A 72,089-nucleotide genomic window follows, 5' to 3' on the forward strand; every position below is an offset into this window, starting at 1 on the left:
TATGATAAATCATCCAAAAATATGCTAAGTATGGGATTAGAATGTGTTACTTTTATGGTTTATCAAGTATCCCCACACTTAAGTGTTTGCTTGTCCTCAAGCAAAATTCTCATCTCACAATTAAAATTAAACTCTCCTAATTCATAATTCCCATCAATAATGTTTTATCATAATTTCATAAATAATCATACATTGATAATTCAACTAAAAGAGCACTAAATGCTCAAGTAATCCAAGTCTACCATTTTTAAAGCATGAAAAATATAGGTATTTTCCCTTATCTAAATAATTACTTTTAATTCAAAAATTAACAATAATTGACATCCTCACTAAAGATTCACTCAAATCACTCAAAGTGTTTAAGGTTCAAAAATTAAGCACTCAAAAGTCAAACATGAAAGATTATTACTATAAACTTGCATGAAAATCAAATCTCCACCACCATAAATGAGATGATACACAAATCAAAAGGTTTTTAAAGGGTTGTAAAGGGGCTTAGATTAAAGGTGTGGATAAAGGCTGAAAAAGAATGTTAGAATCAAGATCGAATTGATAAATTACCTAAAAAATAAACTAACACTAAATAATTACATCAATCAAATTTATTAAAGACAAACATGAGCTTCTTCTCAGAACATGAAGTTAACTACTTAAGCTCAAAACAAAGAATTAATAACAATCAATCATATATGTATTTTTTTTCACTTTTTTTTAATGAATGAAAAGAAGAGAAAATTATACAACTAAAATAAAAGAAAATAGTTAGGCAATTAACCAAATCAAATCTCGACAAAAAGAGAGTCAATAGAATAGGAAAAATTCTCAGTGAATCAAAAAGTATGATGTATGGGTTAATATTAAGGGTAAATTAAGCAACGGTTTGTTAGGCTCAAAGGGGTTCACTAAGGGTTGATTGTGAATGTGGGCTTTTTGTGCGGTAAGTGGGTTAAAACCTAGATGCCTTTATCATCTCATTATATCAAACCAAAGGTGTGGTCTTGACATGTATAATTGAAGCAAGTTCTAGAATAACCATTCAATATTGACACACTCATAACCAATAATAAAGTGAGCAAGAAAAAAAAATATGCTCTAAAGGCTCAAAATCTCACAAATATTATGGTTTTTGATGTCAATCTTGAAAATTTCAAACTTGAAGGTAATACCTCAATTTAGGGAAACAACCTAAAATTTTTAATTCTGAAAAGAGACTTATCATGCTTGATTCTTTAGTATCTTAAAGTTTAAACCATCAATGCACAAGTATCTATGAATTTAATCTAAAACACCTCAATGAAAATCACAAATCAATAAGAGTTCATTCTAAAAGTAATATGAGAAAATTATTTAAATACAAGGCATAATTTAGGGATTTTCAAATAATCATATAAATAACCTCCTCACACTTAACATGTACATTGTCCTCAATGTACGAAAATATATAAACATAATTAAAACATAATATCATAAGATAGGGAGATAATCGAAACTGCCTTGAATGGTGGATGAATTTCCCAAAATAGTTAAAAGCAGAATTGTAGATAAATGTGGAGGGAGTGCAAAATTCTGAGTAACTGACAAGAAAATAAACACAATACTGAAGAAGATTAAGAGGGTTACTCAATTAGAAACAACCATAATAATTAAAATAAAGTTCAAAATAGAAAAACAAAATAAAAATAAAAATCAAAGGAAAATAAAAATAAAAATAAAAATAAAGATAAAAAACAAAAATAAAAATAAACATAAAGATAAATAGACTCAATGGTCCTCATCGTCAGATGAATGCATTGTCGGCGCTGGAGGACCAATATGTAAGTGCTGGCAGATCTGCTGCAAAGTCGCATCAAGCCTGTCAAATGGCTCAGAACAGTACTGATAGAAACTCATGAACTTCCCATAAGACACTCCATGAGAGCTAGTAGTAGAATGGACCGGTCTATGACTTGAATGTGGTGGCTGAGGTGGATCCTCGTGATATGGATGAACATCATCAGTGAAGTCCACGGGGTTATCCTGGACGTCAGAACAAAGTAATCGGTACTGTGGAGGATCCACTCCACGTCGGTGCTCGATCATCCTCATATGGATCATGCTTAAGATACCCTGAGGGGACATCTGGCCGATGAGGGTAAGTGTCGAGGACTGCTTCGGTGTGTCGAGAAGACCAAAGTATCGAGCGAGGTGAGTCACGTAAGAGCCTAGACAGATGGGATCGTTCCTGTGGCAATCTATCTGATGGCGAAAGGTGAGAGCAATGAAATAAGCTAAGTCGAATATGTGCCCGGCCACCATGCTCCAGAGATAGTACGCGTTAGTAGTGCTCACAATTCCTGTGCTCTCTCTCCTGCCAGTCAACATGTGAGCTAATAAGTCATGGATGTATCATAGAGCCGGAGGTCGTCTTCGAGTGACTTGAGTCATAAGGTATCTGACTAGTTGTGAGATCAGTCCAATAGCACGAACGTGAGTAATGGATGTGACGGTGGAGGTGAGGAAAGTTTTCGGCACCCATAAACTCATCGGTGTAGATACCCAAAGCTATGACAAACTCAAGGACGCTCATATGTCGCACCAAGCCACCAAGTCGGAATGTAATGGTACCGTGCTCGTCATGCGATGACATCACGCGCTGAAGGTAAAATGTCGAGCAAAACTCCAAAGTAAGCTCCATATATGTGGGCTCGACGATATCAAATAAATGGTCCAATGGTGTTGTAGTAATGAAAGCGCAAACCTCATCAGCTAGTCTGACATGCTCCAACGTTGCCCAGTCAATGCATCGATCTAAACCAAGTGGTCGCATGCGCAAGAGCTGGAATAAGTCCTTAGGTGGGTCTGTAGAGAATCAGAGGTAAGGATGACGAACCTTAGCAGAGGCACTCGAGGAGGTCGCGCCAAGACCCTTTCACTTTTTCGAAGCGGGGATAATGACTTTGAACTTGCAACGAGTGTTTATCATAATGTATCTACAAGAGAGAGAGTAAAGTAATTAAAAGGACGATCCACATAATAGGGAAGTGAAAAATCAAATGGTCTAAGAACAAAAGTTGACTATAGATATATAAAAATTAATCAACAGAATATTAGAATCAATCAAGAATGTAGTATAAAAGTTTAAATGATCAATTAGAGCATATGGACAATTAAAATAGCAAGACTAAAACTAACACAAAATAAATATATAACACTGTTGAGTTAGAAGAAAATAAACTAAAGGAAATAGCTAACAAATCAATTGAGAATAAGCATAAAATCAAGTCTGAAAGAGGTTAGATAGCCAAGAAGCAAGAAAGCATAAGTCGAATCTGGGCATAACACTAGTGGAAAGCTGGCAAGGATAAGAGTTAGAAAGTATACTGCTGGAGATGAATAAAACATAAAACTAAAATCAAGAAAAAGTAAAACAAAAAATGATAAGCATCAGTAGAAGAGAAAATAAATAAACTAAAAATTTCAAATAAAATAAAATTAAATAAAGAAATTAAAAGAAATACTAAACCGACTGTTATGGTGGGCGTGGTGAGACGACCAGTGAGAATCAGGCTTGGATGGTTAGTGGCTAGGGCTGGTCAGAGAAAGAGGTAGATGGAGGAATGGGGAAGCGACGCTGATGAGGGGCGAGGGGTTTGTGCGTGTGCGTGCTTGGGAAAGGGAAAAAAATGGTGAAAGGAAGAAAAGAAAGAGGAAGGAAAGGGAAAAGGGGAAGGAAAAAGATTCGATGAGATAGGGCCGAGTCACAGTAGCCGGTCGATGGACGGTGAGACGGAGGAATGAGCGGTGGCGTGTAGTTGAAGAAGATGGGGAGAAAAATAAAAAAATGGAAAAGGAATTTAGGGTTTGGGGGGTTCTAAATTGGACATGGTCGTGTAACGGTCCGTGTTGGGCCACACGGCCATATCACACGCCCGTGTGGCTCAACTTCTAGCCCGTGTTTGTCGAGAAAAATAATAGCCCACTCGTCCCACAGCCTCGGACACGCCTGTGTGTCCAAGAGGTGTGGTTCACACGGCTGTATCGCACGGCAGTGTGCTACATTGTTCACTTCTCCCACGCCAGTGTGGTATCCCATACGCCCGTGTGTTCGAACACACGGTCGTGCGCCTCGCCCATGTTGTAACACCCCTATCCCGTATCTGTCGCAGGAATAGGTAAGGGGTATTACCAGAAAAACAGAACATTTCAAACCAATTCAGAAACACAGATATCATATAACATCATTTCATAAGCAATCATCTCTTAAAATGGTTTACGAGACCTAAAATATACTTTTAGGAACAATCAAAACTAAACCAAACCCATTTAAAAATTTCAGAACTTAGAAAATCTTTCAATTTTGTTGAGGTCACACACCCGTGTGACCAGGCCGTGTGCCTCACATGGGCATCAAACACACCCATGTGAACCAGCCGTGCCAAAACAGAGCATGCATACTGACTTTCACCCATGGCCAACAGACACGCCCGTGTACTGCAGTCGTGTGATACTTAGCTAGCTACTGACTTTCTTACACGGTCACAAGGCACGCCTGTGTCCCTTGACCATGTGCCACAATGTAGGCTTGGTTTAAGCCAACTTGCCACCCTTATATGAGTCTTTCCTACTAGCAATGTTAAACAACATTCATACAACAATTTTTAGCCAATTCCATGCTTATAACATGCTTCATTACATCTAAATTATCATCATTCAATAACCCATTCAAAACCATATCAAACTTAACACATTCATACCATTTGCTAGCCAACTCTCATGGCATAACATATATTTACAAATCAAAACTTGATACATAGACCTTTTAGCTATACATGGCATTAAAATATTTACACTTTCAAAAGTACCAAAATGAGTTTGGTAGTGTGGTGACGATCCTCGACTATCCCCGAGCCTTTAGTAGCTATGATAACTGTAAAACAGGCATAAATCACATACAGTAAGCTACAAAGAGCTTAGTAAGCCAAATACAATTGGTTTAACTACTAAAGGACATAAATACAATTCAACCATAAAGATTCATAGCCATTTCATAGAATAATTCATAAGCTTAACCGTGCTCCTTTGTTCGCATTTATGTCATGCTTCATTTCCAAATTCCATGCATATTTCACAGAGACAGGGTCTTTCATATTCAACAATTTAGTTCGATACAAACGTACCTGTATAATGCCGACGTCCCAGATGTGGTCTTACATGCAATTCAATATCAATGCCTCTGTCCCAGACAGGGTCGTACACGAAATCAGATACGATGTCGATGTCCCAGACATGGTCTTATATGTAAATCTTAATCGAGGCCTGTGTCCCAGACACGGTCTTACACGATATATCAGATAGATGTCAACATTCCTTTAGAAGTATATACAGTTTTTCGGATAATAACATATTATCATACTTTACTCAAAAGATATTCATCAGGCTCTCATGGCCATCCAATACAGATTACAATTTATGTATGTGAAAATTAGTCAATTTAACACATAATTGTAATTTGACTTACCTCGTACGGATTTCGGATGAAACGAGTCGATTATTCAACTATTTTGGATTTCCCTCGATCTAAGCCTGGTTTCCTTTGTTCTTGATCTAACACAATTCAAATTCAACCATTCAATCATTCAATCATTCATTTCATTGAAAATAATCCATGAATACATATTTAGGGCACTTTGCATTTTAACCCTTCCATTTTTAAACTTTGGCAATTTAGTCCATTCTTCACAAAATCACAAATATGTAAAATTCACCAAGACTATAGCTTGGTTGAATTTACATAGCTTCCATACAAGCCCAAATAATATATTAAATTCATAATTTAGTCCTTCAAAACCTCATTTTCACAATTTAGCCTAAATAGCTTTATTTCATCAAAAATTTAAGAACAAAGCATGATAATCTCACACATATCTTTCACAATCCATATAAAACATTACAAAGCTCAAATAATCATCAATGTCACATTTCATAATCTTCAACAGAAATAGATATTCAGACATGGGTTTTGAAGAACAGGAAGCAACGTTCACAGAAACGTAGAAATTATCAAAAACCGAACAAAATTCACTTACCAAATCAAGCTAACCATGGCCGAATATTCAACACGCTTTCATCTTTTCCTTTCTTTTGATTTTCGGCAACAACATGCATGAAATGGCTAATTTCATGCTTTTAATTTTATTATAATAACTTTAATAATCATTTTCCCATTTTGCCCTTAGCATATATCATTAAAAATCCACCTACCAATGCCCATATTTGTCCACCATTAAAACAAATGGTGAATTTGACATGCAATGACCTTCACTTCAATAAGCCAAATCAAATAGGTACTTTTAACATCTAGCACACAGCTTTTACACTTTATGCGATTTGGTTCTTTTTCATAATTAAGCATAGAAACAGACAAAATAAATCACAAAAATTTCACAGACTTAAATTCACATATCACAGACATAGAAAATAATATTAAAATATTTTTTTAAACTCAGATTTGTGGTCCTGAAACCACTATTCCGACTAGGGTCAAAACCAGACTGTTACAATTCTCGCCCTTAGGGATTTTCGTCCCCAAAAATCTTACCATTAAACAGATTCGGATATTGTTGTTTCATAGCATCTTTAGACTCTCATGTGGCCTCTTCAATACCATGTCGATGCCACATCACTTTAACCAATGGAATTTTCTTGTTTCGCAACTCTTTAACCTCACGAGCTAAAATACGGATCGGCTTTTCTTCGTAAGTCATATCGGACTAAATTTCAATCTCAGACGGTGAAATTACATGCGAAGAATCAGATCTGTATCGTTGAAGCATTGATGCGTGAAACATATTATGAATCTTTTATAACTCAGATGGTAGCCTCAATCTATAAGCAACTGACCCAACTCGTTCGATGATTTCATTCGGTCCGATGAACCTCGGACTCAACTTGCCCTTTTTGCCAAATCAGAATAGTTTCTTCCACAGAGATACTTGTAGAAACACTTTATCACCGATCTCAGATTTGATATCTTTTCATTTTAAATTCGCATAAGATTTCTGACGATCAGAGGCAGCTTTCAGACTATCTCAGATTACTTTGACCTTGTGTTCAGTTTCTTTTATCAGATCAATACCGTAAATCTTATTCTCACTGAGTTCAGTCCAATATAATGGAGTTCTACACTTTCTACCGTATAAGGCTTTGTACGGTGCCATTTTAATGCTCGATTGAAAGCTATTATTATAAGCGAATTCAATCAAAGGTAGATATTGTTCCCACGCACCTCCAAACTCAAGAATGCAACATCTCAACATATCCTCGAGTATCTGAATAATCCGTTCAGATTGACCATCAGTTTGTGGATGGAAAGCAATGCTAAAATGCAATTTAGTACCTAGAGCATCTTGCAACTTCTTCCAAAATCACGATGTAAATCTCGGGTCGCTATCTGACACTATCGACAATGGCACACCATGAGATCTCACAATATCAGAAATATATAACTCAGCCAATTTATCGAGTGAGAAATCAGATCGTACTGGAATGAGCTAACTTCGTTAATCTGTCAACTACAACCCAGATCGAATATTTCTTTCTTGGAGACAAGGGTAAACCCGAAACAAAATCCATGGTCACTCGATCCCATTTCCACTCTAGACAGATGGCACCTGATGCTCAGCTTTAACTTGCTAACAGATTAAACATTTAGAAACAAAATCAGAGATATATCTTTTCATTTCGGACCACCAATAATGCTTCTTTAGATTATTATACATTTTCGTATTCCCCGGATGTACAGAAAATCTACTACTGTGAGCTTCACTCAAAATCATTTGAATCAACTCTGGATTTCTCAGAATACAATTTTTATTTCTGAATCTTGAACAACCATCAACATCAACCCAAAATTCAGAATCACACAGAGTTTGTTTTGCTATCAATTCATTGTCATATTTTTTAGCCTCGAAGATCTGTTGTATAAACAAAGGTTTTGCTTTCAGTTCAGCAAAAACTAAGGTATCATTGGACAGTGCTAAATGAGCATTCATAGCATGCAACGCTGACAACGATTTCCTACTCAGAGCATTAGCAACAACATTAGCTTTGCCCAGATGATAATCAATCACAAGTTTGTAGTCTTTTAAAAGTTCTAACCATCTTCTCTGTCGCAGATTCAAATCTTTTTGCGTCATTAAATACTTCAGGCTTTTATGATCAGAAAATACATGACATTTCTTACCAAACAAATAGTGATGCCAGATCTTCAAGGCAAACACAATTGCAGCTAACTCAAGAATGTGTGTCGGATAGTTCTTTTCATGCGGCTTTAACTGTCTCGAAGCATAAGCAATAACTTTTCCTTCTTGCATTAGAACACATCCCAGACCAATCAACGAAGCATTACTGTAAATTATAAATTCTTTACCCGATTTAGGTTGTACTAATACCGGATCTTCAGTCAACAAAGTCTTCAACTGATCAAAACTATTCTGACATCTTTCAGACCACTCAAACTTCACATCTTTCTGGAGCAACTTTGTCAACGGAGTTGCAATCATCGAGAAACCTTTTCCAAATCTTCTATAATAACAAGCGAGTCCCAGAAAACTACGAACTTCAGATACATTCCTCGGAGGTTTCCAGTCCAGAATAACTGAAATTTTACTCGGATCATGTAATATCTTGATTTTGGGCCTAGTCGGAGCAGTGGTTTCGTGACCACAAAATCTGAGATAGAAATAATTATTTTATGATTATTTTGAGGTCTATGATATGATTGCATGATTGTGTGAAAATTTCGTGAAGAAATTTTATGCATAAAGTGCTTAAATTGAAATTAGGGACTAAATCGAATAATTTGTAAAACTTGCATTCTAGAATTTTCTAGTATGAAATTGTTTTGAAATATTAATTAGGAGGTCTTAAATAGCAATTTTACCAATTTCTAAGTCTATGGACAAAAATTGGACATGGATGGAATTTTTGGAAAGTTTAGTAGTAAGGGCATTTTGGTCATTTAGGGGTAAAATGAATTAAAATACAAAATTAAAAGCCAATTTTGCTCATCGTCAACCCCATGGTCGAATATAGCAAGGAGAAACCATGGCTAGGGTTTTTCAAGCTTCCAAGCTCGATTAGTAAGGAAAACTGAAATTCGGGCTAAAATGGGGAAAATACCAAGTTGTAGACGAAATGGTAAAAGTAGCCATTTTCGCATACGAGGTAAGTTCATATGTAAATGTTGGTAACATAGTTATTGTTTTAAATGTTTTAATGTTATTTAAATGATATGATAATTATTATGAAATATCATACTTGTGACAATTGTTTGATAATATGTCAAATTATGTGATGTACTTGGAAAATGTGAAATACTACCGAGTATTGGTATCGACATTCCATAGAAGATGGTTGAGACATATGATTGGGAAAAATGTCCCGTTGAACCTTAGGAATGAATTAGGATACAAGTGACATGTCACTAGGATATTTGGGCATCCGAACTTGTTGAGTTGAGTCCGAGTTCACTTATGGATGTGAATGTCCGAACTCGTTAAGTTGAGTCCGAGTTTGAGAGATGTAACTAGGCATCCGAGCTCGTTGAGTTGAGTCTGAGTTCACTTATGGATGCGAACACCTGAGCTCGTTAATTTGAGTCCGAGTTCACTTATGGGCGGGTTACATGGTAGCTTGGCTACATATGTGGCACTTATGTGCAAACTTTCCATGTATCCGAATTATATTCCGATGTGTTCAACGGGTAAAATTCTACTCAAATGGAGGAATACTCGAGATGAAAGGGACGTATTGGTAAGTGTTGTGAAATGAATACTTTGAACAGGTATGTACTTAACCCTCGGGTTGAAAAATCGATATAACAACAATATGGTAAGATGATAAATGAAAATGTGATATGAATGTCTTGGTGATGATTATGCAAATGATGTTTTATGTTTGCTTATATGGTTATGTTACTTGCTATTTGCATGTGAACTTACTAAGCATTTATGCTTACTCCCTCCTTTTCATTCCTTGTAGTGTTGACAAGCCAGCTCGGAAATCGGAAACGATCGGAGGCGCGCTCACACTATCCGTATACCATCTTGGCATAATGGCTTGTATATTTTGAGTATGGCATGTATAGCATTATAATCATTTTGTGTATATGGTCTTATGATATGGTTATTGAGTGGTATGGAAATGCTTGGTAATGATTACCCATTGGAATGGCTAATCATGATCATATTTGGTGTTATGTATGCTAAATTGCTAGCTAATCCATGGAAACCATGAAATAGGTAAAATTTACCATAAAATAGATTCAGTCAGCAGCAGTGACGTGAATTTGAAAAATCACTAAAAATAGTATAGATACAATTAGATGATGAATAATATATGGAATTGAATAATTATGAGTGTATTTTCATATGGATGGAACAAAACAGGTATATGAGTTATATTTTATGAGATGTTTACATTTTTGTGAAACAGGACCAGAGCAATTTCTGGATCCCCTGTTATGACTTTGGAAATTCACCATAAATTGTTAAAAGATAATTAGAAGTCATAAGTTTTATGTACATATTCCTTATTGAGTCTAGTTTTATTAGAAGCAAACAGTATAGTCAATGAAACTCTGTACAGGGAGATATTTGATTCGTAATACACAGAGGTCAGAGCAGTCAAACTCTAAAACAGGGGAGACTTTAACTAATAAACTGTACTAATTTGCTCAACCAAAAATTCTAGAAAAAAATTATTAAATATATATATGAGTCTAGTTTTAGGGAAAATTTACGGAATTGGATTTCGAGTTTCGTAACTCAAGATATGAATTTTTAAGTGACTATGATGCAGATTGTTAGCTTGACTGAAAATTTTAAAATAAATTGTTTGAGCTATTTAAGTAATGAATTAAATCTATTAAAACTTCGTGTTCGACTCTGGAGACGGTCTCGGGTACGGGGCGTTACATTTAGTGGTATCAGAGCAGGTTTAGTCGGTTCTCGGACTAACCTAGCATGTGTAAAAGTTTAGCTATACATGCCACCGATGCGTGATAGTGTGATGTCTTCCGACGCGTATGAGTACCGCCTTATTTAGACAGGTACTCTCCAACCGAAATTGCTACGACCATGGTCAATGTTATGTGAAGGTATTTAAGTAAAATTATGATTATGATAAGTCTCGGTTCAGAAAAGTATGAATAAAAGTTTATGATACATATGTGATAAATATCCATATTTGCTTCATGCTCATATAATGTAGTGTATATGGCTTACTTGATAAGATGAACGGAATAAATAGAAAGTAGTAGAGGTATGAATAAAAGTCATAATATTATGATATGAATGAAAATGTCCTTGTCTTGATTTGGACGTCGAATGTTGATGAATGCTAATGATATATAATTTTTATGAGATAAAGGATTATAATGAAATGAACTTATCTATGTTAAATTGTTGGACTGAATTATATGATTGTAATGATATGTACATGATGATGCACGAAATGAAAGTTGTGATTGTGATGCAAATATCTATGTTTGTTTGGTCTTATATGATGTCATGAGCATGACTTAATTTAATTAAATGAATGGATAAGTAAAGCTATCTAGAAAACATAGAATGTATGCATAAGTATATTGTCTAAAAGGACAATAGGAAAATTTGTGTAAGCCAACATGAATGTTGCATTGCCTGAATGAATGACATGATTTTGATGATGTTGCTATGATGATGGGAGTTATGTCATATGTGTATGTATAAGAAAGTCGAGTCAGAGGTCCTAAACCCCTCCCCCTTACCGAAGTGGTACTTATAATGGAATTTCATGAGATTTGTATTGAATAAGTTTCCGATTGAGAACCCAAAGAGTTTAGTGATAGAATAATTATAAGTATGATCAGAGATTGAAAATGAGCTGATAAATAAAGTCAGAGCCAGTAAAGTATCGGATTGACGTAAAGATTATTGGAGTTATGCACTATCCCAATTAGAGAAGGAATTCTCTTTGGTAAATCGAATTACTCAGGTGCAAGGTCGAGAAAAGTGTAAATCGAAATTTATTCAGAACTGGCCTTCTTTAGTTGAATGGTTTAATATGAAATTTGTGACGCCAGAACTAGTTGGGGAAATGATAATTGAAATGTGAACTATTTGAGTGTGACAGTTATGACTGGACAGATTTAGCAGTCTCTTTTGAGATGTTCTATGTGTTTACCCGTTCTCAGAAATATTTCTATGGCTATTGATCTTCTAAAGAAATTCTTGTTATATGGGAATGTCTTCTAATTCGGTGTTGGATGAAAGCATTGGTAGTCCTGATGGTTTATAATTTATATTGCTCTATTTCATCGGGTATTCTATTTCATTTTGTCTGATAAGAATTGATGAGAGAATACGTATGATATTATGATTCTGTTTCTTCTACTTGATGCTTCATCTGATATATATGTATGGGAAGATATATTGATCTTGTCATATTTGATTTCAGTGGGATTAAATGATGTTTTCTTCTGGACTTTCTTTCTTTGAAGAATTATCGGGTATTCCGTATTTTCTCTATGAGTTTGGTTTTCGATTCTCCCAATAGTATCGTATCTTGGGTTTCTTTATCCTGGATCTCTTTATTCTGGATTTCTTTAAGTTTCTCTATCTTGGATTTCTTTATTCGGTTTTCTTGTTATCTTTGTTCCATAATTTGTTAATTACGACTCATGTTCGAAGTGCGTTCTTCAGCTCGTGATAATCATGTCAAATATGACTATACTTCTAATTTGATCTTGGTAATGTGGTGATTTTAGTATTGGGATTTTTTCTAATTTCTATATAAGGATTTGACATCAAGAAAGGCATAGGTGATAAAAGCGCGAGTTTCAAATTTCGGTATGGTGAATTATTTATTTGAAAGATTTCATGTGACAATTATGTCGATTTTTTTTCAAGTCCGATAATATAATTTCATTTTGTACGGATAAAAGAGTAAATAGTCCGAATGAGAAGTGTATATTTATTAGAAAGAGTTGGATATTAGTTAAAATCACTACGAATGATAAGGTTTTCGTCTTGTGAAAGCTGAAAAGTTTATTACATGTTGACAAAGTTTGGATAGATGAGAATATTGGTAACCGAAGCGTCTGAACTAGACTAGTCTACATTGAGTAAAGACTTCCTGACTTTCAGTAATGTACTGTTGTATGAATTATGATGTGTTTCAAGACAGTGAGGTAATGCAATAGTTTAGAGCATTCAATGTTACAAAAAATCGGAGTTGTTAAAGGGGTTAAAGCCGAGCATTGGGATCTATCAAAATTATCCTTGTCAATGATGATATTGGGATGGAAATGAGAAGGATTATTCTTGAGGCCATATCAGAATTATTTCTATGGCGGAAAGAGGAAAATGTGAAGTATCCTATTGTTAAATGTTTGGCGAGATCTATAAATCATATCTGTATTGAATGAATTCCTACTCATCAGATTCATGGAATTTCAGGTCTCTTTGATTGTTGGATTTCTTGGAATTTCAGTCTCCATTAAATCAAGTTGAGATCTGGGTTTTATGTCATGATATCATGGGAAACTGAGAAGGGTTGAAAATTTAAGAACAGTTGAGAGTTGAGACTGTAAGCTTTTAGATCATATGAGAAATTAAAGAGATGTATTGGAGGTACGGCCTAAGTGAAAGTTCTTCGACACCGAATATGAGATTAAAAGTGAAGACCACTTTTCTGGTAAGATTTTCGAGGACGAAAATCCCTGAAGGGGGGAGAGTTGTAATATCCTGATTTTGGGCCTAGTCGGAATAGTGGTTTCGTGACCACAAAATCTGAGATAGAAATAATTATTTTATGATTATTTTGAGGTCTATGATATGATTGCATGATTGTGTGAAAATTTCGTGAAGAAATTTTATGCATAAAGTGCTTAAATTGAAATTAGGGACTAAATCGAATAATTTGTAAAACTTGCATTCTAGAAGTTTCTAGTATGAAATTGTTTTGAAATATTAATTAGGAGGTATTAAATAGCAATTTTACCAATTTCTAAGTCTATGGACAAAAATTGGACATGGATGGAATTTTTGGAAAGTTTAGTAGTAAGGGCATTTTGGTCATTTAGGGGTAAAATGAATTAAAATACAAAATTAAAAGCCAATTTTGCTCATCTTCAACCCCATGGCGAATATAGCAAGGAGAAACCATGGCTAGGGTTTTCAAGCTTCCAACCTCGATTAGCAAGGAAAACCAAATTCAAAGCTAAAATGGGGAAAATACCAAGTTGTGGACTAAATGGTAAAAGTAGCCATTTTCGCATACGAGGTAAGTTCATATGTAAATGTTAGTAACATAGTTATTGTTTTAAATGTTTTAATGCTATTTAAATGATATGATAATTATTATGAAATATCATACTTGTGACAATTGTTTGATAATATGTCAAATTATGTGATATACTTGGAAAATGTGAAATACTACCGAGTATCGGTATCGACATTCCATAGAAGATGGTTGAGACATATGATTGGGAAAAATGTCCCGTTGAACCTTAGGAATGAATTAGGATACAAGTGACATGTCACTAGGATATTTGGGCATCCGAACTCGTTGAGTTGAGTCCGAGTTCACTTATGCATGCGAATGTCCGAACTCGTTGAGTTGAGTCCGAGTTCGAGAGATGTAACTAGGCATCCGAGCTCGTTGAGTTGAGTCCGAGTTCACTTATGGATGTGAACGCCCGAGCTCGTTGAGTTGAGTCCGAGTTCACTTATGGGCCGGTTACATGGTAGCTTGGCTACATATGTGGCACTTATGTGCAAACTTTCCATGTATCCGAATTATATTCCGATGTGTTCAACGGGTAAAATTCTACTCAAATGGAGGAATACTCGAGATGAAAGGGACGTATTGGTAAGTGTTGTGAAATGAATACTTTGAACAGGTATGTACTTAACCCTCGGGTTGAAAAATCGATATAACAACAATATGGTAAGATGATAAATGAAAATGTGATATGAATGTCTTGGTGATGATTATGCAAATGATGTTTTATGTTTGCTTATATGGTTATGTTACTTGCTATTTGCATGTGAACTTACTACGATTTATGCTTACTCCTCCTTTTCATTCCTTGTAGTGTTGACAAGCCAGCTCGAAATCGGAAACGGTTGGAGGCGCTCACACTATCCAGATACCATCTTGCCATAATGGCTTGTATATTTTGAGTATGGCATGTATAGCATTATAATCATTTTGTGTATATGGTCTTATGATATGGTTATTGAGTGGTATGGAAATGCTTGGTAATGATTAGCCATTGGAATGGCTAATCATGATCATATTTGGTGTTATGTATGCTAAATTGCTAGCTAATCCATGGAAACCATGAAATAGGTAAAATTTACCATAAAATAGATTTAGTCAACAGCAGTGACGTGAGTTTGAAAAATCACTAAAAATAGCAGAGATACAATTAGATGATGAATAATATATGGAATTGAAGAATTATGAGTCTATTTTCATATGGATGGAACAAAACAGGTATATGAGTTATATTTTATGATATGTTTAATTTTTTGTGAAACAGGACCAGAGCAATTTCTGGATCCCCTGTTATGATTTTGAAAATTCACCATAAAGTGTTAAAAGATAATTAGAAGTCATAATTTATATGTACATATTCCTTATTGAGTCTAGTTTTATTAGAAGCAAACGGTATAGTCATTGAAACTCTGTACAGGGAGATATTTGGTTCGTAATACACAGACGTCAGAGCAGTCAAACTCTAAAACAGGGGAGACTTTAACTAATAAACTGTACTAATTTGCTCAACCAAAAATTCTATAAAAAAATTATTATATAGATATATGAGTCTAGTTTCAGGAAAAATTTACGGAATTGGATTTCGAGTTTCGTAACTCGAGATATGAATTTTTAAGCGACTATGATGTAGATTGTTAGCTTGACTGAAAATTTTAAAAATAAATTGTTTGAGCTATTTAAGTAATGAATTAAGTCTATTAACACTTCGTGTTCGACTCCGGCGACGGTCTTGGGTTCGGGGCGTTACAAATCAACCTGGATACCGAAGGCTGATACGATATGACCCAAGAAACCAACTTCTTGCAACCAGAACTCACATTTACTGAACTTTGCATATAATTGTTTATCTCGTAGAGTCTGTAACACTATTCTTAAATGCTCGGAATGTTCAGATTCATCTCGTGAATAAATCAATATGTCATCAACGAATACAACCACAAATTGATCTAAATACGGTCTGAAAATTCTATTCATCAAATCCATAAAATTAGTAGGTGCATTCGTTAATCCAAAAGGCATAACTAAAAATTCATAATGCTCGTACCTCATTTTAAAAGCAGTTTTCGAAATATTAGAATCCGTTACTCGCAACTGGTAGTAACCCGATCTCAAATCTACCTTAGAAAACACAGTAGCACCTTTCAACTGATCGAATAAATCATCAATTCTAGGCAGAGGGTATTTGGTCTTTGCAGTCACTTTATTAAGTTGACGGTAATCAATACACATTCTCATTGTGTCATCTTTATTTTTCACAAACAGAACAGGAGCACCCCATGGTGAAAAACTCGATCTAGAAAACCCTCGATTAATCAATTCTTGTAACTGAGATTTCAATTCCTTTAATTTGGTCGGAGCCATTCTATATGGAGCTATCGATATCGCAGTAGTACCAGGAACTAATTCAATTCCAAACTCAACTTCTCGAATTAGAGGCAAACTAGTTAGTTCTTCAGGAAACACATCAGAGAATTCACAGACAACAGGAACTGATTCAACTTTCTTATCATTCACTTCTGAATATAACACATAAGCTAAGTAGGCTTCACAGCCTTTCTTCACATATTTTCATGCTTTCATTGCAGATATCACAGCTGGTAGTCCATTCAGATCAATAGACTCAATTTGAATTATCTCATCATTCTTACACCTTAGATCAATGACTTTTCGTTTACAATTCACAATAGCATCATGCAGAGTTAACCAATCCATTCCCAGAATTATATCAAATTCGTCAAAAGGCACAAGCATCAGATCAGCAGGAAAACAAACATCTTCAATCATTAACGGGCAATTCTTGCAGACTTTATCAACCAAGACACTTTTGCCTAAGGGGTTCAATACTCTAATTACGAATTCAGTAGACTCTACAGGCAAAGTCTTACTATGCACTAAATTCATATAGATATAAGAATGCGTTGATCCAGGGTCTATCAATGCAATCATAGAAGTATCATAAAGAGTAAAAGTACCAGTAATCACGTCTGGAGACGAGGCTTCCTCACGAGCTCGGATAGCATAGGCTCTGGCAGGTGCTCTGGCCTCAGATCTAACAACAGTATTTCTAGTAGCTCTTTGACCCCCACTTGAATTTCTCAAATTTTTGGAAGGTTTACCCCTAGTTGAGGTGTTGCTAGGTCTCAGATTCTGTACATTTTCTTACTCAGCAAGTTCAGAACAATCTCTTACAAAATGGTCTAGGGATCCACATCGAAAATAGGCTCGGCCATTCAATCTACAATTTCTCGAATGTCTTTTACCACAGTGTTTACATCCAGGTCTCTCAGATCAGACATTCCTGACACTTGCAATAGAAGTAGCAGGAGTTCTGAAATTAGAATGCGATTTAGCTTGATCTTGATTCAAATTTCCTACATCAACCTTTGAACGGCTATAATCATCCCGAAATTTCTTTGACACAGAGTGAATGATCTATTTGTAGATCTCTTTCTAACATCCCTAACTTCAGAATCAGCTTTTCTTTTCTCTTTACTTAATTCTTCAATTTTACAAGCTCGCTCAACGAGCACTGCCATCTCTTTAATCTCCAAAATCCTAACTAACAGATGGATATCTTCGTTTAGTCCATCTTCAAATCTTTTGCACATTAATGCTTCATTCGATACACATTCATGAGCATACTGGATCAATCTCACAAATACACGTTCGTATTCAGTAATAGACATACGGCCCTGTTTAAACTCGAGAAACTCTTTACGTTTCTAATCAATGAATCTCTGACTAATATATTTCTTCAGGAATTCAGTTTGGAAGAAATCCCAAGTAACTCATTCTCTCTGAATCACAGATATTAAGGTTTTCCACCAATGGTACGCCGTATCTCTCAGAAGTGAAATGGCACATTTCACACATTCCCTAGGATTCAGAGACATTTCGTCAAACACTCTTATCGTATTCTCTAACAAGAATTTGGCTATTTCAGCATCATCATTCGTTGTAGCTCAGAACTCTTCAGCTCCATACTTTTTAATCTTATCAACTGGTGGTCTACTCAACTGTACCGGATTCACTAGTGGCATATCAGAAGTTTGAGGAGGATTAACTGAGGGTGGAGGTTGTTGTACAGTTGGATTGGTTCTATGTATTGGGTGAACCAGTCATTCATCATCTGATAGAAGGCTTGCTTAGCCTCGCTATCACGGCTACTCAAAATCGGTTGTGAATCATCTTACACCGTCTCTTGCATGGGGGCAGGCACATTGCTTTCAACATAGTTAGCTACGGCTCTATTGGGATCCATTGCTATATATAAAGGCACATTTCAATGTCAGGATTCATCACACCATCACAGTTTCAGATATATGGCATGTATAGCTAAACTCACATACATTATGGTAGTCCTAGAACCGACTAAACCATAGCTCTGATACCAATAAAATGTAACACTCCTATCCCGTATCCCTCGCTGAAATAGGTCAGAAGCATTACCAGACAAACAGAACATTTCAAACCAATTCAGAAACACAGATATCATATAACATCATTTCATAAGCAATCATCTCTTAAGATGGTCTACGAGACCTAAAATATACTTTTAGGAACAATCAGAACTAAACTAAACCCATTCATAAATTTCAGAACTTAGAAAATCTTTCAATTCTGTTGAGGTCACATGTAACACCCCAAACCCGGCCCAGACGTTATGGCCGAATCTGACGTGCCACATTGGAGTTGAAAACCCACGTTCCGTTTTAGTGTTTTAAAAATCATATATTTTGTTGAGTTAACAAAGTGTATGGAAGCCGGGCACCGTGTAGGTATCTCGAGACAGAGGAGGTGAGCCATGAAGGTCGCTAAGTACCAAGCTCTTTGATTGGATCCAATCCTAGACATGCCCACAACCATATCCACACTTTGTTATATCGAGTTTAAATTTGTTTAAGTGGACGTCTTTGATAAATCGATTAATCGTGGTGTTGAGATATTTTGAAAACAAGTATCGCTTTGAAAACACGTCTTAAGTCTAGCCCATTTGAACAATTATCAACCAGGTTTGAAGTTATTAAAATAAATAATCTCGAGAAGAAATAAAGAAAAGTTAAAATGGCCTTATTACATCCCAAAATAAATAATAATTAAAGGAAATTAAATGAAAACCAACGCTTATTTAAAAGTCCAAAGACAATCACCGTGGCTACTCAATCCTCCTACCCAAGTCCCCATATTAAGGCTCACCTGCAAGGTTAAGGAAAGGGGGTAAGTTTGGAAACTCAGTGTGCAACAAGCCCCCTTCAGAGCCCAAAACAATAGCAGCCTGTTGGGTCTAAGCCCAAAACCAATCTCAAACATGTACTGGACCATAGCCCTTTTCAGATTTCACAATTCATAACACCGGGTCAAGCCTTTCTATCAGAAATCGGTATGGCCCATAGGCCCATTTCAATATCACATATAATGTCAATAAAAGAATGCAAGCCCATTTCAATATCACATGAAATACCAATGAATGTATGCAAACCCATTTGGGAGACTACTCAACCCACCATCCGCTACTCTCCACCGCATTCAACCAAAGACACCATGTGAGGATTAACTCGACCCACCCCGCCATAACTCTCCACCGGCAAAGATAGTGCTTTATCATATAACCGGAGGCCTTGCCTCTTTTAATAACTGGGGCAAAAGCCCTTTAATAACTGGGGCGTAAGCCCTTTTGATCACTGGGGCATAAGCCCTTTTGATAACTGGGGCATAAGCCCTTTAATAACTGGGGCATAAGCCCTTTAATAACTGGGGCATAAGCCCTTTTGCACTTCCTCCATCCATATAAAAACCCAACCCAATGCATTTATGAACATCTCATGTGCATATCATACATATCATGTGCATATCATACATGTCATGTGCATATCATACATATCATGTTTATCAAAATCCCATGCATTAAGTTCATATATAAACCCTAGGGGTATAATGGTCATTTTTACCTAGGGCAAAATGGTCATTTTCATATTATAAGGGTAATATCGTAATTTTACCAAAAATTAGGGATTGTTCCATGTTCATCATCAGTTACTAACTATTCATTTGTGTAAACCGCGTTTCTAGCCCACTTTTAACGAAACCGAGTTATTGGGCCTAAAACCCCTAATGGGCCCTACTTAGCTGATTTTGTCATCTAGGCCCATTTAGCCTATATCCATAATAGTGTTAATAGTCTTAACAGGCAATTTAATAGATTTCCGTTTTCTACCAATTTTACCCAAATGGGCCCGAAAGCCTATTGGGCCCTATTGCAGCCCCTCGAGGCCCAACTTACCGTGAATGCCAAAAATCACGTTCTTACCGTTTCCAATGTTCCCGATCATAATCTCATCGATTCTAACTAACTAGTGAGCGTCAAGCTTGCTCACAAGTCCTCGAAATGCCGAATTTGGCATTTCGCTTTTCGCATTCATCGCTTTAAACTATGAAAAGGGTTCGTTACACACTGCTTTGCGATATTCCTTGACGAGATCTCCTATGCGATTTCTCCTATAATCAACCACTTATAGATTAGACCATGTTATTATTAAACCAAATCGAAAACAACCTATTATCATCACTTACACATTCGCCACCATCCACAATGGCCCTTGGTTCATACCTTTGCAAGTTGATGACTAGATTTAGTCACTCCGATGATCCAAGCTTTTCACACTCCTCGATCGGTAGCCTTTAATCCTCACTAGCACCAACAAACCAAATAACACCAAAACCCTTTTAGCCTTAGTCGACGAGAGGGTTTTCACTTTTCTTAAACCACAAGATACAAATGGAAAGAAGGTTCAATACTTACCAAGATATCTACTCGTTGAAGAACGTTCCAAATACCTTCCTACCCCATATCCGCTAGAATCCAACTTAAACATGCGTGAAAATAGATCTAAATATTAATTCTCGAATCACTAAAATATGAAGCTTTCGACTTTCAAAGAAATATTAATCTAAGCTATTACGAGGTTAGTACACACATTACGGGTTGAAGTTGAAACGCTTCCAAAATCAATCGCCACGATAACCACCACCGCCACTCAAACTTAACTAATCCAATATCAAATTATGTAAATCCTAAGCACATCACCATACGGAACATAAGGGCATATTCGTCATTTTACCATACGAGGGTATTACGGTCACTTTACCCTACTGTGGATTTACTGGTCTTTTTACCTTTTAGGGGTATTTTAGTCATTTCATCCTACAAGGGTGTTTTGGTAAATCTACAAACCAAAGGTATTTCAAGAATTTTGTAAACCAATGGTATTTCTATAATTTTTAGAAAGTCAAGGGTATTTTGTAACTTTGTAAATCGGGGTATTTTGGTAATTTTACAAATTGAGGGTATTTCAAGAATTTCACAAACCAAGGGTATTTTGGTAATTTTACAAACTAGGGGTATTTTAGTAATTTTGCAAATCGAGGTAAAACAAAGAATTTCAGTAAATCAAGGGTAAAACAAGAATTTATAAATCAAGGGTAAAACAAGAATTCAAGAATCGAGGGTAAAACAGTAATTCGTAAGTCGAGGGTAAAACAATAATTATGTAAATCAGGGGTAAAACGATAATTATGTAAATTAGGGGTAAAACGGTAATTATGTAAATTAGGGGTAAAACGGTAATTTTGTAAATCGGGGTACTTTGGTAATTTTACAAGTCGAAGGTATTTTAAAATTTACAAATCGAGGGTATTTCAAAGATTTTTACAAACTAAGGGTATTTCGTAATTTTAATAAACTAAAGTATTCTAAACAGGGATAACAATACGAATGGGCCTAAAGCCTATTCTCGGCCCAAATGGGCCCACACGCTCGTGTGGCCCTTTTAGCCCAAATCTAGCCACAAATATGAGATTCACCTAGCCTAGCCCAATATTTACTACACAATCAAATAACTTATCCAATTGGGCCTATAGGCCTATTGGGCCCACATGGCCCCTTTCTACCATCACTACCAAGTAGCCATCCTACTGACTAGAGTAGTAAGAAATACACACCGATAGGAGACCGGAGTTAATCCACACCGAGCACCCTTAGCCGACGCCCAACCCAAACGAGCATGCCATACAATGAAAGGGATCACCAAGAAAGGTACATTTACTCTCCTCATGGTTCCTCTATTTAAAGCCGACTTCACAACCACTCTTATATTAGCTTCCGATGTGGGATCCTCCAACATTAGAGTTTAAATTCAACACCAACTCTTGCCACCCCATTAGCAAAATAAATGCTCTTTGCTTGCCATGGGATTCAACCTATGCCTCTCCTTAAATGCTCCACACGCTACTTGCCACTAAGCCACAAGGCTTTTTGTGTTATATTTTATCCCCAATTAATTATAAGGTCTAAAGGCCAAAGTCCGTGTTCCCTTTAAAAACCCAAAATAAATTGCAAGAGCCAAGGCTTGAACCCAGTGCTCCCATACAACCCTGAATGACGCCACAACCACTAGACTACAAGCTTCCTTGTGTCATTTATTTAACACAATAATATAAAACCCTCATCCAAGCATCCGTGTTTTTTTTCACTTAATACCAAAATTTTTACTAAAGCCCAAGTTTGAACCCAAGATTTCTCCAACACTTCTCAAGGCCATTAACCACTAAAGCAAACATTTAATTGTGTCCTTTCATTGCACAATTAAATACCTATATAAAACCTCCTTACAAACCCACACTCAAGGCCCAATACTTCTAGGCCCAAATTCGGGGTGTTAGATCACAGGCCCGCGTGACCAAGCCGTGTGCCTCACATGGGCATCAAACACACCCATGTGAACCAGCCATGCCAAAATAGAGCATGCATACTAACTTTCACCCACGGCCAACAAACACGTCCGTGTTCTGTAGCCGTGTGATACTTAGCTAGCTACTGACTTTATTAAACGGTTACAAGGCACGCCTGTGTCCCTTGACCGTGTGGCACAATGCAAGCTTGGTTTAAGCCAACTTGCCACTCTTATATGAGTCTTTCCTACTAGCAATGCTAATCAACATTCATACAACAATTTTTAGCCAATTCCATGCTCATAACATGTTTCATTACAACTAAATTATCATCATTCAATAACCCATTCAAAACCATATCAAACTTAATACATTCATACCATTTGCTAGCCAACTCTCATAGCATAACATATATTTACAAATCAAAACTTAATACATAGACCTTCTAGCCTATACATGCCATACTTTAAAATATTTACACTTTCAAAAGTACCAAAATGAGTTTGATAGTGTGGTGACAATCCTCGACTATCCACAAGCCTTCAGTAGCTACGGTAACTATAAAACAGGCATAAATCACATACAGTAAGCTACAAAGAGCTTAGTAAGCCAAATACAATTGGTTTAACTACTAAAGGAATAAGTACAATTCAACCATAAAGATTCATAGCCATTTCATAGAATAATTCATAAGTTTAACCGTGCTCCTTTTTTTTACATTTATGTCATGCTTCATTTCCAAATTCCATACATATTTCATAGAGACAGAGTCTTTCATATTTAGAAATTTAGTACGATACAAACGTACCTGTATAGATTATATATTTCATATACTTATTCCCATATTTTGTACGCTATCATCAGACGGTTCAGAAACGATACAGATTCTCATAAACAAGTACAATGCTGACGTCCCGGACGTGGTCTTACATGTAATTCAATATCAATGCCTCTGTATCAGACAGGGTCTTACACGAAATCAGATATGATGCTGATGTCCCAGACATGGTCTTATACGTAAATCTTAATCAAGGCTTGTGTCCTAAACATTGTCTTACACGATATCTCAGATAGATGTCAACGTTCCTTTAGAAGTATACAGAGCTTTTCGGATACTAACATATTATCATACTTTACACAAAAGATATTCATCAGGCTCTTAAGGCCATCCAATACAGATTACAGTTTATATATGTGGAAATTAGTCAATTTAACACATAATTGTAATTTGACTTACCTCGTACGGATTTTGGATGAAACGAGTTGATTATTCAACTATTTTGGACTTCCCTCGATCTAAGTCTGATTTTCTTTGTTCTTGATCTAACACAATTCAAATTCAACCATTCAATCATTCATTTCATTGAAAATAATCCATGAATACATATTTAGGGCACTTTGCATTTTAGCCCTTTCATTTTCACACTTTGACAATTTAGTCTATTTTTAACAAAATCAGAAATATGCAAAATTCACCAAGACTATAGCTTGGCCGAATTTACATGGCTTCCATACAAGCCCAAATAACATATTAAATTCACAATTTAGTCCTACAAAACCTCATTTTCACAATTTCGCCTAAATAGCTCTATTTCATCAAAAATTCAAGAACAAAGCATGATAATCTCACACATATCTTTCATAATCCATATAAAAACATTACAAAGCTCAAATAATCATCAATGTCACATTTCATAATCTTCAACAGAAACAGAAATTCAGACATGGGTTTTGAAGAACACGAAGCAACGATCACAGAAACGTGGAAATTATAAAAAATCGAACAAAATTCATTTACCAAATTAAGCTAACCATGGCTGAATATTCAACAAGCTTTCATCTTTTCCTTTTTTTTGATTTTCGACAACAACATGCATGAAATGGCTAATTTCATGCTTTTAATTTTATTATAATAACTTTAATAATCATTTTCCCATTTTGCCCTTGGCATATATCATTAAAAATCCACCTACCAATGCCCATATTTGTCCACCATTAAAACAAATGGTGAATTTGACATGCAAGGACCTTCACTTCAATAAGCCAAATCAAATAGGTACTTTTAACATCTAGCACACAACTTTTACACTTTATGCAATTTGGTTCTTTTTCATAATTAAGCACAGAAACAGAAAAATTAAATCACAGAAATTTCACAGACATGAATTCACATATCACAGACATAGAAAATAATATTAAAATATTTTTTTGAACTCGAATTTGTGGTCCCGAAACCACTATTCTGACTAGGGTCAAAACTAGACTGTTACACGTGTAGCCCACTGATTTAAATTTGAAACATTTAGCTCCAGTTTTCACACGGCCTATGACACGCTCGTGTGTCTAGGCTGTGTGGTCCATACGACCGTGTCGCAAGCCCATGTGGCCTATTTTAGCCTGTGTCTCTATCGATTTTTTGGGAATTGAAGTCTGTTTCCACACGGCCAAGGACATGTCCGTGTGTCCAGGCCATGTAACACACTGTTTAACCCCTGTTAGAGTACACAGCCTGGAACACGCCTGTGTGTCTAGGTTGTGTGGGTCAAAAACCTGCATTTAAACATGAAAATAGATAAAAATAAACTAGTTAGTGGTGTTAGTGCCCGGGTTCCCTCTCGAGAAGTGCTTATTTAGAGTCTCAGCTCGACTTACCTCGTATTCACATGGTCATGATGGATCACGGAGTCGAAACTCCTCTTTCTCGCTGTCAATTACTTTATTTAAATAAAGTTTAAGTCGAGTATTGTTTACTTAAAAGTGCCGAAATGCGAATGGGTTACCTCGACTGTACCGTATGAAAAGATATTGTGTATCGTCAAAGGAGTTGCTCTGTTTCGTTAAGCTTTGAAGTGAAAATTTGAGGGTCAATTTCATCTAATAACATTTGGTCACATACCTTGAATTGGTTTGTCTCGTCTTTATGCTTGTCATGGTTTTGTTTTGATTCGGTATTGTGTATTTTTGGTTTCTCCTTGACATGTGTCCGCCATTCTTCTAGTTTATTGATCTGAAGCCTTCATTCTTCATGACCTATTCTAATGTTGTCGAATGAACTAGAACGTGGCTCATATGTGTTACTCGAAATTTTTCCCTGCAAAGAGGGTTGAACTACATGATTAGTCTTATTTCGGGATTAGAAAATTACCTTCATCACTCGATGTCTTAACTGAAACACAAGCCTGAAGAGTGATTGTTTCGTCACTTACACAAAATGTTAGTTCACCTGTACCAAAATCTCTGATAGTTCTGGCAGTTGCTAAAAAGGGCTGACCTAGAATTAAAGGTAAACCACTATCCTCATCAATGTCTAGAACAACAAAGTCGACTGGGAATATAATTTTATCAATCTTAATGAGTACGTCCTCAACAATACCCCTAGGAAATCTAATAGTTTTGTCTGCCAGTTGAATACTCATCCTAGTTTATTTAGGTTTCCCAAGACCTAATTGTTTAAACATTTTATAGGGCATGACATTTATACTTGCCCCTAAATCGGCCAAAGCATTATCAATATTTAAACTACCAATTAAACAAGCAATAGTAAAACTCCCTGGATCTTTCAACTTGTTGGGTAGTTTGTTTTATAGAATTGCTAAGCAAATTGCACTTAATTCCACATGCGACGAATCTTCTAACTTCCGTTTGTTTGCTAGAAATTCCTTTAAAAATTTAACTGAGTTGGGCATCTATGAAAGAGCTTCAATGAACGGTAAGTTAATATGCAACTTTTTCAAAAGGTTAAGAAATTTACCGAATTGTTCATCTGTGCGGTCTTTCTTTGTCACATTAGGGTATGGCACGCAAGGTGTATATTCTCTGCTCACCAGTTTTTGTTTATTCTGGCTTTCATCCACCTTAACTTGACTTACTACAGTTTCTTGCCTTGGGTCTGATTTGAATTTAACTAACCCTTCTTCATCTCAAACAGTAATCGCGTAGAGTTGCTCTCTTGGGTTAGTCTCAGTGTTGCTCGGCAAGCTACCTTGTAGTCTTTCTGAGATCAGTTTAGCAAACTGACCTATTTGATTCTCGAGCCCTTGAATCGATGCTTGCTAATTTTTAAGTGCTATTTCAGTGTTTTAGAAACGTGTTTCAGACACCAAGATGAATGTCGTTAGCATCTCCTTAAGGTTTAACTTATTTTCCTACTGGTAAGGTGGTTGAAAGCCTGGAGGGGGCTGTGGTCTTTGATTTCCTTGACCACCCCAAGAGAAGTTGGGATGGTTCCTCCAACCTTCATTATAAGTATTACTATAGGGGTTATTCTGAGGTCTAAAATTGTTACCCATATAATTGACTTGTTCATTCGTAGTGCTAGGGTCGTAGGCTAAGCATTCTGGATTACTCATTCCCCTCCACTTGTGTCACACTACATCACTGGATGTACTTGCGTAGAGACACATAAACCATCAATCTTTTTATTTAAGAGCTCTACCTGGTTGATAACATGGTGACTGTGTTGAGATTGAAAACACCAGCGGCTTTTGTCGGCTTTGTCCTCATGAGTTGCCACTGATAATCATTCAGTGACATCTCTTCAATAAACTCATAAGCCTCCTCAAGTGTTTTGTTATTTAAGGTCCCGCTGGCAGCTGCGTCGATTAACTGCCTAGTTGAAGGGTTCAGACCATTGTAGAAAGTCTAAACCTGTAACCATAAGGGCAACCCATGGTGAGGGCACCTTCTCAATAAATCATTATACCTCTCTCATACATCGTATAGGGTCTCTATGTTCATTTGCACAAAGGAAGAGATATTATTCCTCAACTTTGTCGTCTTGGCCGGCGGAAAATATTTCAACAGGAACTTGTTGATCATTTGCTCCCATGTAGTGATGGACCCTCGTGGTAGAGATTTCAACCACTGTTTAGCTTTGTTCCTCAATGAAAAAGGAAATAATCGAAGGCAGATGGCATCATTAGAAACACCATTAATTTTGAAAGTATCACAAAACTCTAAGAAATTGGCCAAATGAGTATTTGGGTCTTCATCCTGCAAACCATCAAACTAAACAAACTGTTGAATCATTTGAATAGTGTTAGGTTTCAGTTCAAAATTATTTACAGCAATAGCAGGTCTAACAATACTCGATTTAGCCCCCACTAAATTAGGCCTAACATAGTCGTACACAGTACAAGGAGCAGGATTCTAATTTACAGGATTCGCGGCAACAACATGAGGTAGCGGATTATTTTGATTTCTAGCCATCTCCTTGGTATTATTGGTATTGTCATCGTGCTCTTTCTCTATATACTGTAAACTCCGCCTTATTTCTCTACAATTTCTGAGAGTTGTGCTTTTAATTTCACTGTCAAAAAGTAGATGCCCTAACGGGTTTCTTCTAGTCATAAACTACAAGAACCTGCCAGAAGCAAATAAAAGATAAGTTTGTAAATTAAAATAAAACAAAAATAAATTGAAATAAAAATAAAAATGGCTAAAGTAATAAAAATCAAGCGTTTCCACAAGGACTAAAAACTTGATGATCGTTTTATGAATCACTAAACTACACTACGATCACGACTAAGGCAAGCGCACCTATCGAATGGTAGTATAGCTATGGTGAATCCAGAATATCGTATCCACAAGGACTAAAAGTACTAGTATTAATTATCTTTCTATTATTTAACCTAAAATAAAAGGGATTTGCTTTAATCTAAAATTAACTAAACTAAATAGCTAATGAACGCGACAGAGAGTGAAGGAAATAATTGAATAAACCAATGATAAAGACAATACCCAAGGAAGAATCCACCTAGGCTTCACTTATTATTCTGAATCTGAATTAAATGATTTATTCACTTGTCTTAATCCGTAGAAATCCCTAAATTATGTTAGTATCTCTTTCGAGACTAAGAACAACTGAGTCTAGGTTAATTAATTGAAATCTCTTTCTAATTAAAACCCCTATTGTTGTATTAACTCGATCTATGGATTCCCTTATTAGATTTGACTCTAATCCGGTAGATTTATGTCATCCTATTTCTAGGATTGTAATCACCTCTGCTTAATTATGCTAGATCTACTCTTAAACAGGAACTTTTACTCCACTGAATAAGCACATCAACTTGAATTAATATTCTGAAAATATTAAAACAAAAATTAAGAACACATAATTAAGAACAAGAATAAGTATTTATCATTAAATTAAGAACATTAAATAATAAGATTCATCTTAGGTTTCATCTTCCCTAGGTATCTAGGAATTTAGTTCACAATGTAAAAGGAAGACATCTCAAATTTAGAAAAACAATAAGACATAAAAAACCCAATTAAACTTCAAGAGAAATTTGAATGGAGATCTTCAATCTTAAAGTGGATTTGCTTCTGAGATGATTCTAACGGCTTCCTTCGAGTAATTTTTTCTTTCTGCTCTACGTGTCCCCATAGGTCCTCTTCTAGTATGTATTTATAGACTTTAGAATGCTCGAAAAACCTAAAAATTGACTTTTTTCTCGTGTTTGGGAAACAGGGAGCGATATCGACACGGGCTGCCACATGGGCGTGTGGCTATCCCGTGTGGCTCACACGGGCTTGTGCTCAGCCAGTGTGGAATTTGTCTTGGTCATGTGGATCTTTCAATCAGCCTGTTTTGTCCATTTTTGTCCCATTTTTTGCTCTTTTTGTTCCCCTATGCTCTCCTGAGTATAAAACATGAAATTTAAGAATTAAGAGCATCTAATTCACTAAATTATATGATAAATCATCCAAAAATATGCTAAGTATGGGATTAGAATGTGTTACTTTTATGGTTTATCAATTATAAAATTAATTAAGATTCAACATGTCAATAATTGAAGTACAATTTAATTATTTTATAATTATTATATATTTTTTAAAGATAATTTTACCGAAATTGTATGAATTTGAGTTAAAAAGGGCATGAAAAAATGTGTATCTTTTCATGTTTCTAGCTGGCACATGGGTGTGTGTCCAACCTGTGTGGCTCTTGAAATATGATTTTTTTTCTCTGATTTTTGCTCATTTTGCTCACAAATGTTCACCTAAGTATAAGAACATGAATTCAAGGGATTAGGAACATCAAATTCACCAATTTGCATAAATAATCATCCAAAAATGTATTAAGAATAAGATTAAAATATGTTAGTTTTATCATTTATCATATATAAATGAAAATTTACATGTTTCTAGCTAGTAATAGGAAAGTTATACGGTCTAATTGTTTTTCCCACAATTTTCTTCTGTTTTCTTAGTTTGGGGATAAATATTAATAATCATTCCAGAATGGATTGGTGCACCTTTCAGGCATGTTAGATTAAGATCTAGTTTTGTAAGTTGAATGATAGTCTCCATAACCAAATTTGGAAGCTGAGAAACTTTCTGAACATCTAATCTGTCATGATTTCTTTTATGTTATTGGAGATAATTGAAAGCTTGACCATCATACGGTGAACGTGGTCATGCATACTTCAAATGATAACAAATTGTGAATAGTAAAATGAATTACTCAGAAGCCAATGTCATCCTATAGGATCTTGTTTAGCAATTATTTTGAAACCCTTAAAGACATTTGATTTAATCATTCTACTTTGGTTAGCATAATGGAGCATCTGAACATGTGAATGAGGAGGATGAATAGCAAGTAGCCATTGGATAAAAGTTCAAACAGTCTGTATTTGCCTCAAAAAATGCTCAGTAAAACACCCAACTGGAGGAAAACTGGCAAAATATACAATTACAGTACAAGATCTTTTAATTTAGTGTGTGTGTGTATTATAATGTCACTTCTTTTATGAGGAGAAAAAATGAAAATGTTAGGTTCCGACTTCCAAGGGACACAATATCATATAGAAATGGATAGAATATGTAGCTGCACTGGTGCAAATATTTATTGTTTACAGCTGTCTTATTTCAATTATACAATGACAACAGCTAACTTGTGCACGGAGAAATTGGATGATATTAACTTAATTGGACAGCACTGAGCTGGAGAGTTGGTTGAGGGAAGAAATTTTGCATAAACAATGCTAACAGAGTGTTCAGATGATATCCAAATTGAGTGAAGAAATAATAAGATATTGCTGATTAATAAAGTATTTGAGATTCCTTTTGTTTATATAACCTGATGTATATATAAAATGGAGTTGATGCCTACTGCTGCTATTGCAAATAATAGGTAGAAACATTCAACCATTAGGCTATTCCCTTGAAGAAGAAAGAAAAATGGCAGCCCAAACAATTCACCGCGCTCGTTCTAACAGTTTCCCCTTGCCATCTAGACCAAATCCACTTGTTTCAGAGATTGAGGAACATTTGAACAGATTAAGGGACTTCAAAGCAATGTCAACCTCATCACCAATAAGCCATAAGTAAATAGCCTCCAGGATTTGTATGATTGTGTGGATAAGTTGCTGCAGTTACCCTTTTCTCAACAAGAATTAGCTCAAGAACAAAACAAGGGACCTGTTGATGAATTCTTGAATGGATCCCTTAGGATCTTTGACCTATGCAACACTGCTAAGGATATTTTACTACAAACAAAAGGAAATATACAGGATATTCAATCAATGGTGTGAAGAAGAAGATGTGGAGAACTCGAGCTTGTGGGTGAGGTGAGGAAGTACTTCACCTCCAAGAAAGTGGTGCAAAAGACTATCCACAAGGCATTGAAGAATGTGAAGCATGTGGAAACAAATGTATTTTCTCATCTTAGAACGACCACGAGACCAAGGCAATGGTTAGCTTGCTAAGGGAGGCTGAAGCAGCCACTTCCTCTATGTTTGAATACTTATTCAACCTCATCTAAGGGCCAAAGAAGCGATCGAAGTGCGGCAGCTGGGTGTTAGTGTCCAAGCTATTGCACCACAAACGGATAGCGTGTGAATAAGCCGGAAGAAGAGACATTAATGAATTTGAGAATGTTGATGCTGCTTTAAGATCAGTAATGAGTTAGAAGATGAGCAAATCTGAGAATGCTGAGATGCCAAGACAGCTTTAGAAGATGAGCAAATCTGAGAATGTTGAGATGCCAAGACAGCTAAAAGAGTTGAAGCTTTGCGTTCAAGAGCTTGAAGATGGACTTGAGTGCCTCTTCAGGTGTATGATCAAAGCTAAGGTCTCTATTCTCAACGCATTCAATCGTTAAAGAATTTTGTAAATACCAGTCTTGTACAGACATGAGTTATACATATATATACTCAACGACATGCAATTTTGATACTACAATATCATTTTCTAGTATTTATCTGCACATTTTTTTTCCCATTTGTCTGGATTAATGTTGAAGTTGGCATGCATGCAGCAGATAAAGCAACCAAGGAGCAGACCATGCAACATAAGTTATGCGGATGAAGTATGAAAAAGCAAACCAAGCCGCACTTACAGCACACAAAGTACATACAGTCCAAGTTATGTGGATGAAGTATGAAGATCAAGCTGCTGTAGTATTTCCGGATGAAGTACATGCAGCTACTGAAGTTGATGCTACTATTCAATTTCAGTTTTATTTTGTTACTTTAAGTAATATTTTGTAATTTAGTTAAATTAGAACTAAGTAGGTACTATTTTAATGTAATTGGGTGCTGATAAGATTGATAGATCAGCTTACCTAATTGTGCAAGTTGATTTGCAAGTTGCAATGTGCAAGCGGTGCAAGTAAGTCTAAAAATAGTAAATATGTTAAAGCTGACCAGCTTATGGCTGGTATATGTATTGGCAGTATGCCATCTTCGTTAATAAATGAATTTTAATAGAAATCATTCAAGAAAAATACTCTCTCAGTTTTTGCTTTCTTTTACCAAGTAAAATTCTATTTGTTTATCCTGCAAATATCGAGCCTTTTGAAGCTCAATCTTCCTTCATTCTTTATCCGAATTTATTATGTTGTTGCTTAAGTTTTACACTGAGCTTCATACTTTCTCCGGATAAATTGTTCAAAAACCCAACAATTGGTATCTAAAGCCTTATTCTTAGTGGACCTGTCATTTTTTTTTCAATCCTTAGAACCATGTCTTCATCAGAATTCTCACCAGCGCCACCACTAGTGTTCAATGGAGAGGGCTACCACATTTGGGTAGTAAAAATGAGGACCTACCTATAGGCATTTAACCTATGGGAGGTTGTTAACTCTGATGTTGAACCAGCACCTCTTAGAGCCAATCCAACAGTGGCTCAGATCAGACAACATTCAGATGAAAGAACCAAAAGGGACAAAGGCATGTCTTACATCCAAAACAGTGTGTCTGATGTGATTTTCACAAGAATCATGGCTTATGAGTCACCAAAGCAGGCCTGAGATAAGTTGAAGGAGGAGTTCCAAGGGACTGAAAGAACAAAGCAGAAATAGTTACTGAATTTAAGAAGGGACTTTGAAAACTTGAAGATAAAGGAGGAAGAAATAGTCAAGCAACATTCAAGACAAAATCATGGCTGTAGTAAATAGCATAAGGCTACTTGGAGAATAGTTTAGTGAAGCAAGAATTGTAGAGAAGGTGATCTCAACCTTGCTTGAAAGGTATGAGGCAAAGATATCATCTCTTGAAGACTCGAGGGACCTGACCAGCATATCCTTAACAGAGTTGATCAATGCTCTTTATGCTCAAGAGCAAAGAAGAGAAAGTAGACTCAAGGAGCATCAAGAAGGTACCTTCCAAGCCAAAACCAGAGCAGCCTCAAACTCCTCTAGATACAAGAGGAAGAAAACCTAGAAAGATGGGCCTATAATAGATGGTGCAAGAAAATATCCTCCTTGCCCACACTGCAAAAGGCTAAGTCATTCGGGTGAAGTATGTTGGTTTAGGCCTGATGTGCAGTGCAAAATCTGTAAAAAGATAGGCCATGTAGAAAAAGTTTGCAAAAACAAAGGCAAACAGAGGCCAAATCAGCCTCAACAGCCAAGAGCTGAAACTCAAGTGGCAGAAGAAGAAAGTGATCAAGAAGAACGAGTCTTTGCTGTCTCTTGCTCATCTACCAAAAGAAATGCCACAAAAGGTTGGTTGATTGATAGTAGATGTACTAACCACATGACTCCAGATGCTACTATTTTCAAGTCAATAGGAAGATGCTTCAAAACAAGGGTGAAGGTTGGAAATGGACACTTCATCAAAGAAGAAGGCAAAAGAGATATACTGATTGAAATTCCTACAGGTACCAAACTTGTTTCAAATGTACTTTTGGTGCCTGAAATAGATAGAAACCTGCTCAGTATAGCTTAGTTGCTAGAAAATGGCTACTTTGTGATATTCAAAGGCAAGGAGTGTCTAATCAGTGATCCAAATAGATCCAAGCTCATGACAGTGACCATGGCTAACAAGAGCTTCATTGTGAATTGGAATAAGAGCTCAGACAGTGCCTACACATCTATTCAAGATGAATCCAAGTTGTGGCACAAAAGACTTGGCCATGTCAACTACAACTCAATGACTCAGCTAACCAAAGAAGATTTGGTTGAAAACTTCACTGACTCAGTTGAAAAGGAAGAAATTTGTGAAGTATGTCAGCTAGCAAAACAAGCTAGACTACCATTTCATATAAATGAAGCCTGGAGAGCTTCTGAAAGACTGCAACTTGTACACATTAATGTGTGTGGTCCAATGAAGACTCAATCTCTGAATGGCAGAAGGCATTTCATCTTATTCATTGATGATTACTTGAGATATTGCTGGATTTATTTTTTGAAACAGAAATCAGAAGTGGCTTCAGTATTTTTGAAGTTTAAAGCTGCAGCAGAGACTGAAATAGGTTGCAAGTTAAAGACATTAAGGTCTGATAATGGGACTGAGTATACTTCATCCAGGTTACATACGTTTTGTGATGAAGCAGGCATCAAACACCAGCTCACACTACAGGAAAATAGGGTTTTAGCGGCGTTTTATCAAAAAACGCCACAAAAATTATACATTAGCGGCGTTTGACCAAAAACGCCACTAAAAACAGAGCAATAGCGGCGTTTTTGGTCAAACACCGCTAAAAAATAGAGCAATAGCGGCGTTTTTGGTCAAACGCCGCTAAAAAACTGAGTAATAACGGCGTTTTTGCTCAAAACGCCGCAAAAAGTCATATAACCCCTAAAATCCTAAACCCAAAAAAATCATAAACACTAATCTATAACCCCTAAAATCCCTAACCCCCTAAAAAAACTAAACACTAATCTATAACTTTTAAAACCCTAAACCCCAAAAAACATCATATGGATGTTGATGTGTATATACATAGATATTAATGTAAAAGCTTATGTTCATAATAAATTATGGAAGCAATAGTACTTAATATTGATTAAATTTTTTTTTGGGTTTAGGGTTTAATATTTAAGATTTAAGGTCTATGGTTTAGGGTTTTATGGTTTAAGGTTTAATGGCCATGGGTAGTATGTTAATCTCAAAATTCGATTTGAACGGCGCTGTTTCATTACAAACAAAATAAAGTTCTAACTTAAACCTTTTCGTTTGTCACCTTCGCCCCGTGCACCGTAACCCATCCCCTCCATCGCCTTCGCCCCGTGCATCGCAACCCATTCCCTCCATCGCCTTCGCCCCATGCGTCGCAACCCATCTCCTCCATCGCCTTTCGCATGCATCTCTCACGATAGCCGTCGAGTGTCCCTCTGTCGTCCGAATATATTTGGTGAATTCAACGAGGTTGTCAATTCCTCCGAACAAGGCTGACTTCACTTTTAGGTTAGTAACTACATTCACCATGTTCATCTTATTTTACTTGAATATCATATTCTAGCTACCATATTTTCTGCTACAACGGCTCGTTTATTTTGATAAACAATTAAATTTACTGTGTCATTTTATATTTTTTAATTCATCGATTTCATTTTATTTCATTGAAGTTTCCTTTTGTTTTTATACAATAATTTAAAAGTTATAAAATCTTCAAAAAATTAAAATTTAAAAATTAAAAATTAAAATTTAAAATTTAAAATTAAAAACTTAAATATTTAATATTAAATATTTTAGTCCATGTTTCAATTAAAAGTTTAATATTCAAAATTAAAAAAATCCAAAAATAGTAATCTCAGCACAAAAATTATGAAAGAAAAAATAAAAAATATGTTAAAATAAAAAAAATTAAAATTACGCTATAGTGGCGTTTTTATTAAAAATGCGCAAAAAATTTGAGTTATAGCTGCGTTTGTTTTGAAAACGCCACAAAATGCCACAATTTTACCAAAAAAAGGCCATTATAGCTTAATTTTGCTTACTCGCTCACTTCCAAAAAAATCCCGCTCACTCCCAAACTCCTCCTTCTTCTCATCTATGTCACTCGCCCTAAATCCCCCAAATAAAATTTAGCTACTCTTTTTCTCTCGTTACTGTTTTTCTCTCGATCCTTCGTTTCTTTTCACTGTTTAGATATATCCGCCTCTCTCATCTTCGTAAGTACTCTCACTTTGAATACTCCCATTTTCTTATTGATTTTGCAGATCGGTTCTCTAATCCTTTTTCGGGTGTAGCGTTTTTATACGGTTGGTTGTTGTTGAAGAAGTGCTACTACCATGGCTACAAAGAAGAGTGTTGGGGACTTGAAGGAAGCTGATTTGAAGGGAAAGAAAGTGTTTGTTAGAGTCGATCTGAACGTTCCATACAGATGACACAAGGATCCGTGCTGCTGTTCCCACCATCAAGTATTTGATGGGTCATGGCTCTAAAGTCATCCTCTTTAGTCATTTGGTACCTTTCTTTTATTCATTTTCTTTAGATTTGATTTCTTTAATAAAAATTTTCTTTTGATCCCATACTGGGTTTTTGGGTTTCTGTTTGCCTTTTGATATATCTGCATGTTTTGATCTGGTGTTCATTGAGATCTTTATGGGTATTTGTGGGTTTGAGGTTTATTTTTGATTGACTAAGCTAGATCTGTCTGAATCGGATGGAGGCAGCATCATCTCTATTTTTTGTTTAAATCTTTTATGTTCGATCTCATTTCTTTTTAATTCTAAAATCATCGCACGGAGATAGTATTTATTGATTTTTGATATATCTAACAAGCATGTTCTGTGGCTGATATTTTCATAGTTACTGTCTGTTTTTAGCTCGTAAATTGGTACACCTTTGTTTTCTCTTGATTCTGATTTTGAGCTTGGTTTATTATTTGCACAATTTTGGCAACAAAAGTTCATCTAAAACTATATAATTGCTTTGGCGAATGTTAAGGTAGAATGATTCTTCTCCTTATTCCATTAAATGATAGTCTAAGCTCTTAAAGAATATCTGGGGCACGGGATGAGTAGGTGTATGTTTTTGTTTTGTTTTGTTAGGATGAGCAACCAGAAGTACAAGGACCAGCAGTTTTGGTCTCAACTGAAAGAGTATCAACTATCAGTCCAATTGGTATTTCTCTGTGTGTGTATGTATGTGTTTTTTATGATTTAAGGGTTTTTTCTTCATTGGATTTAGTTGAAATATGGAATATATGTTCATTTTAGTACTTGGACTTGAGGTTTTAGAACTTTGATTTGCATGAAACATGAAACTTTGACTTGCGGGTCTCTTTTTGTCTGTCTCTTACTTTGGAAATTGCTCCAAAATTTTACATATTAACTTGTTGATTGTAATGTGATAAGAAGTATAAAGGAAGGGTTTGTTATCTTGGCTATCAAATTTCTCCAGTTCTTCAATTCAAATATTGTCAGCCTTGCTTATTGGCATCTTCTTCAATGTGTTTGATATTCTAGGTAGCATTTATGTGGTTGATAATCCTTAATTCCCATACAAGTTATAATGACTACTGAAGGGCATCAACTCCTCAATGAATTAACGATTTTTTATTCTTGTTGGCCTTTCTTTTTAATCTTCTCTTTGACATGATGTTTGATAGCCTAGTTCATTATTCTTCTTACTGATCTCTAGGATTTCGCCTGGCATTGAAGAATTAGTCAAGAAGCTGAAGGCAAGGAATACCGATGTTTATCTAATTTCCGAGGGCTTCTGCCAAATGATTAATGTGTGCAACTATGCTACTAAATGCTTGAAAGACCATCTCTATTTTACTTTGTTCTGTTAAGGCATTCATGTGGTTTCGTCTGCCCTTCTGATAAATGTAGATCTGAAGTCACTTGCAATATTTTGATGATATTGAAAATAGAAACTTGAATGTAGGAAACTGGAAAACACGAAATGGAAATCCTTACTTGACATTAGATATTACACATGCAGCAAATGGTGACTTCTGAAAAACCAATTAGATATAAAATTATGGAAGTGTGATATGGGTAATGTTGTCATCAGTAAGAGTCATTGTACATCATGTAAGTTCGTTACTATTGAGAGAGCCATGTTATTGTATATTAATATAATCTTCCAATGGTTAACCATTGGCCAACTACTGCCAGAAAATAGTTAATTGAGAAGCATTTTTGTAGCCTATTGCATCAATCCTTGGAATTTAGCAAGAAAACAGTTTTTGGGATTCGATGCTAATGAGCTCACTTCGAGGAGTAGAGGAAAAGCTACTGCTGTTCAACAAATAAGAAAGGTGAGTCTTGTGGCTTTTTTGTATTGGCCGGCTAAAAGTTCATTTTCCAAGTCTAACCAAAAAAAAAATTCCAGGTTAAGGGATACAAGGCATTAGACATGATTGGTGATGGTGCTACTGATCTTGAGGTTAGTAAATTCATCTTACCTTTCTTTAGATATAGTTAATCTTTAAGGTTACCATATAAAGTAATTTTTCCTTCAATGCATTGGGAATCAATATATTAACGGTTAATGAACCTGCACAAAAGAGAGAAAATGGAGGTCATCCTGTTGCAGGGTTTTCATCTTCTGCATCTGGTATGCGAGGAAATAACATGAATCGTGTAGAGTGTATAATGTGCTTTGAATTTCCACTTTAAAAGAATTAACCACAGAAGTTATAACTTTTTGCAGGAAAAATTTATTGAATTAGTTTCAACTTTATTTAACTAATAAATATAATTTCAAAGCTCAAAAATCAGATCCACCATAAGCAGGCTTGATGCAATTTAATCAATTAAATAATATCAGTTCAAATTAAAAATTAAAAATAATAATTTTAAATATTCATTTCTCTTTATAATTCAAAATTTGAGGTTATTTTCTCTTTTATATTTTTAGATATAAACTTTATTAATTTTCTAACAATAAAATTATTTATAAATTTGCATTAAAAATATATAGGTAATAATAAATTTGACATTTAATATTTACATTTTTTAAATTAGTGTTAAATTTAGTGTTAAATTTTTATTTTAATAAAAATATTAAAATATTAAACATAACAATTTATATGTATTTTTATATTAATTATGATTTATATATATATTTGAATCAATCAATTAGAAGCAAAAAATTTCACTATAGGCCAAAAACACGCACGCAGGATAGTAGGAAGAGAATTTTCGTAAGAGCAACTGAGAGTCACTCCTACAACTTTGTCTTTTCTTTTTCATGTCTTTTTTTAGTTTTCTGATCTATTCTTATCTACTTCTATTTCAGTGGGTTTTTTTAGGGTTTTCAGCTTTAGAACAAGTTTGTCTTTGCCTTTTTCGTCTCTGTTTTAGTTTTCAGACCACTGCTTCCTTAATTTTTCAGTGGGTTTAGTGTCAGAACTCGGTCTGGTTCTTTTTGTTTTAGTGTCATTATCTTGCATTCTTTTCCTATTTATATACATATATATATTTTAATGAATTCAGGTCTTCCTGCTATTCTAGATGATAGTTTATTCTTAGTAGAACTTTGGGTATGCGATAAATATTTTTATTTTGGGAGTAAATTTTGGTACAGAAATTGCATATTAGTCCAACATTATCGTGTATTCAATTGAATGTGTTTCCATATTTATCTGCTATGAATGTCTTTTGAACTTAACACATTTTATGTATTTTCTTTTGTTCTTTTTCAGCTGAAGATGGTTCTTCATCAGTAGCTGTGGATTTGCAGCAACTTAATTTGCATAATGTGATTTGCCAAGCAAAATCTGGAATGGGGAAAACAGCTGTTTTTGTTCTATCAACTCTTCAGCAAATTGAACCTGATGCTGGGCAAGCTGCTGCACTTGTTCTATGTCACACTAGATGCTGGGCAAGCTGCTGCACTTGTTCTATGTCACACTAGAGAATTAGCGTACCAGGTGGGTTTTAGAGTCTTGAATTTATTCTTTGGTATTAGCATGCCAGTTGAGGGTGTTTCAGTACCATTTCATCACTGAATTCATTCTTACCAAGTATTACTTCCTCTATCCTTTGACAGAGTTTCTGAGTAGTACAACTGCTGAGTCATGTTTTGGTGCTGCAATCAAGGTAAATCATTACAAGGTTATACCTTCATAATCTGTTTGAGGTGTTGAGTGTATGTAACTTGGTTACTTGAAGAATACTGAGGTTAAGATACTGATACATCAATCCTTATCTTAAACAATTTGTATGTAGTTTTCATATGTAGTTTATTTGAGTGTTGGAGTTTTTGGATTGCTTTCTCAAAATTTTTATTGACTAGAAGTTTTCTAGGAAAATTTGACATGGTCCTGAAATTCAATTTATAATTTGTTGCTACATAATTTGTTGCTAATATTCTTTTATTTTTAGCTGAATTAACTGACCACAATCGATTGTTTGGTTAACCATAAAAAATTCAGTTTGGTTAACAGAAGAGATTTTAAGAAAATTTGATATTTGAATGTTATTTTGGTTATTAGTTAGGATTAGTCCTGTTAAGTTTTATACCTTCATTTATTTTTTTTGAACTTTTAGTATGTGTTAATTTAACATCTGATGGTGATTAATATCTTCATTGTATGGTGCTTCTAGATTTTGAATTGTTTTGATATTTTGGTTGTATATGTAGAATTATCCATTGAAAAAATGTTGAAGGTTAATTTTGTTTCGTTAAAAAAAGAAAAAAGAAAAAAGAAAAAAACCAAATTAACCGAAATATTAAGCTGTTCTCTCTTTTCCTGCAATTTTGTAGTTAACGGATTTGGGTTTCACGTTACATTATTTTGTATGTTGTAGGTACATATTATGCACAGCCTTTTCAATGACTTCTGCATTAACAGACTGGAGTAGTGTACAAAAATCCTTTAGGCACTTTCAGACTATTCAAATCTATAATATTTTTTCCCCTTTGTTTGTAGATTCATTGGCATCTTGTCTTAATGAGAGTGTAGTTTATGAAGTTTAAACTTTGCATTGTCCTCCAAGGTATTAGAATTCCTAGTTCAAAACTTAGCAATTTGTCTTTTATAAAAGACCTTTGCATTTTCAGTGTTGTTTAGGTTCACAAACAAGATGTTGTATTTGGACTTGTTGTATTTTATTTATATTTATATTTAATCTAATTTTTATTATTTATTTTAGTTTTCATTCTATATTTTTATTTTTATTTTTATTTAATAATGAATTTTAATAGAAAATTTTATATTTATATTATGGACATTATTTTTCTCAATATTTTGATAATGAATTTTAATTTTTTTATATTTTCATGACTTTATAATATTTTTATAATATTTTATTTTTTAAATTTTATGACCTTTAGCGGCATTTGTAGATAAAGCGCCGCTAAAGATCATGACCTTTAGCGGTATTTTTTTAAAATAAGCGCCACAAAATTTTGCGGTGTGATCTATAACGGTGTTTTTTGCGGCGCTTGTAAAAACGTTGCAAATAGTTTTAGCGGCGCTTAAAAGCGCCGCTAAAGGCCTAAAAAACGCCGCTAAAAATCAAATTTGTTGTAGTGTCACCAACACTTATACACCTTAACAAAATGGTGTAAGTGAAAGAAAGAATAGAAGCTTGATGGATATGGCCAGGTGCCTAATGTTTGAAAGAAATTTGACTAAGACATTTTGGGTAGAAGCATTTAACACTGCAGTTTACCTCCAAAATAGGCTCCCAACCAAGGCTTTGGCTCAAAAAACTCCATTCGAGGCCTAGTTCAGGTTCAAACCATCACTAGCTCTCCTAAGAGTTTTTGGTTACATTCATTATGCTCATGTCCCAGCAGCAAAAGGAGCCAAGCTTGCTAAGAAAGCTCAACCTAATATTCTGGTGGGCTACAATAGTATCAAGAACGATTATAAGATACTTGATCCTTCAATAAACAAGGTCTCTGTGAGTAGAGATGTTGTATTCGATGAGAAGGCAAGTTGGAACGGGGATAAAAATGAACTAGAAACTGCTGCTGAAGATTTGGTAACAGATCAAGCTGAAGCTGATCAAAATGGTCATGAAATGGACATTGATGATGAACCAATCAGAGGGACTAAACCATTGGCTGAGATTTATGAAAGAGCTCATGTGGCTGCTATTGAACTAAGCTGCTTTGAAGAAGCTGAAGCTCATCAAGGCTGGAAACAGGCAATGGCTGATGAAATCAGTATGATTGAGAAGAATCAGACCTGGCAGCTAGTTGAAAGACCACTCAATAGAAAAGCCATTGGAGTGAAGTGGGTGTTTAGAGCCAAGCACAATGCTGATGGAAGCTTGAACAAACTAAAAGCAAGGCTAGTTGTAAAAGGGTTCAGCCAAAAGTATGGCATTGACTATTTTGAAACCTTTGCACCAATGGCTAGGCTTGACACCATAAGGCTGCTAGTTGCCTTAGCAGCACAATTGCTATAGAAAATCCATCAGCTCGATGTGAAGTCAGCCTTTCTCAATGGTCTCCTTGAAGAAGAGATATATGTTGAGCAACCTGAAGGCTTCAAAATTGTTGGTCAAGAAGACAAGGTGTACAAACTGAAGACAAGGTGTACAAACTGAAGAAAGCCTTGTATGGCTTGAAACAGGCTCCAAGAGCCTGGTATAGCAGGATCGATGGCTATCTAGCTAGCCTTAGATTTGAAAAAAGCATCAGTGAACCTACTTTGTATGTGAAAAAGCAAGGTAGTGAAACTCAACTGATAGTGTCTCTATATGTTGATGATTTGTTAGTAACAGGAGGAGACCAAGCAATGCTGACAGACTTCAAGTGCAAAATGCAGCAAGTGTTTGAGATGTATGATTTGGGACAAATGTCTTACTTCCTTGGCATGAAAGTATCTCAAAATCAACAAGGGATCTTCCTAAGTCAGAAGGCTTTTTCCTTAAAAATTCTAAACAAATTCTCCATGTTGAATTGTAAAGCAACAAGTACACCAGTTGCCATTGGAGAGAAACTATCAAGCCAAGGCGATTTTGATAAGGTCAATGAATCAACCTATAGAAGTCTAGTTGAATGTTTGTTCTATTTAACTGCCACTAGACCAGACATTATGTTTGCTGTAAGTTTGCTTTCAAGATTCATACATTGCTGCAATGAAAAGCATTTTCAAGCTGCCAAAAGAGTGCTCAGAAACATCAAAGGTACTAAGAGCTATGGAATGTTGTTTAGCAAAGTTGAAAACATGAAATTAATTGGCTATGCTGATAGTGATTGGGATGGATCGATAGATGATATGAAGAGTACCTCAAGGTATCTATTCACCCTTGGTTCAGCCATTTTTTGCTGGAGTTCCAAGAAGCAAACTGTTGTTGCTCAATCAACTGCTGAAGCAGAGTATGTGGCAGCTGTAGGAGCTATCAACCAAGCCATTTGGCTAAGAAAAATAATGGCCGATCTAAATCAACACCAAAGGGAAGCAACAAAGATCAATTGTGACAACCAATCTGCTGTTGCAATTGCAAAAAATCCAGTGTTCCATGGGAGAACGAAACACTTCAAGATCAAATTTCACTTTGTTAGAGAGATGGAGCAAGCTCAAGAAGTGAAGCTGATTCATTGCAGTTCTAAAGAAAAACTTGCTGATATCCTAACAAAGCCCCTTAGTGTATTAAGATTTGAAGATTTAAGAACAAAAACAGGAGTTTGCAGCATGCAAGCTAAGGAGGAGTGTTGAAGTTGGCATGCGTGCAGCAGATAAAGCAACCAAAGAGTAGACCATGCAACATAAGTTATGTGGATGAAGTATGAAGAAGCAAATCAAGCCGCACTTACAGCACACAAGGTATATACAGTCCAAGTTATGTTGATGAAGTATGAAGATCAAGCTGCTGTAGTATTTCCGGATGAAGTACATGCAACTACTGAAGTTGATGCTACTGTTCAATTTCAGTTTCATTTTGTTACTTTAAGTAATATTTTGTAACTTAGTTAAATTAGAACTGAGTAGGTAGTGTATTTAATGTAATTGGGTGCTGATAAGATTAATAGATCAGCTTACCTAATTGTGCAAGTTGATTTGCAAGTTGCAATGTGCAAGCGGTGCAAGTAAGTCTAAAAATAGTAAATATGTTAAAGCTGACCAACTTATGACTGGTATATGTATTGGCAGTATGCTATCTTCTTTAATAAATGAATTTCAATAGAAATCATTCAAGAAAAATACTCTCTCAATTTTTGCTTTCTTTTACTAAGTAAAATTCTGTTTGTTTATCCTGCAAATATCGAGCCTTTTGAAGTTCAATCTTCCTTCATTCTTTATCCGGATTTATTACGTTGTTGCTCAAGTTTTACACTGAGCTTCATAGTTTCTCCAGAAAAATTGTTCAAAAACCCAACAATTAAGCTCCATTCTGTTTTAAAGACCAACTTAGCAAGAAACTCAAGACAGATTTTCTAACTTTAGACTTTTTATGCCATAAATTCAAATGTTTCTTTGATGTTTCAATTGAGGGAAGGTTGTTAAACCAGATTTGGACAAAGCTGACTCAATCTATCAATGAAAACATAAATAAAAATAGAGAAATAAGTCTTAAAAAATGAAATCTTCTTGACTATCCCTGAATCATCTTCTTCAATGTTAAGAATCCTACCGTCTCAATCCACGAACACATTATTAGACACTAATAAAAAAGTCAATTGACATTCACATGGTTGATTCAGATTATACACGAGCTGCATGATAGAAAATTATTTTAGTTAAGGGACAATCGAATCATCAAGAAATGCTTTCCTGCTAAAAATTATAGTATACAAGTCAAGCATGCGGATCTTGCCTCCCTTTTGCCAAACATTAGGTGATAACCAGACAAGTTGAAAGCAATGAGGCATTAATATAAGGGAAGAACAGAAGAGCAAATGGCCATTGCCTATATACTTTCTCAGCCCCATCGTGTGTATTTGTATATTTTTATATTATTATCATGTTATTGAAGATAAGTTTTGATTGTATTTGCAAAAGGGTAACGAGTTGTTTTGACGGTGGAAAGGAGACAACACATGAACATTTTTGTAGATCCAAATCAAGTTCATGTTACTTGTAATTGATATTTAAAGAGGATAAGATTCCTCTTGTCCACCCTCAGCCTGTAATATATATATATTCAGCAGATGAGAATGGGAAGACAGCAAATAGGTAGAGTGAGTTGAAACACACAAATTCCAATTGCAATGCCTTCTTTCTTCTCTAAAACAAAGAAAATGGCTGCCTCTCCTTTGAATGTCCAACCTTCTTACCATGCTCGCTCAAACAGCTTGCCTTCAAGGCAACACCCCATCACTTCACAAATTGATGAAAATTTGAACCGACTGAGGGCATCTCAATCGGCCTCTACATCTTCGTCATCCATAGGACATGACCTGACCTGTCTTCAAGATTTGTACGGCTATGTAGATATGTTGCTTCAGTTGCCCCTCACTCAACAAGCTCTAGCTCAAGAGCAGCAAAGGAAATCGGTTGAACAACTTTTGGATGCATCTCTCGTGCTCCTAGATGTATGCGGAACCGCTAAAGATGCCTTGGTGCGAACCAAGGAATGCACTCAAGAACTCCAATCGGTTTTGCGCCGAAGACGAGGAGGAGTTGAAGGGCTTGGTGATGAGGTTAGAAAATACTTAACCTCCAAGAAGGAAGTGAGAAAGGCAATAAGCAAGGCCTCCAAGAACTTGAAGCATATGGACAATAAACTTATGAGCAAAGACGGTGAGACGGGAGCTGTGATTAGCACCTTAAAACAAGTAGTAGCAGCCACCATGAGCGTGTTACAATCCTTGTTGTCCTTTATTTCAGGGCCAGAGGCATCGAGCCGGTGGTCACTAGTTTCAAAGTTAATGCACCAGAAAAGAGTAAGGTGCGAGGAAGAAGAAGAGAAAACAAATGAAATCGCGAATGCTGAAGCTGCATTGCGTTCCTTCATTAAATCTGGAAACGTGAAGCATGTTGAGAATGTGGAAAATGAGCTCCAAAACTCAGAGTTGTGCATCCAAGACCTTGAAGAAGGTCTTGAAAGCTTCTTCAGGCGGTGGATCAAAGCTAGAGTCACTGTTCTAAACATTGTCAACTGTTGAAATCTTGGCATTGTAAACTTGTACATAATTATAACTTACATGTATACAACTATTGTTAAAACAAAAAATTATACAGTCTTCTTTCCACTAACTTTCTCTCTTTTCTTATCTTGTCCACCAATATCTGAACTTGCAAGTTGAACTTTTCTTTTTACGAGATTATAGATGCTGGAATTCCAACTCCAAACCCAAATTCCAGATTTGATGCGATTCTGAATGCATGAGCTGTCAGGATTCCTGTTTTGATAAGTTTTAAAAATTTGATTACTTTTTCTATGACATGGTAAATACATACATATCTCACACGCTTTAAGAAAATAAATCATAGTTTGTCAATCACAATAGTTTCTTCGGTTCTGTGAGGAGAAGAGGGAGCAAAGGATACGAAAGTGGATCTTGTCCTATCCCTTGCCATTATTACTCCAATTATTTTGATTTTTATTTTAATCTGTATTTAAAAGGTCCATTATTTAACAAAAACTGTCTCTCAGTTATGCTCACAGCTTAGTCATCCTGCATTGATCATTAAACTCCACCCATTTTTCTATAAGTTGCAAACTATGTACAGGTTGAGATTGCAGATCCTGTCAGCCCCCTGCACGACAAGAAATTAATAAACCCAATGATAAGCTATAAAAGTAAAATATTTTAATCACATTTTTAATGTGTTTTTGGATCATTAATAATGTAAATTAGTGAATTTAATGCTTCTAATCCTTTAAATTAATGTTTCTATATTTAGGAGAGTATTTTGGTGCAAAAAATGAGTTAAAATCGAATAAATAGAGCTATTTTCAGGATCCACACGACCCTGGCATTTCCACACGTAGTTTATGTTAAGATTGTGTTTATAAATGTTTAGGTTGAGATTTAACACATAGTTTACACCACATACATGATCAACATAACAATTCAGAGTTCATTAGATCTATCATACACAATTTCGTAACCCACTGAATTAAATCGAATGCGGGTTCAAAGGTTATTTTCAGATTAGGTTCGAGTTTACTTAGCAAAACCGAAATCATTAGAAGTATTTAATCATCATCAAGATATGAAATTAACAGCCAAAAATCACAAGGGAAACACATATACATTCGGCCGAATGACACACATGAAAACATTAGTCAAGACACACGCCTTCTCTACTTGTAACACCCCTAACCCGTATCCATCGCCGATAGGGTTACGAAACATTACCAGAGTTTACAGAAAAATTCCAGGTAATTCATGTCATTTACTATTCATATCCGAAACTAATCATATTGTCCCCTGAATGGACCCTCGAGGCTCAATTTAAACATTAGAAACTACTCGGGATTAAATCGAGATCTCAGAGAATTTTTCGCGAAATTTAAATTTTTTATTATATACAGGGCACACATGCCCGTGTGGTCAAGGTACACGCCCATGTGACCATAGGACATGCCCGTGCCGCATGCCATGTCTAACCCCGTGTAACTCTCTGATTTATGCCACTCGGCCTGCCATATGCTCATGTGCTAAGCCGTGTGGTCAATTTAATTTTCACAAATTAAGTGTAGGTTTCACACGGCTAAGATACACACACGTGTTCTAGGCCGTGTATCACACACGACCGAGACACACGCTTGTAACTCTCTGGTTTGTTGTCCAACTTTCTTTCCCCTTCCTATCGCCACACCTTGCACCACCATTAAGCTATTAGTTTCTTTTCCTTTCTCTATACAGCTGCCACATATTGAACCGTTAAGCTCTCTTGATTATTAGCTTGCCGTCATCGTCGCCTCTACTACTATTTGGGCTGTCAGCCTTCCTTCTTTCCTTGACAAATTCCTTATTCATTCCATACACTATTGGTGATTAAATCTATAATCTTTAGAAACAAGTCAGTAAGTTATACATTTGTATTAGTTAAACATTGACTCTGGGAAATTTAACTGAGTTAAAGTTCTTTCTTCTTTTCGGTTCAATCAATTACATTTAGGTCTAACCGAAACTTTGTCATTGATTCTAACATTAAGTGGCTTCATGTGAATGATGTTAAAGGGCCAGATCTGGGAGAGGTGGATCAGATTTAAACTTGAGGAATGTTGAATGGACTAGTAGTGTAACAACACAATTTCAGTGAGATCGGAACAATAGTTTCGGGACTACAAATCTGATCCAGAAAGAAAATTTATTTCAATATTATTGAATGATCTGCATTATGATAGGAATGTCATATGAAAATTCTGAAAAGAAAATTTTACTGATTATGTGTTTAACTATGGAAAGGACCAAATTGCATAAAATAAAAAAGTTGAGTTTTAATAGCTATAAGTATAAATAGCTATGGAATTCAAAACTTAAGGTCCTTATATGGTAATTAGACCATTAAAGAATATATATTTTTGGTGATTAATCCATGAAAAAATTAGAAAAGGCTAAGGGCTAAATTGGAAACTAAAATAATTAAAAGATAATAATAGAAATATCATCTTATTATATATTATCTTCCCTAAATTAAGACATGGAAACCCTAGGAAAGAGAAAAGTCTTCAAGCAAATGTAATTGGTTCAAGTGGGTAAGTATTCTTGTCCTGTTTTTAGTAATTTTTATATTTTATTTGAAAAGATATCAAAGTATCAAAGTTTTGTCGTGGATGACTATGCTAAAATTTTGAAATTTATGGTAGAAAATGAAAGGTTGTTGATAGATAAACAACTTTTACAAAGGGAATTTTTATGAAAATATGATTTAGAGATTAAATTGTAAAGATGTAAAAGTTATAGAAAAATTCTAAATTTCGTGAAATCCATGGCCTGTTATTAAGACATGTAAAAATCAGTTAGGCTTGGAATAATGATTAAATTGCATAAATTTCATTTTCCAAGCCTAGGGACAAAATTGAAATTTATAAAAAGTTTAGGGGCAAAATGGTAATTTTACCTAGAGTGTAAATTGAATCCAATTGAATATGAAATGTGATAAATTGATGATTAAATTCATTTATATAGATCCAAACAACTCAAATTTGAAGCTAGATCGAGGAAAAGAAAAAGTTTCGAATTAGTAAATTTTCATACACAAACAAATGTTAAGGTAAGTTCATGTAACTAAATTGTGTTTAATCATATGTTTGAATTGAATGTGGCATGTGATTGTATGAATTATATAAATGCTAAAAATAAATGAAATAATCATATGTTCAATTATATCCAAAAAATAATAAGTTTCGTTTGAATAATGAAATTCGATGGATATATGTGATTTCCTATATTAAATGCGGTCTTGCGTATGTTGCAGACAGAATATAGCTCGGACGAGCAATCCTGATATAGCCTTCTCGAGCATCTTGATCGGTAGTGATCATGCATGTGTTGCGCACTACCGCAGCTCTGTGTGAGCGTCCTATTACATGATTCGAACAGTTGTGATCCAGCATATAATACGGACACAAACACAACTTTACATGAGTGTCCTGATATAAGCATTTATGGGCTTTCTGACATGGCTCTCTTGAACTCCCTACTACCTTATCCGATGCTCCCTAATATTAACTCTTCGGAGTTATTTGATAAGCTCTATGAGCTCCCTGAATAAAACTCTTATGAGTTTCCTATTTAGCCCAGATAAGTGTCCTGTTACATGGCTCATCTGAGCATCCTAATATGTGGCTCGAGAGTGTGCTCTCTGATTAAGTGCCCTAACGGGTACCTCTGATTATGAATTGACAGTTTACAGTTTTGTACACTTTGTGTGTACTACCTGAGCATCCATCGATATTTCAATAATTTAACGGGCAAAACTTCTGACATGAGAAATTATGAGATTAAAAGAGTTATGTCCCGAATACTTCTAAAATACTTGAAAGGAGTGTAGCATGAAGAGCTCATCCTTGCTTACTTAATGTACATGTGAATTATGTGACTAACTTGCTTATTTGAATGTATGTGATTAGGCAAATTTGCTAATTTGTTGGAAAGCATGTTATTGTTATGCTTATTTAAATATGATTGGTAAGTTTACTTTCCGTTATACGAACTTATTAAGTATTAAATGCTTACTAAGTTTTATTTTCTCTGATTTATAGTGTTTCTAAAGCTCGCTAAGGTTGGAGAACTGTCGGAGAATCACCACACTATCTTCTAGCTTGTTTTGGTATAAAAAGTAATCTTATTTTGATATAATGGCATGTATATAGTTTAACTTGGCCTATGTTGGTATGTAAATTAGTTGTTTGTAACTTAGCTATTGGAATGGCTAAAAAAATGGATTATTTTGGCATGTTATTATAAGGACATACATATCATGTTTAGCTTATATGTATTTGGTTTGGTTAAATTGAATTAGGGTAAAATATAAATTTTTATAAGAAGGTAAGTTTGATCATATGAATATGTGATACTATTTCATACATGTTAATGATGTTTGTTTGATTTATATGACTTGAATTGGTTGGCAAATGTATGCAAATGTTATTGTAGGTTGAAGGTTAAATTTGGGTGAGAAATAAGGCTAATAAATGACCTTATTTTGTCCACATGGGTAGACACACGGGCATGTGGCTTGATCGTGTGTTATACACAGCCTGACACGTGGGAATTTGGTTTGGCCATGTGTCCCCTGCATATTAAATTTGAGAAACAGAATGCTCAGAATTTAGCACACAAGCAGAGACACAGGCATGTGTCTCAGTCGTGTGTGATACATGGCCTAGAACACGCGTGTGTATCTTGGCCGTGTGAAACCTACACTTAATTTGTGAAAATTAAATTGACCACATGGCTTAGCACACGAGCGTATGGTAGGCAGTGTGGCACAAATCAGAGAGTTACACAAGGTCAGACACGGCCTGCAGCACGGGCGTGTCCTATGGTCACATGGGGGTGTGCCTTGACCACATGGGCGTGTGTGCCTTGTATATAATAAAAAAATTAAATTTCGCGAAAAATTCTCTGAGATCTCGATTTAATCCTGAGTAGTTTCTAATGTTTAAATTGAGCCTCGAGGGTCCATTCAAGGGGCAATATGATTAGTTTCATATATGAATAGTAAATGACATGAATTATCTGGAATTTTTCTGTAAACTCTGGTAATGCTCCGTAACCCTATCGGCAATAGATACGGGTTAGGGGTGTTACAAGTAGAGAAGGTGTGTTTCCCTTGTGATTTTTGGTTGTTAATTTCATATCTTGATGATGATTAAATACTTCTAATGATTTCGGTTTCGCTAAGTAAACCCGAACCTAATCTGAAAATAACCTTTGAACCTACATTGAGAAACCGTCGATTTAATTCAGTGGGTTACGAAACTATGTATGATAGATCTAATGAACTCTGAATTGTTATGTTGGTCATGTATGTGATGTAAACTATGTGTTAAATCTCAACCTAAACATCTATAAACACAACCTTAACATATTTATCAACATGTTTAAAGAAGATGGATCTCTTCTCTATGAAGGATGTTGCATCAAGCTTGACATTTCTCTTTTGTTTTTATTTAGATTTGATTGCGGTTATGTTGTTTACTTCTAGGATTTTCTATGTAACACTCAATTGTTGACAACCAATTTGTCTGGGTTGCTTTTTTTTTATCATTACAATATTAAAGGAGAAGAGGATGGTAGGGTCTGATCCCGTGTCATCGGATGCGATAAAAGAGTTTTAACTACTACTCCAAACAAGCCTTAACTTGTTTGGGTTGTCTTAGTGCTGAGTGTGAATCATGTGACTATTAAGCAACGATAATAACCACATAATTGAATTTAAATCCAACTTAGAATTAATTCATCTTTTTGATGGCCGGACTTCAAAATTGAATTATAAAATTTGGATAAAATAGCACTTTAAAATTGAATCTACATCCACATTTGTTGCACCTTGTATCACTATAAAACAAATGCACAAGCAATTAACAACATAAGTAATGATCACATCAAATACGAGCAAATAGAAATATTAATTTTTCAAAGAATTCTTTAGTTTAGGGTTTATGTTTTTTTTCTCATTAGAAGGAAAAAAAAGGATTCAGTTATATAAAAATTCTTTCTTAGATCTTGGTTTTGATTTTAGAGATAAATGTTCAAAAATTTTGAAGAATTTTATTTGGTTTTGAAATTTATAAAAGATGCCTCTTGTTTTTTTTTTTTAATTTTTTTTTTATTTTTTAACTAAATGTTGTGTTTCAGTTTGAAGAAGGAATGGAGAAGAATTTTTCTTTTAAAAGGAAAAAAAAAGTTGATTGAAAACTTTGAATTATATGGCTACTGATAAGTTTTTCGCCACTAAAATTTAAAGTCTTGGAAGCTTTTTTTTTTTTTTCATCAATTCCGCTCTCCAAAAATAAATTTTGAAAACATTCTATAGAGAAGAAAATGAAGGATGAAGTTTAAAAATTGGTTTGAAAATAAAAATAAAAGGTTTTAATATTTTAAGTGGGGTTAGTTTGGATGATCAATAGTTTGGATAAAGATGATATTGTGTTTAACGTTGCTACTCACTGAGTCTGGCGGAACTCTGGAATCATTCTTTGCATTTAGTTTTGGACATCCATCCTTTGGATTCACTCCTTGAAATTCTTCTATCTTTTAATTTATTTCCGTTGCAATTATTATATGACAATAGTATGTGCACTTATGGTAAGCAAAGCTTTTATGTTTAACATTCGTAGTGCATGTTTCACCATTGTCAAAGTGCTTTTAATTCCAAATTTGGTTTTGTTGTAATATTACTTGACATCAATCTGTACACCTAAGAAAATCAAGGGAATATTTTTTAAAGTTCTTGTTTTAAATATATTTTATTATCAGCAAGTTTTGACATTAACAAATTTTTGGGGTCGTTGTTAAGGAGTAAATTGTTGAAATAAGATTCGGTTGAATCAGTGGATTTAATTGGCTATTTCCGAGTTAGGAAGTTAAAGAATTACTTGCATTTGTTTTGAAAAGTTTCGCTAATCAACTACTAATTAGACTAATATTTATTAATTTATCTTAATTAAAATAAAATATTAATTTTCAAGATTTAAAAGATATTTATATTGCTCAATCTAATGCATTTGAAACAGGATGATTAATGTTTAAGATTCTAAAAAAAACATAGAAAAGGAATATGAAAGGAGGAATATGCAAACAAGAGGCAAATGTTTCAGAAGTATATTTTACTTTGACATAAGAATATTACATTAGTCTTGAATTTTTAATTTCTAAGATAAAGCTACTTGATACTTGAGAATGTTAAGCATATCGACTCTGACTTTGATCATTATCTAAGCAGACCCTAAATCTTTTTTCAAATCTTTTTTCAAAGTTTTGAATGCAATACTTTCATAATTGAATTAGGTTTACTAATTTTTTTTGGTTGAACAAGATAAAGACAAGATTTGTAATCTCATTTTGTAAATAAGCAATTGGTATTTTAACAGGTTATATCAAATTTTTTTATGAAAAGTTATTTCAACTGAATTTATGTTAATTAAAGAGTTAGCCAATGGTAAAACCGTACTGTCCATGGTAATCGTGCTATGATGTCATACAATTTTTGTGATTCTAATGCATTAGAAGAGAGATGATTAATATTTGAGAGGACAAAAGCAAAAGAAGGAAGATAAAAGAAAGAGGAATTTGCAATAGAAGCAAAAATTTCTGCAAGTATATTTTACTATAATGTAACCTAAGAATATTACATTTGTGTTGAATTTAACGTACAAGATGAAGTCAAATGATATTTGAGACTAGGTTAATTGTTGAGTATGTTGAGAATATTGACTCTGATTTTGATCGGCCCCCTAAGCAGACCCTCAAGCCCTTCTTCGAAGTCTTGAAGGCAATACTCTGATAATTGAGTTCATTCTGAACTTTCTCGATTTGCATAAGGTCAGTTTTGCTTGTTGCAAGGGACAGCAGTGAAGCTTCAGCATTTGCCATTTCGTTGATATGCTGTTCTCCTTCGCTGTTGACTCTTTTTGTGTGCAAAAGATTTGAGACTAACGACCAGGGGCTCCTATGTGATTCTTTCTGGACCCCAAAAGTAAAGGAGAACAAGGATTCTAGCACGCTAAGAGTGGCTGCTTGCACCTCCCTTAAGACGCTAACAGTGGCACAGGTCTCGTTCAAAGCGGTGCTTTCCTTGTGCTTTAAATTCTTCACGGCCTTCAAGATTTCCCTTTTAGCTGCCTTCTTAGAGCTCAAGTATTTTCTAACATCATTAGCAAAGCCTTTTGTAGCACCTCTCTTTCGGCGCAAGATAGATTGAAGTTCTACGGTGCGTTCCTTTACTTGCAATAAGGCATCCTTGGCAGTGGTGAATACATCTAAAAGCCCAAGAGATCCATTCAACAGCTCATCGACATATTTCCCTTGCTGTTCATGGGATAAGATTTGTTGAGTCAGAGGTAGCAGAAGCAGTTTCTCCGTGCAATCATGTAAATCTTGAAGTCTGCCGAGGCTTTGGTTTAAGGACGACGATGTAGATGCCGACTCAGACGATGCCAATCTGCTCAAATGCTCATCAACCTCGGAAGTAAGAGGGTGGGCTCAAGAGGGAAAGCTATTGGAACGAGTGTGGTAACCGGTGGTAGCCATTATTTCTTCTGGAAATAAAAACTTGGAAGTTGTGATCTGAATTCAATTTGCCTTCTTCATCTACCCAATATATATATGCATATATTGTGTGAAAGAGGAGACATGAAGAATCTCACCCTTCCAAATTGAAGTCATGAGGTAACATGAACTTGATACCAATCTGAACTACTATGTCAGCATGGTTGAGCGATGTCTCCCTCCTAACATGCTCCACAACTCATAACTTGATTCTTTTAATTAGTATATCTTAATTCCTGATATAATAAAACTATACTATATAATGGGGCTATGCACGAGTGGCTTTAAGCTTGCTTCAACTGACAGTGGCTACTTGTCTATTATTTGGTGACAAGAGACTAGTTTATGTAACTATTATTGTTTAATCATTTCCATCAACATCGACTTGAACATGTGCATGCAATTAACATGGTTGAGTTTATTAATTTCTTGTCGTGCAGGAGGCAGGCAAGATATGCAATCTCAACCTGTACATAGTTTGCAACTTATAGAAAAATGGGTGGAGTTTAATGATCAATGCAGGATGACTAAGCTGTGAGCATAACTGAGAGACAGTTTTCGTTAAATAATGGACCTTTTAAACACAAAATTAAATACAGATTAAAATAAAAATCAAAATAATTGGAGTAATAATGGCAAGGGGTAGGACGAGATCCACTTTCGTATCCTTTGCTCCCTCTTCTCCTCACAGAACCGAAGAAACTATTGTGATTGACAGACTATGATTTATTTTCTTAAAGCGTGTGAGATATGTATGTATCTACCATGTCACAGTCAAAGTAATCAAATTGTTAAAACTTATCAAAACAGGAATCCTGACAGCTCATATCATAGCAGAATCGCATCAAATCTGGAATTTGGGTTTGGAGTTGGAATTCCAGTATCTATAATCTCGTAAAAAGAAAAGTTCAACTTGCAAGTTCAGATATTGGTGGACAAGATAAGAAAAGAGAGAAAGTTGGTGGAAAGTAGACTGTATAATTTTTTGTTTTAACAATAGTTGTATACATGTAAGTTATAATTATGTACAAGTTTACAATGCCAAGATTTCAACAGTTGACAATGTTTAGAACAGTGACTCTAGCTTTGATCCAACGCCTGAAGAAGCTTTCAAGACCTTCTTCAAGGTCTTGGATGCACAACTCTGAGTTTTGGATCTCATTTTGCACATTCTCAATATGCTTCACGTTTCCAGATTTAATGAAGGAACGCAATGCAGCTTCAGCATTCGCGATTTCATTTGTTTTCTCTTCTTCTTCCTCGCACCTTACTCTTTTCTGGTGCATTAACTTTGAAACTAGTGACCACCGGCTCGATGCCTCTGGCCCTGAAATAAAGGACAACAAGGATTGTAACACGCCCATGGTGGCTGCTACTACTTGTTTTAAGGTGCTAATCACGGCTCCGGTCTCACCGTCTTTGCTCATAAGTTTATTGTCCATATGCTTCAAGTTCTTGGAGGCCTTGCTTATTGCCTTTCTCACTTCCCTCTTGGAGGTTAAGTATTTTCTAACCTCATCGCCAAGCCCTTCAACTCCTCCTCGTCTTCGGCGCAAAACCGATTGGAGTTCTTGAGTGCATTCCTTGGTTCGCACCAAGGCATCTTTAGCGGTTCCGCATACATCCAGGAGCACGAGAGATGCATCCAAAAGTTGTTCAACCGATTTCCTTTGCTGCTCTTGAGCTAGAGCTTGTTGAGTGAGGGGCAACTGAAGCAACATATCTACATAGTCGTACAAATCTTGAAGACAGGTCAGCTCATGTCCTATGGATGACGAAGATGTAGAGGCGAATTGAGATGCCCTCAGTCGGTTCAGATTTTCATCAATTTGTGAAGTGATGGGGTGTTGCCTTGAAGGCAAGCTGTTTGAGCGATCATGGAAAGAAGGTTGGACATTCAAAGGAGAGGCAGCCATTTTCTTTGTTTTAGAGAAGAAAGAAGGCCTTGCAATTGGAATTTGTGTGTTTCAACTCACTCTACCTATTTGCTGTCTTCCCATTCTCATCTGCTGAATATATATATTACAGGCTGAGGGTGGACAAGAGGAATCTCATCCTCTTTAAATATCAATTACAAGTAACATGAACTTGATTTGGATCTACAAAAATGTTCATGTGTTGTCTCCTTTCCACCGTCAAAACAACTCATTACCCTTTTGCAAATACAATCAAAACTTATCTTCAATAACATGATAATAATATAAAAATATACAAATACACACGATGGGGCTGGGAAAGTATATAGGCAATGGCCATTTGCTCTTCCATTCTTCCCTTATATTAATGCCTCATTGCTTTCAACTTGTCTGCTGGTTATCACCTTATGTTTGGCAAAAGGGAGGCAAGATCCGCATGCTTGACTTGTATACTATAATTTTTAGCAGGAACGCATTTCTTGATGATTCGATTGTCCCTTAACTAAAACAATTTTCTATCATGCAGCTCGTGTATGATCTGAATCAACCATGTGAATGTCAATTGACTTTTTTATTAGTGTCTAATAATGTGTTCGTGGATTGAGACGGTAGGATTCTTGACATTGAAGAAGATGATTCAGGGATAGTCAAGAAGATTTCATTTTTTAAGACTAATTTCTCTATTTTTATTTATGTTTTCATTGATAGATTGAGTCAGCTTTGTCCAAATCTGGTTTAACAATCTTCCCTCAATTGAAACATCAAAGAATCATTTGAATTTATGGCATAAAAAAGTCGAAAGTTGGAAAATCTGTCTTGAGTTTCTTGCTAAGTTGGTGTTTAAAACAGAATGGAGCTTAATCCAGACAAATGGAAAAAAAGGTGTAGATAAATGCTAGAAAATGATATTGTAGTATCAAAACTGCATGTCGTTGAGTATATATATATATATATATATATATATATCTCATGTCTGTTCAAGATTTGTATTTACAAGATTCTCTAACGATTGAATGCGTTGAGAAGAGAGACCCTAGCTTTGATCATACACCTGAAGAGGCACTCAAGTCCATCTTCAAGCTCTTGAATGCAAAGCTCCAACTCTTTTAGCTGTCTTGGCATATCAACATTCTCAGATTTGCTCATCTTCTGACTCATTACTGATCTTAAAGCAGCATCAACATTCTCAAATTCATTAATGTCTCTTCTTCCGGCTTGTTTACACGCTATTCGTTTGTAGTGCAATAGCTTGGACACTAACGCCCAGCTTCCGCACTTCGATCGCTCCTTTGGCCCTGAGAAGAGGTTGAATAAGTACTCAAACATGGAGGAAGTGACTGCTTCAGCCTCCCTTAGCAAGCTAACCATTGCCTTGGTCTCGTGGTCGTTCGAAGATGAGAAAATGCGTTTTGCTTCCACACGCTTCACATTCTTCAATGCCTTGTGGATAGTCTTTTGCACCACTTTCCTAGAGGTGAATTACTTCCTCACCTCACCTATAAGCTCGACTTTTCCGTAATGAAACAGAAGGAGTTAAAAAACAACTGTATATATTCAAAAATCAAAGAATACATAGTACACTGTATTTATAATGCTCAACGTTAACAACTAACTAACTAACAGCTAACTGAATGACTATTTACAATAACTAACTTCAATAATTGTTTTCATTCCTAATATCCCCCCATCATCTTGACTCCTACTGAACAGTCAACCTTTTGGAACCACCTTAAGACAAGTTCTAAATTTTGTAAACAATAGTGCTGATAAAGGCTTGGTAAACATGTCAGCTACTTGCTCCTGTGCAGGCACATATCCCACACTAAGCTTCCCAGGAATAACCTTTTCTCTAACAAAATATAAGTCCAATTCAACATGCTTAAACTTCGAGTGCATCACTGGATTGGCAGAGACAGCAACTGTGCCAGAATTATCATGCCACACAGAGGTCTTCTGAGAAGGTGAAACATGAAGCTCAGACAGTAAAGACTCGAGCCATACCACATCAGTAACCACATGGGCTAAGGCTCGATATTTAGCTTCAGCGGTTGATCGAGAGCCTACCGGCTATTTCTTCGAACCCCAAGCAATAGGATTTCCTCTAAGAAAAACACATAACCCCGATGTTAAGCGTCGATCATCAATATGAGCACCCCAATTGGCATCAGAATAACCAACCGTATGTAAAGAAGGAGCAGCAGAAAATCGAATACCATAATCCAAAGTGCCTTGTAGGTAATGAAGAATGCGTTTAACTGCTTTAAAATGCTGATCAAGCGGTCGATGCATGAATTGACAGACTTTATTAACAGCAAAGGTGATGTTTGGTCTGGTGATGACCACATACTATAGAGCTCCGACAATGCTACGATATTCAGATGCATTGTCAATTGCACAGCCAGTGTCCTGAGATAAGATGGAGGACGTGACCATGGGAGTAGGAGAATCATTTGCCTGGTGCATTTTAGCTCGTCGAAGAAGGTCGAGTACATACTTTCGCTGACTTAGAATTAAACCATTTGAAGTAGGAGACACCTCAATTCCAAGAAAGTAACTCAGAGGCCCCAAATCCTTTAGAGAAAATCGAGAGTTCAAGGTAGTAACAAACTGATCAATACTCTCCTGATGAGTTCCAGTGATGATAATGTCGTCGACATACACCAAGACATACAAAATCACACCTTCAGTTTTCTTAATAAACAGCGAACCATCAGATTTGGCCAAAGAAAATTGTGAAGACAACAGAAAATCTCGAAGCTTAGAAAACCAAGCCCTGGAAGCCTACTTAAGTCCATACAAAGCCTTCTTTAACTTGCATACTAACGGTTTGTCACCATGACCCTGCTACTCAAAACCAAGCGGTTGCAACATATAGATGTCCTCAGATAGATCTCCATTAAGAAATGCGTTATTGATGTCCACTTGGCGAAGTTGCCAACCAAATTGGACAGCCAAAGCCAAGACAACTCTAATGGTTGTTGGCTTTACTACAGGACTGAAAGTGTCCTGGAAATCAATCCTAGCCTCCTGTAAGTAACCTTTAACCACCAGGCAACCTTTATAGTGTGCAATAGTGCCATCGGCATGCCTTTTGAGCTTAAAAACCCATTTACACCTCACAGCTCTTCTGTTCGTAGGTAGAGGAACCAAATCCCAGGTTTCATTATTCAAGAGAGCCTCATATTCTTGTTGAGCTGCTAGAGCCCATTCTGTGCTGGCCGAAGCTTCCTTAATTGTAGTTGGTTCTACCTCACCAAGTTCAGCAGAGAAAAGTTTAGGCTTAAAAATCCCATTCTTGGACCTTGTCTGCATAGGGTGTATATTGGCAGGCAGGCTGACAGAAGAATTATGAGCTAAGGAGACTGGAAGAACAACAAATGAATGTAAGGTAGGAGGAGACATACTACCAAAGGAAGCAGCTCCTGGTGAAATATCATCAGCAGACCGTTCTTGGAGACTAGGAGATTCCACCAAAGGTTGAGTAGAAGAGGAAATAGCCAACTACGAAACATCACCTGGGACCTGCTGAGGGTTTGAAGACTCAGCTGGAGGGGAACTCATAAAAGTCACCACAACAGGAACTAAGGATTGTTGATGTTTGAAAGAAGGCTGAGGACTAGGCAAACCACTAGTAGCTGCAAAAGGAAAACATGCCTCGTCAAATATCACATGTCTGGAAATGAACACCCTGATATTGTCATCAAGACACTTATACCCCTTGTGAACAGGACTATACCCAAGAAAAACACACGGTCTAAACTGAAATTGGAGCTTATGAGTGTTAAAGGGCCGTAGATAGGGATAACACCGACAACGAAAACTTTCAGATTCTCATAACCTGGCACAGACTTGTGTAACATCTCATAAGGTGATCTACCACCTAGAATTGGCGTTGGAAGTCTATTGACTAGATATGTTGCACTGATGAAGGCATGAGCCCAAAAACGCATAGGCATATGAGCCTGTGCCAACAAAGTCAAACCAGTGTCAACTAAATGTCTATGCTTCCTCTCCACCAGGCCATTTTGCTCAGATATGTGGGGAAAAGACAAGTGATGATGAACACCAAGCCGAGAGAGAACCTTTGGAAAAGATTTAAACTCTCCACCCCAGTCTATTTGGAGAGCTTTAATTTTAGAACCAAACTAAAGTTCCACTAGTTTCTGTAGATGGAGAAATTTATCCAAAGCTTTAGACTTTCGTTGGATAAGATAAAGCCAGGTGTACCTTGTGTAAGCAACAATAAAGGAAATATAGTAAAAATATCATTTAGACGCCAAGAGAGCAGGACCCCATAAGTCAGCTACAATAAGTTCAAACGAAACAGTGTACACAGTTAAGGGGGGAGAAAATGGAAGCTTATGAGACTTGCCAAGCTGACATGCAGAGCAAACCAGATTTCCTTTATAAGGTTTGGAAACAATATTACACTGTTTGAGAACTGTCATAACAGTTTTAGTACAAGGGTGACCTAGGCGTCTATGCTAGAGGTCAAAAATTGAACTAGAAGAGGTAGGTGACGCCAAGGAAGTTACGTGAGCAGTAGCAGCAGTAGCAGAAGATGCTGAGTCAGGATGAGCTTCTGACAAATCAAACTGATACAAACCATTATGTATGCTGCCCACCAGCAAGATGGTCCCCGTCTGAATGTCTTTCACAAAACAATGAAAAGGATGAAACTAAAAAAACACTTGGTTATCACTAGCAAATTGAGTAACAGACAACAAATTCTTGCAGATTTGTGGAACATGTAGCACACGTTTCAAATGAAAAACTTTGTTAGAACTTGTAAAGGAAGAAGAACCAATATGGGCTACGGGCATAGACACACCATTGCCCATGAAAAGCCTGTTGTTACCTGTGTACTGTGTCAAATCATATAGATTACCCAAATCACTAGTAACATGATTGGAAGCCCCAGAATCAGGATACCAAATTTTTGTGTTCAAGTGTTGGTCTTTTATAGAAGCAATATTAGCCTGCAAACCAGAATTCTAATGAGAGCAACAATGAGAACCTCCACATGAAGAGTTGGATACATCACTAAACTGATGACAATAAACTTGCATGGGTTGATCAGATACTCCCTCAAACGACTCATCAAACTTGTAGTAACATTTCTGAACAGTGTGACCAACTCATCCACATAGCTGACACTGTGGCTTATTATGAGTAAATCTTCTTCCTCGACCTCTTCCTCAAAACGACTGAGAACTATTTCCTCGAAACGGTGGTTGAGAGCCATGTTCAGGTTGCTTAGTAGTCCTGACAGAACCAATATTCCTATCATCGAAATTACTTTGATGAGCCACATTAACTTGCAAAGGCATGCTCGAAACTGAGTCTTGTTGTCGAGCTTCACAATCATCACGTAGGTCAGCAAGAAGATCAAGGGAGACAGGCATCGCCGAAGCCACTACACGAATTGATTCATACTCTATAGGCAATCCAGCAAGAATAATACTGGTTTGTTCTTGTTCAGAAATGGGATTACCAGTAACCACCAAAGTGTCACATAAGCCTTTTATTTTAGCCAAATATTCTTTAATGGTAAGGTGCCCTTTCTTTTGAGAATACAAAGAATGCCTTAACATAGAAATAGTCATTGTGGATTTAGTAGCAAACCTTCACTTAACCATGCTCCAGACATCAAAGCTTGAATGAGCACTAGTAAGATGCACTAAAATATCGTCACAGATCGTGGATAACAACCAAGAAGCCAACAGCTTATCTTGCTGCTTGTGAACCAAGAAGGCAGGATTAGGCACAATATCGCCATGACTATCAACAAGAGATTGCAGAGAGACAGAGACAGTTCCAAGAACAAAATCATGTAGTCTGTACCCCTCAAGAATCAACAAGACCTGCTACTTCCATAAAAGAAAATTGTGTTGCCCTAGCTTTACAGTATCATGCTTAGGAAACGGCTGAACTTTGCTCAAAAAGCTACACCCAAGATCAGGAGAGGAACCAGCAATAGGTGTAGTAGTATAGACCTAGTGATGAGAATCACTGGCATTACCCGAAACAGTATCTGTGGCCATTAGAAAAAGAAAGAAGAAGAAGAAAGAAACGAGAGAAAAAAAAATCAAGGCTCTGTTACCATAATGAAACAAAAGGAGTTGAAGAACAACTGTATATATTCAAAAATCAAAAAATACATAGCACACTGTATTTATAATGCTCAACGTTAACAACTGACTAACTAACAGCTAACTGAATGACTGTTTACAACAAGTAACTTCAATAACTGTTTTCATTCCTAATACTCAGCATCCTCTTCTTCGCATCGCTGATTGAATATCCTGTATACTTCTTTTTGTTTGCAACAAAATATCCTTAGCAGTGTTGCACAGGTCAAAGAGCCTAAGGGATCCATCCAACAATTCATCAACAAGTCCCTTGTTTTGTTCTTGAGCTAATTATTGTTGGGAAAAGGGCAACTGCAGCAACTTATCCACACAATCATACAAATCCTGAAGGCCATTTAGCTTATGGCTTATTGATAATGAGGTTGACGTTGCTTCGGAGTCCCTTAATCTCTTCAAATGTTCATCAATCTCTGAAACAAGTGGATTTGGTCTAGATGGCAAGGGCAAGCTATTAGAACAAGCGCGGGGAATTGTTTGGGCTGCCATTTTTCTTTCTTCTTCAGGGGAACAGCCTAATGGTTGAATGTTTCTACCTATTATTTGCAATAGTAGCAGCAGGCATCAACTCCATTTTATATATACATCAGGTCATACAGACAAAAGGAATCTCAAATACTTCTTTAATCAGCAATATCTTATTGTTTCTTCACTCAATTTGGATATCGATCTGAACACTCTGTCAGCATTATTTATGCAAAATGTCCTCCCTCAACTAGCTGTCCAGCTTAGTGCTGTCCAATTAAGTTAATATCATCCAATTTCTCCGTGCACAAGTTAGCTGTTGTCATTGTATAATTGAAATAAGACAACTGCAAACAATAAATATTTGCACCAGTGTAGCTACATATTCTATCCATTTCTATATGATATTGTGTCCCTTGGAAGTCGGAACCTAACATTTTCATTTTTTTCTCCTCATAAAAGAAGTGACATTATAATACACACGCACGCTAAATTAAAAAACCATGTACTGTAATTGTATATTTTGCCAGTTTTCCTCCAGTTGGGTGTTTTACTGAGCATTTTTTGAGGCAAATATAGATTGTTTGAACTTTTATCCAATGGCTACTTGCTGTTCATCCTCCTCATTCACATGTTCAGATGCTCCATTATGCTAACCAAAGTAGAAACCATTTTTAAATCGTGTTTTGGAAAATGGGAATCGACTTTAAGAAAAACGAAAACGGGAGTCGCCACCAATCTTTTTAGGTGTGATTGGATCACCAATAAATCATTAGTTTTGGTCTACGAAATAAAAAGAACGGGTTCGGGAGTCGGTTACGTAAGAGGAAGGATTAGCACCCTCGTAACGCCCAAAAATTGGTACCTAATTAATTATCAAATGTCTTTAAGGTCTGAAATTTAAAAAATTTAATGTGCAATCCTCTTTAGAATATTTTGATTTTGAAAAATTAGGGTTCACTTGTATCAAACGAATAAAAATATCTCATCCAGTAAGTTAGGACACTATATTTTTAAGACATTCGAAACTAAACTAGCTTTTTTGAAAATCTCTATCTTGAAATGACAAAACGCCATATCTAGTAAGTTAGGACGCAACGCTTTGAAATTCCAAGACAGTTGCTCGTATTTTGAAAACCTTAAAAACTTAGAAGGGTGCTTGACTATTCGAACTTAACGAGAAAAATTGCAACCCAGTAAGTTAGGGCACTACTTTTCTCGAAATTTCCAAACACCAAGCATTGGCTTTATTTTTTTGAAAACTTTAGAGTCTCGTTTTTTAAAATCGATGCATGAAGGAGCATACTAACATAACATATGAGATAACATGTTATAATAATAGGTAAATAAAAGCACAATAGCATAAATATCATACATTAACTAATATATACATATAAGAAACATGGCAAATTTTAAATAAGTACAATATACATAAAACACGATATATATTTAAGAAGAATAGGTAAAACACATAAACATGTAATTCATCATATATTTAAACATATTGATAATAAAATGATGCATGATATACAATTTGACACATATATATAAAAATACAATAAAAATAATAATATATCAAGCACTCAACATTTAACAAAATTATGAGACCAACATCTAATATATTGACATAATATAATATATATATTAAAATATAAAATAAAATGAGTAATTATTGATAAAAAACCTAAAATATAAATTAAAAATGTTTAAAATGAGAATAATATAATATAAATAAAATATAAGGAAATATAATATAAAATAATAAGAATATAATAAGTATTTTACATATAAAAATATGGTAAAATAATTAGTATAAAAACAAAATAAATAATATATAATGAAAAATATATAAGAAAGATAGATATTATAAGGAATATTGAATAATAAAAATATAGTATGTAATAAAAATTCATAAATAATTATAATGAAATATAATATGGTATACGATATAATAATAATAATAAAGTAACAAATATTTTATATATAGAACATAGTATATAAAAATATAACATATAATAGAATTTAAAAAATATATAATGTATTGCCCATATTATAGGTAAAATATAAAACAATAAATAGGATATGAGTAATTTTCATAAGAATATTATAAAATAAATAATATACATATATAAAATATATAAATAAAGAAAAGGTGTAATATATAAATGGAACATGAATACTATTATAAATAAGGATAATATATACTATTATTTATTAATATTTTTAAAATTTATTTTCCATTTACAAATCTAGTAAATAATAATAAAATTTTATAAAAAATATATAAAGAAATAAAATAAAATAAAATATACAATATACAATATAATATAATTTATAGAAAAATATATGATAATAAAACTAATGGATAGTAATAAAATATATAACTAATATTTATAAAAAATATATAAAGTATTTAAAGTAAATTAAATTATAAAAAGGATTAAAATTGAATTTAATTAGAAAATCTAAGGTTAATTTGCAAAATAATAAAAATTCTGGGCTTGATTTGAAATACGTGTTAAATTCAGAGGACTCACTAGGCAATTTGCCCTAATCCTAAACGACGCCGTTTTCTGAATACTGTTTTAAAATCACTGAGAGGACTAAATTGAAACAAAATTAAATCATTAGGGATAAATTAGAAATAAATAAAAATGGAATTATAAATATTAAAAATGCAAGAGGACCAGTTGAGTAATTAACCCAATCCTCAAAAACACGCGGATCCTCCCCGGGTAATCGGGTCAACGCGCGGATCCTTAGTCTAAAAACGACGCCGTTTTAAGCTTATTAGATTAAACTAAAACGATGTCATTTCGTTAGGGCTATATAAGCCAAATAATAAGCTTTAAAATCATTTTACACCCAGTTTAGAACAAAAAAAAGCGAGAGATTCTCTGAAATTCTTCCTAGCCCTCTGAGCTCTAGCCCTAGGCCTGTCTGCTCCGTTCATCGAACCTCCGTGCTAAGCCTCACGCGCCGTCACCAGCTCCGCCACACACGGTGGTCGGGATCCGAAAAGCTTCGCTTTTCTCGGTGAATCTCGAAGGTACTTCTTCCTCTTCTTTTTTAACATATTATATGCAAGTTGTTTACAATAAAGTAAAAAAATAAAAAGCAAAAAGAGAACAATAGATCACCTTCGTTTCTCGTGAAACATCTCTGATATATTATTGCAAAATATTTGATGTACAATATCTTTATGGTATTTTTCTCTCTTTATGTGTGTATCGTAAGTACTTTTTTACAGATTTGAAGAAAGGCTTTGTAGCCTTAGACTGTTATGGTTTAGGAAGGAAATCAAAGATTTCTTTCCATGTTTTCCTTGGTTTTCTGTTGTTGTTTCCTCTTTTTTTCGCAGGTAATCCACGAGAATCTCACTCGATCACTGATGTCTGCGTGCTGATGGAGCCAACACCGAATTCTGGCGTGACTTGCGCGTCGATGGTGGCTCGACATCTAATCACGACGTGCTTGGTGGCGACGATTGGGCCATTGAATTTGCGCGAGATGAAAGGTCGCGTCACTTAGAGTGCCCGAAGCTTCTAGAATTTCATTGCGGCGCTGAGTTCTCAGGAAACCCTAGAGTTTCCTTGCCTGTTCTTTTGCAGCTTTGGGCCTTTTGGGCCCCGTGTAAACCTGGGTCCAGGTGTTGGGTTATTTTTGGGGTATAAATGGGTCCAGTAAACTTAAGTGGTTTGGATTTGGGCTTTAGCACTGTAAACGGACTGTTTATAAAATAACTGGACTTTATTATTTTTATATTTTTTATTTTAGTTTAAGGCCCGGGCGAATTTGGGCTATTACACTTAGGTGAGCATTTGGGAGCAAAATGAGCGAAAATTAGAGAAAAAAAGCATATTTCAAGAGCCACACAGGCTAGACACACGCCCATGTGCCGCTAGAAAAATGAAAATATACATACTTTTTCATGCCCTTTTTAACTCAAATTCATACAGTTTCGGTAAAATTATTTTTTAAAAATATATAATAATTATAAAATAATTAAATTGTACTTCAATTATTAACATGTTGAATCTTAATTAATTTTATAATTGATAAACCATAAAAGTAACACATTCTAATCGCATACTTAGCATATTTTTGGATGATTTATCATATAATTTAGTGAATTAGATGCTCTTAATCCTTTAATTTCATGTTTTATACTCAGGAGAGTATAGGGGAACAAAAGGAGCAGAAAACAGGCCAAAAATGGACAAAACAGGCTGATTGAAAGATCCACATGGCCAAGACAAATTCCACACGGACTGAGCGCATGCCCATGTGGCAGCCCATGTCGATATCGCTCCCTATTTCTCAAACACACAGAAAAAATCAATTTTTAGGGTTTTTGAGCATTCTAAAGTCTATAAATACATACTAGAAGAGGGCCTAAGGGGACACACAGAGCAGAAAGTAGAAATTACTCGAAGGAAGCCATTGGAATCATCTCAGAAGCAAATCCACTTCAAGATTGAAGATCTCCATTCAAATTTCTCTTGAAGTTTATTTGGGTTTTTTATGTCTTGTTGTTTTTCTAAATTTGAGATGTCTTCCTTTTACATTATGAACTAAATTCCATAGATACCTAGGGAAGATGAAACCTAAGACGAATCCTATTATTTAATGTTCTGAATTTAATGATAAATATTTATTTTTATTCTTAATTATGTGTTCTTAATTTTTATTTTAATATTTCCAGGATATTAATTCAAGTTGATGTGCTTATTTAGTGGAGCAAAAGTCCTTGTTTAAGAGTAGGTCTAGCATAATTCACTACAGGGAAATAGGGCTTTAGTGGTGTTTTTAGTACCGTTTGAACAAAAAACACTACAAAGATTATACATTAGCGACGTTGCAAAAAACTAAACAATAGCGGCGTTTTTGGCCAAAACGCCACTAAAAACTGATCAATAGCGGTGTTTTTAGCTAAAACGCCACTAAAAACTGATGAATAGCAGCGTTTTTATGTAAAACGCCACTAAAAACTGAGCAGTAGCGGTGTTTGTGGTCCAAACACCGCAAAAAAGTTTATCTACAGTGGTGTTTTTAGTCCAAACGCTGCAAAATGTTAAGCAACCATTTTTGAGTAGAGTAACCGACACTCATTTTGATTTGATCTGATTTAATTTTCATATTATTTTCTTATTTTTGTTTTGAATTCGATTTAATTATTTTGGTATTTGAAACTAGCTGTAATAGCCCAAATTTTCCCAGCCCGTAAAATAAACAAAAATAATAATTAAAGTTCTTCTATAGTCCATTTACAAAACCCAAATTGCTAGCCTATTTACATAGCCCAATTAAAACACTACTTATGGCCCATTTACAAACCATACCGGTAGCCCACATTACACCTAAAACCCTTTAGCCCAAATACTCAAACTAGACCCAAATCAGCGAGGCCCAAGAAGGCCCAATGCCTAAACTGAATCAGGAAACCCTAAGGTTTCCAGAAACCTTTGCGCTGTAAGCACTCCAATCGTCACGCCCCTTCGTCTTGCGCCGTTCCAGTGACCCTTCATCGACGCCTCCATCAGCGCCGTGGCTCCAGCACCGTATCGCGCCAGAATTGGCGTATGAATCAACAGCAGCACACTCATCGCCATGATATCCTCACTGCTACCTGCAAAAAGGAAAGATCCACAGAAGAAAAGAGAAGCAAACATGGAAAGAAATCAAAGATTTCTTTCCCAAAATGTAACAATTTACAAAAGGCTATAAAGCCTCTTTTCTCTAATCTGTAAAGGAACGATTTTTACATATATACAAACAGATACACACATATATACAGAGAAGAAAGAAATAAGAGCAGTTTATTTTTGAAAAAGGTGATTTAGTTACATATTTCATTCCTTTTAGTTTTTTTTCTTTTGTTCAACGCATATGAATCTTTTTTCTACAAAAAAACTGTTTGTATTTAGAAAAAGGAAAAGATTACTTGTGATTCGCCCGGAAAAATGAACGCTTTTGACCTTCCAACCGCCGTGTACGGTAGTGCATGTGGCACGTAGGCGCGTCTTGTGCAAGATGAGCCGGGCGGGCTTGACGGCTCTTCTCTTCTCCTCTTTCAGAGGATTTCAAGTTTTTTTTTTAAAAAATAGCTTTAAAAAAATGAATTTTGGGCCAAAATCTGACTTAAATAGTATTATAAAAATGGTGTCGTTTTTGCTTAGTCTAATAAGCACCAAAACGACGCCGTTTAAGTGAAGGATCTGCGTGTTGACCCATGACTCGGAGAGGATCCGCGTGTTTTTGGTAGAAGGGACTAATTGCCCAATTGATGCTTCCGCATTTTTAATAATTATAATTTCATCTTAATTTTATTTTAATTTGGCCCTGACCTTTTATTTTTATTTCAATTTAGTCCTAGCTGCTATTATAAGGCATATTTCGGGAACGACGTCATTTTGGGATTAGGGTCAAATTGCCCAATGAGTCCTTAGTTTTTAAGCGCGTGTTTCAATTGGGTCCAAAATTCATTTTATATTTTTAAAATTAACCCTAGAGTTTTATTTAAATTCAATTTTAATTCTTTTTATATATACACATATTTTTATAATTTATTTATTTTAAATATTTTGTATATTATTTATTTTACTCTAAACTTTATTTATATGTAAAAATAAATTTTTTGTATTATCTATTATATTATTTATATTTTATTGTATATTATATTATGTATAATTTTAAAATTTGTAAATTATTACATTTTATAGATCATTGTTAAATATTTAGTATGTAATATTCTAAATTTGCCATAAAATTTTGTCCCTATTTAACATATTATTATTTTTTTATAAATATATATTAAGTTATTATATCATATAGTATATATATATATATTAACCATTTTTAAAAATTCTCCTTTATTATTTATATATTGTTTTAAATATTTTATTTTTAATACTTCATTTATTTTTAATTGTATTTAGTTTTTATCTTTTGACTTATTTTTGTATGTTCATAATTGGTTATTTATTTTGTATTTTTTATTTATTTAGTATTGTGTTAGTATGTTAATTTTATCTCATAAATTATTTGTTATTTTTATGTTATTTATTGTTTTCATATATTCGCATGAAAATTGTTTATTTATGTTGTTATTTTAAGTTATATTTGAATGAAATATTATTATATATATATATATATACTATGTAATTTATATTGTTATATTCATTATTTTCTATGTTGTATTTTACATTAAATGTTAATGTATGTATATTATGTTATTTATGATTATATCACTGAAATATTAATGTATATTATGCAATTTATGTCGTTATTTATCATTTTCTATATTATATTTGCATGAAATGTTAAAGTATGTATCATGTAGTTTATATTATTATTATTGATATCTTGTAATATGTTAAATGCATCATTGTTTTTTAAAAATTTATATTTCATTTAATCCAAAAGAATTTTAAAAATGAGGCAATGTTTTGTATTTAGGAATTCGGGAAGTAGTGCCCTAACATGCTGGGTTGTAGTTTCCCGTTTGTCTAAATATCTAAAGTATCCTTCTAAATAGATTTTGTAAATCACGAGATGATTTCAGTTATGAAAGTTTAATAATATCGTGTCCAATCATGCTGGATGTGATGTTTGTACTCTTTTAGAACGAAGGAATCTCGATTTTCGACTCAAATTATTCCGGTGTTAAAAAAATCCTATTTTTAAATTCTTTCAAACTTTTGACATTTAGATAGAAAACTATTCAATTTGGTACCAATTTTAGGCATTGCGAGGGCGCTAATCCTTTCTTGTACGTAACCGACTCCCGAACCTGTTTTCTCTCATTTTCGTAGTCCAAAATATTTTATAAGGTGATCCAATCACACCTAAAAAGGTTGGTGGCGACTCTCGTTTTTAAAATTCTTCTTTTTAAAATTGGATTTGACAACTTGGCGACTCCACTGGGGATTTCATAAGAGAGTCACGCCAAGAAATTGATTATTTTTTTTGTCTTAAGGTCAAAAGTTTGAAAATATTTTAAAAAATATCGATCTTTTTACATGTGTTTGTTGCATATGTTTGTTATTTTGTTTTCGCACACATTGCATTTGCATGACCGCTGCAGTCACACCCTTCAGTGGGAGTGAGAAGCTACGCTTTCGTGAGGTTTTCACCTCCGCATGGGCTAGTGGATTGCTTCCGGGATACATCCGTACCTATGTCTTCGTGAGATTTTCATCTCTGCATAGCCATAGGGAAATGTGTCCCCCTGAACCGAACTTGGTCCATATGAGCCTACAATGGGTGAGGATCGAGGAATCTGCTTGTTCAGGTACCCTCGCTTTAGAACTGAAACACATATAGTGAACTTTAGTGCTTACCCTAGGGAGTATAGTGATAGCCTTTAGTAAGCTACCTTTATAAGTGCTTGTTTATTATACCTTTTATACTGACTTATTTTATTTTGCTATCATTGCATGTCACTCAACATTTAAAGGTGCCGATTCACGGTTCGATTACTAGATTAGAAAGTTTTGTAATGAGGAACGAATATCTTGATAAAGTGGAGGACAATGCTTTTGTCTGTGCGTGGTCAGAGAAAACCCAGTTAGAGAAAGGAGATAGTGTTACCAAGGGGTATACGTCAGAATTGTGGGACTTCACTCGTATCAGTTCGACACAGAATGAGTTTCAGGAGTTGAAGGATATTTGGGCCCAATAGGATGATGAGGCTAAGCAGCTGTTCTACCAGAATTATGGAGATCTTCCTTATTTGCTAGACATCAAGGTGGATAAGCATCTGT

The 72,089-nt window shown here is 35.2% G+C and overlaps 2 protein-coding genes and 1 non-coding gene across 10 annotated transcripts; all 3 read left to right on the forward strand.

Annotated features, from left to right (window-relative positions):
- The first annotated feature begins 27,694 nt into the window (after positions 1-27,694).
- Positions 27,695-27,801, forward strand: LOC128290031 (small nucleolar RNA R71). Its single transcript, XR_008279672.1, has one exon. It is a non-coding gene; the product is annotated as a small nucleolar RNA R71 (small nucleolar RNA).
- Positions 27,802-36,127: 8,326 nt separating this feature from the next.
- On the forward strand, positions 36,128-41,313 carry LOC108460729 (uncharacterized). 8 transcript variants are annotated; one of them, XR_001867645.2, is made up of 8 exons: positions 36,128-36,373; positions 36,452-36,668; positions 37,256-37,941; positions 38,360-38,472; positions 38,547-38,600; positions 39,862-40,089; positions 40,209-40,258; positions 40,970-41,313. XR_001867645.2 is itself a non-coding variant. In XM_053025094.1 (7 exons), exons 2-6 carry the CDS (start codon positions 36,630-36,632, stop codon positions 39,883-39,885), a joined length of 303 nt encoding a protein of 100 aa, XP_052881054.1. In that variant the 5' UTR covers positions 36,128-36,373; positions 36,452-36,629; the 3' UTR covers positions 39,886-40,089; positions 40,209-40,515. The 8 variants fall into 8 exon arrangements, 1 of the variants encoding a protein (XP_052881054.1); XR_001867643.2 differs by having other exon boundaries at positions 37,256-37,348; positions 37,848-38,472; XR_001867642.2 differs by having other exon boundaries at positions 37,256-37,328; positions 37,848-38,472.
- Positions 41,314-45,359: 4,046 nt separating this feature from the next.
- Positions 45,360-46,226, forward strand: LOC108459033 (uncharacterized). The gene has a single exon (XM_017758403.1). The coding sequence runs from the start codon at positions 45,360-45,362 to the stop codon at positions 46,224-46,226; it is 867 nt and encodes a 288-aa protein (XP_017613892.1).
- Positions 46,227-72,089: the final 25,863 nt, after the last annotated feature.

Source organism: Gossypium arboreum, chromosome 2 (assembly GCF_025698485.1).
Source record: "Gossypium arboreum isolate Shixiya-1 chromosome 2, ASM2569848v2, whole genome shotgun sequence".
Classification (NCBI taxonomy): domain Eukaryota; kingdom Viridiplantae; phylum Streptophyta; class Magnoliopsida; order Malvales; family Malvaceae; genus Gossypium; species Gossypium arboreum.

What these genes read in the sequence shown, in the direction of transcription:
- LOC108460729 (XM_053025094.1), top strand. Translation starts at nt 36,630, where the DNA reads ATGGGTCATGGCTCTAAAGTCATCCTCTTTAGTCATTTG. An exon ending in TCATCCTCTTTAGTCATTTG is followed by an intron (nt 36,669 to 37,255) that starts GTACCTTTCTTT and finishes TTGTTTTGTTAG; the next exon opens with GATGAGCAACCAGAAGTACA. An exon ending in CTGTTCAACAAATAAGAAAG is followed by an intron (nt 38,473 to 38,546) that starts GTGAGTCTTGTG and finishes AAAAAATTCCAG; the next exon opens with GTTAAGGGATACAAGGCATT.
- LOC108459033 (XM_017758403.1), top strand. Translation starts at nt 45,360, where the DNA reads ATGGCTGCCTCTCCTTTGAATGTCCAACCTTCTTACCATGCTCGCTCA.